Here is a 72089-nt window from a genome sequence, read left to right on the forward strand (position 1 = left end):
GGAGGAATGGATTTAGGAAGAGCTGAGGAGATAAACCAACGGACTGACAGAGGTGAAATATTACTGCAGTTACTAACTTGTTTCACTGCTACAAATTGTTGTCATGTCCATAACTCGGCTTCAGCATTGCCTGGAAGTAGCTGAAAATTTTATTGCCTGAGGAAGAGACCTTGATTTGAAACATTAGCTCAGTCTCTCTTAACATATAGCACCTGACAGTAAAATCCAGCATTTTATACATTTATTTCAGATTTCCAGCATCTGCAGATTTTTTTTTTTGCTTTTCATATGGGAATACAAATTTAGAGGAGGGCACAAGGAATGTAGATCAGTTGAGTTTGGCACACAGACTATAATTTCACTAATTCATACAGTGATGTAGTGTGGAAACAGGTCCTAACCCTGTGATGACAGAGGATGTTACAAAATCTTTGGTTCCTTTCCCAACTCATTGCAGTAAAATCCACCATTACTAGGCATAATGCCTAGAGTGACATTCCCCCTATATATATCTAATCGCTCAAGCAGCAGATCAAGTTAACTTTCAGACCAGCAGTCATTCGTTTGGTCCTATTTAAAGATTGCCCTTTTGAACTTGATAGTGCATGCTAAGTCTGAGCAATCCCATCCTAACCTGAAACAAATGCATAAGCGCCATGTTTAAGCCCTCAGTTAGGCCCATCTTACCCACAACTTCTGGAATTACAGTGGCCCGATGCAAATACTTAATTCAGTTGGCTCAAGAGAGGAAGCACATGAGCATTAATTGCTAAGGATAGAAATGGAGTAATGGAAATACTCACCTTGTTCAAGCATAGACTGCATAGGCACAGTTGCACCACTCAGAAGGTGCCTGAAGCAAGTAAAACAGGTAGTGTGGATAAAGGTGAATTGAAGAAATGGTTATTGAATAACTTATTAAGCCACCTTCAGTTGGTTTCTGGCATTCTTCCATTAATGCAAGCTTCCAGAAAGCCTGAGATTTTGCCCATCAGTGGAGCATGCAGTCATGCCATGGAAGGAAAGATATCCGTTCAACCTTGCAAGAGTGGGCCCTGCTTTAGTTGTGGGAAAATGGGCCATTTGAGTTAAGACCATTGATCAGGTTTTCTCAGATATGGGACAAAAGTGTCAATCAATTAATAGGAATCCATGAGACTACAGATGACTGTAAACTGCTGATTACTGTAATCTAGAGCAAAAGGAAACAAACTGGAGAATCTCAATGGTACAGGCAGCATCTGTGGAAGAAAAAGGGCTGTCAATGTTTTGGAACATTCAATTAACACTCTTTGCAGAATATTTTGGGGTATTCCTATTGGAATAATTATTAATAATAACAGCAGAATTATTCCAACAGACGCATTAGCAGCAGACCGTTCAATTCGAAGAGAAAGAGAGCTTAACACAAGTCGAGGAGAAAATTTTTTTTAAAAGAGCGTTTTACAGGGCTCGGCGCATTAGAATGGTGAGTATGACTCTGAGGCCAGTTTTCTGTTCTGGGTGTTAAATGTAGGATGTCTGGGAGACTTCCAGGCTCCCTGATGGCCACATCTGCACCAGGTGGATCAAGCTGCAGCTTCTTAGAGACCGAGTTAGGAACTGGAGCTGCAGCTCAATGACTTCCGGCTTGTTAGGGAGAGTGAGAAGGTGATAGACGGGAGCTACAGGCAGGTAGTTACCCCGGGGCCACAGGAGACAGGTAAGTGGGTGACCATCAGGAGAGGGAAGGGAGGGCGTCAGGTAGTGGAGAACACCTCTATGGCTGTCCTCATTAACAAGTACTCCATTTTGAGTGCTGTTGGGAGGGTGGGGCGACAGCCTACTTGGGGGAAGCACCATCAGCCGTGCCTCTTGCACTGAGTCTGGCCCTGTGGCTCAGAATGGTAGGAAAGGGAAGAGGAGGACAGCAGTGATAGGGGACTCTATAGTTAGGGTGACAGATAGACAATTCTGTGGACACAAAAAAGAAACACAGATGGTAGTTTGCCTCCCAGGTGCCAGTGTTTGTGATGTTTCTGAGTGCGTACAAAAAATCCTGTAATTGGAGATTGAGCAGCCAGAGGTTGTGGTACATATTGGTACCAACGACATAGGTAGCAAAAGGGTGGAAGTCCTGAAAGCAGAATACAGGGAGTTAGGAAAGAAGTTGAGAAACAGGAGCTCAAAGGTAGTAATCTCGGGATTGCTGCCTATGTCACGCAACAGTGAGTATAGAAATAGAATGAGATGGAGGATAAATGCACGGCTGAAGGGTTGGAGCAGAGGTCAGGGATTCAGAGTTTTGGATCACTGGGACCTCTTCTGGGGCAGGTGTGACCTTTACAAAAAGGAAGGGTTACACTTGAATCCAAGGGGGACCAATATCCTGTTGGGGTGGTTTGCTAATGCTACTGGGGAGGGTTTAAACTAAATTTGCAGGGGTTGGGAACCAAAGTGAAGAAGTAGAAGATGGGGATGTTGGCAAATAAGTAGTGACAGCTTGTAGGGAGTTTGTGAGGAAGGCTAGGCAGATGTTAGAGCAAAGATGCACTCAGCCTGATGGTTTGAGATGTGTCTATTTTAATGCAAGGAGTATCATAAACAAGGCAGATGAACTTAGAGCGTGGATCAATACATGGAACTGCGTTGTTGAGGCCATTACAGAGACTTGGATGTCTCAGGAGCAGTAATGGCTGCTAAGAGTGCTAGGCTTTAGATGTTTCAAAAAGAACAGAGAGGGAGGCAAAAGATGTGGGATAGGGTCATGGCTGCAGAAAAGGAGGAGGACATGGAGGGATGGTCTACTGACTCAGTGTGGGTGGAAGTCAGAAACAGGAAAGGGGCAATAACTCTACTGGGTGTTTTTATAGACCTTCCCCCCCCCCCCACATAGTAACAGGGATATCCAGGAGCAGATAGGGAGGCAGATTCTGGAACAGAGCAATAATAATAGGGTTGTTGTGAAGGGAGATTTTAGCTTTCCTAATATTGATTGGCATCTCCTTAGCGCAAGGAGTTTAGATGGGGTGGAGTTTGTTAGGTGTATCCAGGAAGGTTTCCTGGTGCAATATGTAAATAAGCCAACTAAAGGAGATGCTGTACTTGATCCAGTATTAGAAAATAAACCTGGTCAGGTGTCAGATCTCTAAGTTGGAGAGCATTTTGGAGGTAGTGACCACAACTCTATCTCCTTCACCATAGTGCTGGAGAGGGGTAGGAACAGACAGCTTGGGAAAACATTTAGATGGGGTAGGGGGAAATATGATGCTATTAGGCGGGAACTTGGGAGCAGATGTTCTCAGGGAAATGCACGGCAGAAATGTGGCAAATGTTCAGGGAACATTTGCATGAAATTCTGCATAGGTATGTTCCATTGAGGCAGGGAATGGATGGTAGAATAAATCAAGAAGAAAAGTTTATGAAAGGTTCAAGAAACTACGTAGTTATAGCTCTAGAAAATTGCAAGGTTGCTAGGAAGGAGTTTAAGAATGGAATTAGGAGAGTCGGAAAGGGCCGTGAGCCCACTGCTCTTCTCTCTATACACACATGACGCTGTGACTAGGCATAGCTCAAATACCATCTATAAATTTGCTGGCGATACAACTATTGTTGGTAGAATCTCAGATGGTGAAGAGAGGGCGTACAGGAGTGAGATATGCCAACTAGTGGAATGATGTCGCAGCAACAACCTGGCACTCAACGTCAGTAAGACAAAAGTGCTGATTGTGAACTTCAGGAAGAGTAAGATGAAGGAACACATACCAAATCTCAAAGAGGGATCAGAAGTGGAGAGAGTGAGCGGTTTCAAGTTCTTGGGTGTCAACATCTCCAAGGATCTAACCTGGTCCCAACTTATTGATGTAGTTATAAAGAAGGCAGGACCGCGGTTATACTTCATGAGGAGTTTGAAGAGATTTGGCAAGTTAATAAATACACTGAAACATTTCTACAGATGTACTGTGGAGAGCATTGTGACAGGCTGCATCACTGTCTGGTATGGAGGGGCTACAGCACAGGACCAAAAGAAGCTGCAGAAGGTTGTAAATCTAGACAGCTCCATCTTGGGTACTAACCTACAAAGTACCCAGGACATCTTCAGGCAGCGGTGTCTCAGAAATGCAGCATCCATTATTAAGGACCTCAGCAGCCAGGCCATGCCCTTTTCTCACTGTTACCATCAGGAAGGAGGTACGGAAGCCTGAAGACACACACTCAGCGATTCAGGAACAGCTTCTTCCCCTCTGCCATCCAATTCCTAAATGGACATTGAACCTTTGGACACTAACTCACTTTTTTAATATATAGTATCTCTATTTTTTGCATGATTATTAATCTATTCAATAGACATATACTGTAATTGAGTTACCGCTTATTTTTTTTCTTCTATTTTATGTATTGCATTGAACTGCTGCTGCTAAGTTAACAAATTTCATGTCACATGCTGGTCATAATAAACTTGATTCTGATTCTGGGATCCAAGGAGACCTTGCTTTGTGGATCCAGAATTGGCTTGCCCACAGAAGGCAAAGGGCGGTTGTGGATGGTTTGTACTCTGCATGGAGGTCAGTGACCAGTGGTTTTCCACAGGAATCTCTTCTGGGACCACACGTCTTTGTGATTTTTATAAATGACCTGGATGAGGAAGTGGGGTGGGGGGTGTTGTGAACAGTCTGGAGAGTTGTCAGAGGTTACAGCAGGACATCAATAGGATGCAGAACTGGGCTGAGAAGTGGTAGATGGACTTCAGGCCAGATAAGTCTGAAGTGGTTTATTTTGGTAGGCCCAACTTAAAGACAAAATATAATATAAATGGTAAGACTCTTGGTAGTGTGGAGGATCTGAGGAATCTTGGGGTCCGTGTTGATAGGACACTCAAAGCTGCTGTGCAGGTTGACAGTGTTGTTAAGAAGGTATATGGTGGGTTGGCCTTCATCAACCATGGGATTGAGTTCAGGAGCCGTGAGTTAACGTTACAGCTATATAAACCTTGGTCAGACTCCACTTAGAGTACTGTGCTCAGTTCTGGTCACCTTGCTACAGGAAGGATGTGGGTACTATTGGGAATGCAGAGGAAATTTACAAGGGTCTTGCCTGGATTCGAGGGCGTACCCTATGAGAAAAGGTTGAGTGTACTTGGCCTTTTCTCCTTGGAATGACAGAGGATGAGAGGTGACCTGATGGAGGTGCATAAGATGATGAAGGGCATTGATCATGTGGATAGCCAGAGGCTTTTTCTCCAGGGCTGAAATGGCTAACATGGGGGGGGGGGGGGGTATAGTTTTAAGGTGCTTGTAAATAGGTACTGAGGGGATGTCAGGAGTAAATTTTTCACATAGAGAGTGATGGGTGCAATGAATACACTCCCAGCAGTGGTGGTGGAAGCGGGTACAACAGGGTCTTTTAAGAACCTCTTAGATAGTACATGGAGCTTAGAAAAACAGAGGACTATTTGCTGGGGAAATTCTAGGCAGTCTGTAGAGTAGGTTACATGGTCGGCACAAGATTGTCAGCAAGACCAAGAAGACGAATATTAACTTCTTGAGGAGGAAACCGAAGGTCTATGAGCCAGTCTTCATTGGGGCATCAGAGGTGGGGAGAGTCAGCAACTTTAAATTCCTCAGTGTTATCATTTCAAAGGATCTCTTCTGGGTCCAGCATGTAAGTGCAATTATCAAGAAAGCACGGCAGAGTCTCTACTTCCTTAGAAGTTTGCAAATGTTTATCATGACATCCAAAACGTTGACAAACTTCTATAGATGTGTGGTGGAGAATATATTGACTGGTTTCATCACAGCTTTGTATAGAAACACCAATGCACTTGAATGGAAAGTCCTACAGAAAGTGATGGATGTGACCTAGTCTATCACGAGTAAAGCTCTCCTCACCTTTGAGCACATCTACACAGAGTGTTGTTGCAGGAAAGCAGCATTGATCGTCATGGATCCTCACCTCCCAGGCCGGGATCTCTTCTCACTGTTGGCATCAGGAAGGAGATACCGGAGCCTCAGGACTCACACCACCAAATTCAGGAACAGTTATTACGCCTCAGCCATTAGGCTCTTGAAGCAGAGGGGATCACTTGCCCCATCACTGAACTGTTCCCAACTTATGGATTAACCTTCAAGGACTCTCATCTCATGTTCTCAATATTTATTGCTTATTATTATTATTATTTTTTTAAATTTTTTTTTGTATTTGCAGTTTGTTGACTTTTGCACATAGGTTGTTTGACCATCCAGTTGGATGCAGTCTTTATTGATTCTGTTATGTTTCTTGGATGTTTTGAGTATGCCCACAGAAAATGAATCTCAGGGTTGTATATGGCGACATGTATGTACTTCGATAATAAATTTACTTTGAACTTTTGAACAAGGTTTAGTTAATAAAGCCTATTAAGGATATAGTCTTCTGACTTCAATTTGCAAGGACAGGCCTGAATCTTAATGGCAATAAGTTTTGACAATATGGCATCAGCTCTCTTTTCTGAGAGTGGTTGGATACCAGCAGAACTTTATTTTCCTATTTGATAAAATGGCCAAACCCCTGTAGGATATTTGTAAAGGATCAGTTAAGGAAGTTAGAGGTCAGTGAACATTGAAATTCGCTAACTAAATAAACAATATCTAGATGCAAGTCACAGTCTGATTGTACTTGACCTCTCTTGACCACTCCTCCCAGTTGTGAGCATCACCAAACAAAATCGAACTGTGGGATCCTGAGTCAGCATCGGGATTGCAGAGAGTAACTAATTGCTGATGCCTTTTATACTCTGTATAACCAGCCTGTGGCACAGCAGCATCTGCTCCAGACTTCAAGGCGAGTGGTCCTGGGTTTGAATCTAGCTGGCTCCTTGCATGCTTTCTATCTGTGCTGGGCTGAGCATCGAGGTAGCAACTTGGCCCCTAAAAAAACAGACCAAAATGCTAAAGAAATGGCAAGTTTGCCACCCAAAGCACCACATGGCACAGAAAGGAACAACAGGCTATCCTTAGAGCCTGTAAGGATCCAGGAAGAGCTACTCTTCCTGTGAATGAAATCCATGGTCAGTTATCTAACTACAAAGTATTTCACATGCATAAAGTCATCTTTCACAGAGTTCATACTTCCTGAAACTTTGTCGTGATGCCGGCAGATCCTTTGCCTCTGCCTTTCGAGATTCCACAATTGTTATGTTTCACAATGTCACTGAAAATCTCATTTACTAACAACCTTAACTAATTCATAAGGTGAAATTATCATTACTATGTTGTTACAATTCAAGGTCCATGATAATTGGAATATGGGCTCACATGAAGACCTATAAATAAATGGAATTGCTTATAAAATATAATTTCATTTAGAATGACAAATTGAATATTCTCAGCAGTTACTTCTGTAAGTTTTGTTATTTACTTGATAGGTTTTAAGACAAATATCAACAGCTAGAATAATCTATTCAGGCAACATTGATTATCTTACTTGGAAAATACTGTTGAGTTGGGACCGACCGCGAGATGCATTCTGCTTTCTACTTAATGTATTATCTAGTAGATCAGATTACTTGTTAAGGAGGAGGCATTATAAATTTAGATCCATTAAAGTGAGATGCACAAAAAACTGCAACTGCCGAAGTAGAACTGGCGAATTTGTTAACTGTTTGACGGTTTTCATTTTCACTGAAGATCATAAGGTACTAATGCAACAAGATCTGAAAATTAGCTTAGGAAAATGCAGCTACTAATTATTTAAATCTGTATAGATTCAAGGTATTTAACTATATCTGAAAGTATCATTGAGTTACTTAAGAGATGAAAAATGGATATTTGCCTAACAGCTCTGGGAACTAACTGGGACACTAAAATAAGCAATGGATGTAAGAAAATTACTTTGGTTGGTGCAAGGGAGGTCACGTCTGCAAGAACTAGTCACATTTTTGGGGAGTCATATACTGAATAGGTAATGTTTTGATCTGATGAAGGCTCTCTGTATGAAATATCAACTGTTTATTCCTCTCCATAAACACTGCCTGACCTGCTGAGTTCCTCCAGCACTTTGTGTGTGTTGCTTTGGATTTCCAGCATCTGCAGACCCCCCTCGTGTCTAGGATCATGGGGAGCAACTCTACAGTTCTCCAAAAGTGCCAATACAACTAGATCAGAGCGGCTAAGAAGGAGTATAGTATACTTGCCTTCATCAATTGGGATGTTGTGTATAATATTGGGGAAGTTATGTTGTATTTGTAGGCTGAGGGATAATCTGTTGGAAGTACATAAAATTAGGATAAACTTACCTAAGGTAGGAGGTTAGAGTTGTTTTCCCAGAGTGGAAATGTCCAGTATTTACGGAAACTTCCAGTGGCATAGATTTAAGGTGAGAGCGGAAAGGTTTAAAGAAAACTTCCACGGAAAGTTTTTGACACATAGAGTGGTAGTAGTGCCTGGAACCTACTGCCAGGGGAAGTGGTGGAAACAGAAGCACTTAAAGGGCATTAAATGCACATGACCAGGAGGGATATAGGCCTCCTGCTGGCAAACGTGGGAGTTTTGATTTGCATCATGGTTGACGCAGTCATCATGGGCTAAAGTGCCTGTTCCTCTACTGTTCGGTCCAGTGTCCTAATGCCTATTTTAAAGTAATTGCCTGGTCAGATTTACTATTCATATTCCTGGATAAAATGTCACTCTCCTTTGCTATTAGGGTATTCTGGTTGCCACAGAACTATAAATCAGAGGAGAAGAAGAAAATAAAAGTAGATCTTAATTGCAACTTTACATTGGTATTAAAATGGAACATTAAGCTTAAAATAGTAGATTATTGTTGTAGAACAATTTAACCCACCATAGGCAATGCCCTGGATGTTTTAAAGACTGAATGGCATAAATAATGGTGATGTCTGCTGAAACAGGCTGATAAAAGCTGACAAATAACAACTAGGAAGATCCAAGTCAAAAGAGATGAATTAAATCATAATTTACCAAATGGATGGAAAGGAGAAAAGCTGAATATTGAAAATATGTGATAAATGACTGAAATTACTTTATCTGAAATTGTTGAATTCAATGTAGATGGAATATTCAACATTGTTTTCACAGGGCTTCTGCATGTTCCCCACGAAGAGATTTAAGGTTCTCTGTGGGACCCCAGTCACTCTTCATCCGTTTTGACACTTCTTGGACAAGGATTCCCAAATCTAAATATCCAGATTGCAATTTGCAAGGAGGCTTTAAAACATCCTTAAATTGGTTCTTCTGCCCTCCTACTAATCTCTTCGGGTGATTACCTTTATCTCAATCATCCATTGTTTTTCATTGCATTCTCAGCATTAAACCTCCAATGACAGCTAGAATCAGTTATACAGATTATAATACCACAAGACTGTAACACGCTGTAAGGTTTCACTCCTAATGCGATGGTTTCTCTGTACCAGCAGTGTCTGGGTTATGACCAGAGATAACGTGGGCCTTGGAATGTGCACCATCCAATGAGAGGTGTGGTGTTTCTTTCTTGCATGTCTGAGAGAAGGGATTTGCAGGCTTTTATTTGGCAGGAGATTGAGAGAGAAGTTGCCAGAATGGAGAGGTCATAGACTGCAGGACTGAGTGGACGTGGAATGGGGTTGGGAGTTGACGATGCCTGGGGGAAGTTAGTGGAGAACAAACGGATAGGAAAGTCATGAGCTCCAATGTGTGCATTAGACTGTTTCATTAAAATGGGCCTTTTCCTTTTTGTTTTTCTTTACTAACCCTCTAGTCAAATTAAGAATTATAAAGCTAAATCATTTAATTCCATATGGTGTACTGTTTGTTATTTTGTGGTACTGATTTGTAACGGGGAGAACATCATGCAGCATCCACACAAACGAGGTTTCACAAGTTTGGCGGGCCAGAGGGTGTCTTTCCCTAGACTAACACAGCCCACCAAACCTTGGGGGGGGGGGGGTTACAAAACTATATGACATTGGAGCAGAACTAGACCATTCAGCCCATCAAGCCCACTCTGCCATTCCATCATGTCTGATTTATTATACCTCTCAACCCCATTCTCCTGCCTTCTCCCTGTAACCTTTGTTCTCCTTACTATCAAGCTCCTCTTTGAACATACCCAATGACTTGGCCTCCACAGCCACCTGTGACAACGAATTTCTTGGATTTACGATCCTTTGGTTAAAGATATTGCTTCTGATTTCTAAAAGAACATCCTTCTATTCTGAGGCTGTGTCCTCTGGTCTAACACTCCCCACTAAAGGAAACATCCTCTCCACATCTACTCTGTCTAGGCCTTTCAATATTTGATAGGTTTCAATGAGATCCTGCCTCTCATTCTTCTAAGTTCCAGCTAGTACAGGCCCAGAGCCATCAAATGCTCCTCATAAGTTAACACCTTCATTCCCGAAGTCATTCTTGTGAACCTCCGCTGTACATTCTCTAATGCCAGCACATTCTTTCTTAGATAAGGGGCCCAAAACTGCTTACAATACTCCAAGTGCGGTCTGACCAATACTTAATAAGGACTCAGCATTACTCCTTGCTTTCACAGTATATTCTTTCAAAATGTTTGCCTTCCTTACCACAGACTGGACCTGCAAATTAACCTTTAGGGAATCCTGCACCAGGACTCCCATGTCCCTTTGCACCTCAGATTTTGAATTTTCCCCCGTTTAGAAAATAGTCTACCCCTTTATTCCTTCTACCAAAATGCATGACTATATACTTCCCTAATCTGTATTCGGTCTGGCACTTCTTTGCCCATTCTCCTAATCTGTTATGGAAGTCCTACCTCCTTCCATAAAAATACCGGCTCCTCCACCTGTGTCTGCAAACTTGGCCACAAAGCCATCTGATTTCAGCTTCTCCTTCTCAAACTGCAGGGTTATGAACAGAGCAATATTTGACCTCTCCAATTGGTGAGTAAGTTTATCAATGAAGCTAGAAGCTGTCTCTAGATTATAACACTGATCTGTTCTCTGTAATCTGATTTTAGGCAAACTGACAATATGGATTTCATGAAAGACCTTGGTGACCTTTGGATTACGGGAAAACAGAGAATTTTCAGACAACCTACTATCTCTTTGTTTGTAGTATTAACAGTTTAAAATTAGATTCTGTATTATCTTATCAGGTCCACTTGAGGGCGCTCTGATACAACAGAGCCTTTCAAAACCAAACCAATCTTGGATTTTTTTTCATTGTTGCATCAGCACTATATTTGAACATTGATGTTTTTGTACATGTGCATATGTGTGTATGTAGTTGACTATAAGCCTTAGTGACTATTCATATGCAAAGCTGCTGGTTGGTGGAGTAGCATTATGAGATTGTTGATTATTTTTGAGATGTTGGAATATCAATAGAGGAATCAACTTGGACTTGCATGGAAATGCTGGTATTTCTCTCCGTAGCTGTCAGTAAATGCTGCATGCCCTGGAAATTGGAAAGCAAAATTATGAACTTCTTTATAGGTACTTGATGGAGATTTCCCACCTGAACTCTGACATTGGATTCTTCATGGAGTGCACCATCTTAACAGTTTATGTTGGTGATCCTGCCCAAGGTTAGCACACACATGAAATGCTGGAGGAACTCAGCAGGCCAGGCAACATCTGTGGAAAAAAGTACCATTGATGTTTCAGGCCCAAAATGTCAACTGTACTTTTTTCTATAGATGCTGCCTGGCCTGCTGAGTTCCTCCAGCATTTCGTGTGTGTTGTTTGGATTTCCAGCATCTGCAGATTTTCTCTTGTTTCTGCCCAAGGTTAGACCTACCACAGATTCAGTGACTCCAGTAATTTCAATGGAAAGAAAAGGCTGCAGATATTTCATTAGAATGTACTTAATCAATTTTAAATTAATTATTAAATTTGATATGTCTTTAAATGTTTGTAAATTCCAGGAAATTAAATTCCCTTCCCAGTAGTGTTTCACATTCTCAAACCCTTACTTTTGAATGAATGAAATTAATTTATTTCGGTTAGTACAAACACTAAAACATTTACAACGATGATTTCATAGGACAAAGTTACAACAAAAGTCAAGTCACTTTTATTGTCATTTTGACCATCACTGCTGGTACAGTGCATAGTAAAAATGAGACGATGTTTTTTCAGGACCATGGTGTTACATGACACAGTACAAAAACTAGACTGAACTACGTAAAAAACAACACAGAATAAAACTACACTAGACCACAGACCTACCCAGGACTGCATAAAGTGCACAAAACAGTGCAGGCATTAAAGTAAATAATATACAAGACAATAATGCAGTAAGGTGTCAGTCCAGGCTCTGGGTATTGAGGAGTCTGATAGCTTGGGGGAAGAAACTGTTACATAGTTTGGTGCCTTTTCCCAGACAGCAGGAGGGGGAAGAGTTTGTATGAGGGGTTGCATGGGGTCCTTCATATTGCTGTTTGCTTTGCAGATGCAGCGTGTAGTGTAAATGTCCGTAATGGCGGGAAGGGAGACCCCGATGATCTTCTCAGCTGATCTCACTATCCGCTGCAGCTTCCTGCAATACGAGATGGTGCAATTTCTGAACCAGGCAGTCATGCAGCTGCTCAAGATACTCTCAATACAACCCCTGTAGCATGTGATGAGGATGGGAGGTGGGAGATGTACTTTCCTCAGCCTTCACAGAGAGATGCTGCTGGTCTTTCTTTGCTGTGGAGCTGGTGTTGAGGGACCAGGTGAGATTCTCCGCCAGGTGAACACCAAGAAATTTGGTGCTCTTAACTATCTCTACCGAGAGCCGTCAATGTTCAGTGGGCAGTGGTCGCTCCGTGCCCTCTTAAAGTCAACAACCATCTCATTTGTTCACATTCGGAGACAGGTTATTGGCTCTTCTCCAGTCTGTTAGCCACTGCACCTCCTCTCTGTAAGCTGACTCGTTGTTCTTCCTGATGAGACCCACCACGGTCATGCCATCGATGAACTTGATGATGTGGTTCAAGCTGTGTGTTGCAGCATAGTCATGGGTCAGCACAGTGAACAGCAGTGGACTGAGCACACAGCCCGAGGGGACCCCCGTGCTCAGTGTGATGGTGTTGGAGATGCTGCTCCCAATCCAGACTGACTGAGGTCTCCCAGTCAGGAAGTCTAGGATCCAGTTGCAGAGGGAGGGGTTCAGGCCCAGTAGGCTCAGCTTTCCAATCAGTTTCTGAGGGATGATTGTGTTGAATGCTGAACTTAAGTCTATGAACAGCATTTGAAAGTACGACTTTTTTGTCTAGGTGGGTTAGGGCCAGGTGGAGGGTGATGGCAATGGTGTCATCTGTTGAGCGGTTGGGACGGTACGCAAACTGCCGGGGATCCAGTGAGGGGGACGGCAGGCTCTTGATATGCCTCATGACGAGCCTCTCAAAACAACTTCATGTTGATGGATCTGAGTGCAACAGGACAGTAGTTATTTAGGCAGGACACTGAAGACTTCTTCTGCACGGGGACGATGATGATGGCCTTGAAGTATGTTGCTGCTCAGGGAGATGTTGAAGATGTCAGTGAGAACATCTGCTAGCTGGTCTGCACATCCTCTGAGCACTCTACCAGGGATGTTGTCTGGTCCAGCAGCCTTCTGTGGGTTGACCTTGCACAGGGTTCTTCTCACATCGGCCACAAAACATAGATATTCTTTAAAACAGACTGAAAGGGTGTAGGCTGAGACTACAGCTTATTACGCCCTCCCTTTTTACTTATACAACAAAGAATATCTATGTTTTTGTTGTAATTTTGTCCTATAAAATCACTGTTGTAAATGATGCTTTTTGTTAAGCTTGTACTGAACAAAATTAATTTCATTCATTCATTCATTCTTACTTCTACCTCTTTATTCTCACTTTAATATTTCCTTATGCTCTACCTTTGTTTACATCATTGTACTGTTCTGTTGTTTTTGCGCTCATCACTGTATTTATTGTTGTATTTATTATTAGCGTGCATACAGTTTATTCTGTGACTTCTGTGTCAGAGCACAACTTCACTGGTTTATGTTACAATAAACTAATTGACAAGAATAGGTCACTTTCTTAGCGTTGTCTTACCTTTTGTCTGTGTGGAAATATATATCTGGTATTCCATTTGCTGCTTTCCCCCACAGCAAAGTCGAAGCCAGTAACTAAAGATGCAAAGAGTTCTAAATATTATGTACCACAGTGTCATCATGACTTTCATTTGTTTTTTAAAAGTAATTTTTCTTTATTTGTACACAGGATAGAGATGGCATTGAAAAGGCCAGTTGCCCTCTAAAATCTTTGGAATCTATTTGGTGATACTACTGTTGTGTTTTTAGATAGGAGATTTCAAATTTGTACCATGAAAACTTAAAGGAGTGATCATCTATTTCCAGGTTAGAATCAGATGTGATGTGTAAAGGAACTTGTGGTGTTGTATTCCTATATCCCTTCTCTCCTTTTCCTTTTAGGTAGTAGATTATTCAGGAGTGAGAGGTTTTGTAGAAGTTGTTAGTTATTAGGGCAGTAAGGTAGTGTAACGCTTTACAGCGCTCGCAATCCAGGATCAATTCCACTACTGCCAGGAAGGAGTTTGTATGTTCTCCCCATGACTATATGAGTTTCCATCAGGTGTTCCACTTCCCTCCTTCATTCCAAAGTCATACAGTTAGGGCTAGGATGAATGAGTTAAAGACAAGCTATGCTGGTGCCAGAAATGGGTCTCCAGCATAATCTTCAGAATATGTTGGCAGTTGATACAAATTACACATTTTATGTTTCGATGCACATGTGACAAATAAAGCTAATCTTGTCATCCGATCTATCTTCTGTAAATCCTGACTGCTGGTCTTCCATGAGGCCCTTTCTTTTCTATTGCATGTACTGCCTCAAGTGATTTCTAAGAAATCATAAGAATATAGAACTTGCTGTTTCAAGGAGTAGGTGTGGCAAAGATCAGAAATGTTTGTGAAGAAAAGCTGATAAAGCACAATATGGAAAAAGGAGAAGGGCAATTGAAGGTGAAATGATAGCATTGTCAAGCTTAAACACTTGATTTAGCAAGCAGGGCTGAATGATCCATTTCTACGACAGAGTAATTTTAACTCCTGAGAGTGGGTGGGTTTTGTAGTAGGTAGAGTATTAAATCTGCTTAATCAGGTCACCAGCTTTTGTACTTTACCCAAATGAATTGGAAAGCCCCATGAGGAGAGTAACTTAACTGAGGGGGAGAAGAGGGAGAGATATGCTACGGAAAGAAGTTCAAAACTAAGGTAATGGGAGAACAGGCAGATACAGCAAGTTATTAGGAAGATCAATGGTGGTGCATTGACTATTATTGCAAGAGAATTTGAATACATGAGTAAGGTATTGCAACTATATTAGACCTGGTGAAACTGTATCTAGAATACTATGTGCACATCTAGTTGCCCCACCTCATGAGGATGTACAGTATGTAACAGGGAATGCAGCAAAGGCTCACACATTGATTTTAGTGATAGGGGGATTTACCATGAGGCATGTTTATGAAGACTACACCTTTGTTCTCTGGAGTTCAGAAGAAAGAAACATACAATATACTCACAGGGCTGATGAAGTAGAAAAGGAATAATGTTTCTCCTGGCTGAACTGTCTAGAATCAGGAATTAACATAAGGGGTTGACAATTCAGGACAGAAGCTGGTATAATCTTCTTCACTTAGCAGGTAGTAATTTCTCTAGCAAAAGAGAGCTGTGGTGGCTCAGTCATGGAGTATATCAAGATGGAAACAGGAGTGGGTGAGGGTACAGTACAGTGGAATTAGCAATAAGGAAATGTCACTAATCCACACTGACTGTGGTCTTCTGATGAGGAGGTCAAGGATCTAGTTGTAGAGGGAGGTACAGAGGCCCAGGTACTTTGACAGGTACATGGGTAGGAAAGGTTTAAGAGACCAAATGGATCCAGATTAGATGGGAATCTTAATCTGCATGGATCAGTTGGGCCAAATAACCAATTTCCATTTTGTATGACTCTAATGATCATGGGCAATGCAACAAGTGTCCTTCACATTTTTTCTTTCCACCATTCTGGAACACAAATTGGCCTTTCAAATAAAGCAGCTTCTACTTGCACTTCCTCCAATTTACAATATGCAGGTAACACACAAACGCTGGAGGAGCTCAGCAAGTCAGGTAGCATCCACGGGGGATTGTTTCAGGCCAAGCATCATCAGGACAGGCGCATGGATAAAAAAGATTAACAGAGGAAATGGACTGAACAGCAATCTTTATTAGCATGGACCTGTTGGACCACATGGGTTTCCATATATGACACTACCACAGCAGGAGATGAAGGGTCAGACTTGCTGACTTCCTCCAGCATTTCTGTATGAATCTCTTATGTTTATGCTAGATTTGTATTTTGTGTTAACAACATGGTCTCCTATACAATGAAAAAAAACAAAATGTGGATTGGGTAACTAATTTGCAGACACCTACATCAGATCTATATAAATGTGAAGATCTTCCACATTCAGTGTCAAATTCCATAATCTCAGATAATCCTTTTCCTCTGTGTGTATCAGATCTGTCCACTTGCACTGTAACACTGCAGCCAGCAGGGTATCAGTGCGTAGGGATGCAGAATCTAAAAGGGTAGCAAGTACAATACTCAAAGTGTTACATCTCAATACACAGAGTACAAGAAATAAGGTGCAAGATCTTGTTGCATTATTATAGATGATAAGGTCACATGGCTGAAGGATAGTTGTAGTTGGGAGCTGAATGTCCAACGTTACACATTGTGTCAGAGGGACAGAAAAGTAGGCAGAGGGAGTGTTGTGGCTCTGCTGGCAAAGAATGGCATCAAATCAGTTGAAAGATGTAACATAGGATCTCAACCCATGAGATGTTGAATCCTCTTGGGTTGGGTTCAGAAACTGCAAGAGTAAAAGGACCTTGATAGCAGTTATGTACAGGCCTCCCAACAATGGCTGGGATGAGGACCACAGATTACAAATGGAAATAGACAAGGGGTGTCAAAAGAGCAATGTTATGATAGCCATGGAAGATTACAATATGCAGGCAGATTGAGAATTGATAATTGATAAAGCTTGGTAATTGATCTCAAGAGAGTGATTTTGCTGAATGCCTATGAGATGGCTTTTTAGAGCAGTTTGTCATTGAGCCTACTAGGGGATCAGCTATACTGGATTGGGTGTTGTGTAATGAACCAGAGGCGATTAGGGAGCTTAAGGTAAAAGAACCCTTAGGAGGCAATGATCACAATACGATTGAGTTCAACTTAAAATTTGATAGGGAGAAAGTAAAGTTTAATGTAGCAGCATTTCAGTGGAGTAAAATAAATTACAGTGGTATGCGAGAGGAGTTGGCCAAAGTAAATTGGAAAGAGATGCTGGCAGGGATGACAGCAGAGCACCAATGATGTGAGTTTCCCAGAAAAATGAGGAAAGTGCAGAATAGATGTATTCAAAAAAACAAAGAAATACTCAAATGGAAAATAGTACAACTATGGCTGACAAGGGAAGTCAAAGCTAATGTAAAAGCAAAAGAGAGGGCATACAAGCAAAAATTAGCGAGAAGACAGATGAAATATGAAAGTAAGCTAGCAAACAGTATCAATGAGGATGGTAAAAGCTTTTTCAAGTATGTAAAAATAAAAGAGATGAGTGTGGCTATAGGACAGCTAGAAAATAAGGCTGGAGTAATAATAACAGGGGACAGAGAGCTAGCAGATGAACTAAATGAGTATCTTACACCAGTCTTCATTGTGGAAGATACTAGTAGTGTGCCAGATGTTGAAGGGTGTGAGGAAAGAGAAGTGAGTGCAGTTACTATTACAAGGGAGAAGGTGCTCAAAAAGCAGAAGAACCTAATGGTGCATAAGTCACCCGGACCAGATAAACTCCACACTACAATTCTGAAAGGGATAGCAGTAGAGATTGTGGAGACATCAGTAATGATTTTTCAAAAATCATTAGGCTCTGGCATGGTGCCAGAGGACTGGAAAATTGCAAATGTCACTTCACTCTTTAATAAAGGAGTAAGGCAGCAGAAAGGAAAATTATACACCAGTTAGCCTGACCTCAGCAGTTGGGAAGATGTTGGAGTCAATGTTAAGGATGAGGTTATGGAGTACTTGGTGACACAGGACAAGATAGGACAAAGTCAGCATGGTTTCCTTAAGGAAAAATCTTGCCTGTCAAACCTGTTGGAATATTTTGAGGAGATTACAAGCAGGTTAAAGGAGATGTAGTGGAAGTTGTATATTTGGACTTTCAGAAGGTCTTAACAAGTTGAGAGCCATGGTATTACAGGAAAACTACTGGCATAGTTAGACCATTAGCTGATTGTTAGGAGGCAGTGAATGGGAATAAAATAATCCTTTTCTGGTTGGTTCCCAGTGACTAGTGGTATTCCGCAGGGGTCGGTGTTGGGACCACTTCTTTTTATTCTGTATATCAATGATTTAGATGATGGAATAGATGGCTTTGTTGCCAAGTTAGATGATACAAAGATTGGTGGAGGGGCAGATAGTGTTGAGGAAACATTACAGGTGTAATACAGGTGTGTAATTTGATGAGAAGCATTGACTGTATGGATAACCAAAGGCTTTTTCCCCCAGGGCTGAAAATTGCTAACATGAAGGGGTATAGTTTTAAGATGCTTGGAAGTAGGTACAGAGGGTATATCAGAGGTGAGATTTTCCAGAGAGTGGTGGGTGCATGGAATGCACTGCTGGCGACAGTGGTGGAGGCAGATGTAATCGGGTGTTTTAAGAGACACTTAGATAGATACATGGAGCTTAGAAAATTACAGGGGCTATATAGTAGGGTAAGTCTAGGCAGCTTCTAGAGTAGATTAGATGGTCAGCACAACGTTGTGGTCTAAAGGGCCTGTAATGTGCTGTAGATTTCTATGTTCTATTCTTACTCCCCAAATACCCTCATTTCATACTTTTGGGTTTTCTCACCCATAAAGCAGAAGACCTCAGCAAATTCATTAGTCATTCCATTCATCCTGACCATTCCTTCCCCAGAAGCCCTGAAACCCTTAAGCTAATTTGTTTTCTTCCTCTCCAGTCTTAGGGAAGATTTTCGAGCTGAAAGTTGACTTTTTCCCAAGTTTCCGGCATTTAAAGCCTATTTCTGAAGGTTAGGCCCAGCACGCACTTTGACCCTGGCCTGCGTGACGTGACCGTGTCGGCCAGAGGGAGATGGCGGCGGACGGCCTGAACTGGTTCACCGTCCTCTTGGTGGCCGCTGTTTTCCTGCTGACTCACTGCGTGGTGAAGCGCCGGGCTCGGGCTCGGGACCGCGCCAGGCTCCCCGCCGGCCCGCGGCGCTGGCCCCTGATCGGCTCGCTGCCGGGCCTCGGCTCGGAAGCTCGGCTCCCTCCGCATCTGCTGCTCAGCGCCATGGCAGAGACGTACGGCAGCGTCTCCAGCTTGTACCTGGGCGGCCGGCTGCTGGTGGTGCTGAACGGCTTCGAGGCGGTCAGAGACGCGCTGCAACGCAATGCCGACGTGTTCTCCGACAGACCAACCATCCCCCTGATAACCATCATAACCCAGCGCAAAGGTTAGAGGGGGGGTGGAGAGGATTCTAGTAACTGTCAGACTACTAACCGATTAATAGTTTACCACCTGATAAAGTCAACGTGCTCTAAAACAAGCCAATATCTGCCAGGGCACCGTATGATTAAATTAGATGCTATTGTTTGATCATCAGCCAGTTAAAAAGTGCATCAATAAGTTGTTGAAAAAAAATCAGCCATAAATGACAATATCCCTACTGCTTAAAAATTGCACCAATTGAAGATACCAACTGATTTTTTTAAAAGTATATGTGAATAAATTTATAGCCTCTTATTAAAGAGGACTATCAGTAATTTTGAGTACTGCCACTAAAAACAAGTGACACATTATCACTCAGTTATGAGTATGTCAGCAGGTGGCAATTATCTTAAATACCATGTAAGCAGGCAACTATTTGTGGTAGAGCTAATAACTGGCTAAAGAGGGTGCTAATGGATAATGTGCAAACAGTTAAAACTGAGAGAGCATTAGGCAGCTGGAAATTCTAAAAAAAAATTAAATGATTTTTAAACAATTCCCCAGTTGATGTGCACTTGTCTTTTTTCCAGATTATTGCTCTTCAAAGAGTATTTTTGAGGTAATAAGGAAATAATTGAAACAGAAGAGGCAAAAGAATCTGAGGAGACGTTATAAATGCTCTACGACTTCATTGGAATCTTTGGTTCTAATTACAATTAGACATCACAGTAGGGAGAAACCAGGGGAAAGGCCAAAGTTATGTTGATTAAAAGACTGGAACTTGAAAGGGACTCACGAATAAGAACATTTTAACACCTCTGCTCCTACGTAGGAGCTCTGAAATCAATGGAAAAATACCAACAACAGTGAACATGACAATTCAGTTAAGACTATCAATCATTATAGCAGAAGATATAAAATACTTTAATAAGTTCCCTTAAGTATGACAACAGTGAGCACTGTTAACTTGAAAAGCAAAGAAGCAGTGAGACAAATCAAGGAAGGGTTTCAAAATATTTAAAAAGGAATAAAAAACATTCTCCAATCAAAAAATCCAAAGTGTAAAAAAGAAAAAACTCCACTGGCCTCACACAAATACCTAAAGGGGAAAAATGTTACCCTCAAATACTTCTTGCTTCAGAGACTCATTCCATAAAAGAAATCAAAATTGATAAAGGCTAGAGTGGTATAAAAATTCAGGGTAATTTACTGAGCAGATTAGAATCAATTTCTCATGAAATTATTTCTGTAATGACGGTGTAATAATGGTTTAAAGGCATTTCACGGTACTGCGGGGGCAGATTCTAGTCATAGCTAGAGCTACTGCTCCATGCAAAAGACATACAAGTCATGAGCAATATCACTGTTTAGATAGTGTGCTTTCCAATAGGGCCCAGCTCTCTTTCAAGATTAGAAAAATATTGTGAAAATTATGCATGTAACTTAGATCAAAAAGGAAGATTGATAGTACAGTATTCTTTCAAAGATTTTGGAAACATGGATGTTGCTCTAGAATTGTCTTGTGTTACTGGGGCAGCATTTAGTGCACTAACACTGTTATCAAAGTTCTATAACTTTCCTGAGGTTTCTTCTACTTTGTATTTCAAATGAAAATATGCATTTTGTAAGTATGATGTTTCCTTTAAATCAGAGTCCATGCTGCTATGTGTGGAGAGTGTGGCAGGTGCTTGATTTATACTTTTGGCTAATACTTTTCTAATACTTAGTGCATTTCTAAAGGAATACAACATTGTCAGGGGTGAAATTTTTCATCCGAAATGTTAAGCTGATCTTTCATTGGTTTGAAGACTATATTTCTCAATCTAAATTGCTGTGGAAATACAGAAAAAAAAATGTGGTGCAGTTGAACAAGTCAGGTAGTATCGAGAGGATTGACATTTCAGATCTGTTGCCTATCATGAGATACATCTTAAAAGCTTGCAGTTATGGAATGCAGAAAATTGCTTTTTTTTTCACAGAAACAAGAATACAAAAAAATTACATCTCTTTAAGAGTACTGTAGCAATGACTTAATTGACTGCTAGAGACCTCAGATAATAATTTATTTTGAACAGTTACCTAAAATATTATAATAAACCTACATATTCAAGTGGGGCTAACTACCTGACTCATGCAGACACTAAGAGGGTTTGGAAGCCCATATAGTTTAAGGTGCTGGTTTGGACTAGGAGAAACTCTTGCTTGAAATGGTGCAACAAGACTAATTTCATTACTATTTCTTTGAATTATTCGCAAGATGCAAGTTACTAATAATATTTACTCTCATATAAGAGGAAATGATAAAAGTTGAGATGTCTTTTTGAATTTGTACCAAATATTAACATAGAACATAGAAATCTACAGCACATTACAGGCCCTTCAGCCCACAATATTGTGCCGATCATGTAACCTACTGTAGAAACGGAATAGAAGTTTGACTGCACAAAGTATTGTGTACAGCTTTCATTGCCACCCTACAGGAAGGATGTGGTAGCAACAGAAACAGTGTGGGAGAGATTCACCAGGGCATTGCCAGGACTGGAGGACTGTAGTTACAAGGAGAGATTGGATTGGCTGGTTTATTCTTACTGGAATGTTGAATGGAGGCTGACAGTTCACCTTACAGAGATTTACAAAATTATGAGGGCAGAATCTTCTTTCCCAGGGTAGGGAGTCTAGAATAAAAGGGGAAAAAACTAAAAGGAGATCTGAGGCATGAATTTTTCAATCAAAGGGTGGTGAATATTTGGAATGAGTTCCTAGCAAAGGCTGTAGAGACAGATATTGTTAGAAAGATTAAAAGGAAAAGTAGATAGGGAAGGAGTAGAGTGATATGGGCTCAGTGCAGTAACATGATGACCCACACTTGGAATTTACTTGTTTGCTGAGAACTATTCCACTGAACTGAACTGGATGTAATGTAATTTAAAATTATTTTATTTCACAAATCCTATTAACATAATAGTCTTAAAATAGGGTATGAAATGCAATTGGGTCATGCTTCAGAGACTGGGTACTGGAGCAAAGAACTAACTACTGGAGGAGGTCAGTGAGTCAGGGAGCATCTGCTGGAGAAAAAGAATTGTCAATGCTTTGCATTGAGACCCTGCATCAGGACTAGAAGCTGCCCCTTTTCATCCCAAACTCCTCCAACCACCAGTGCTTATTTTTGTCTGCCTCCTAGTTCTATACACCCAGATTCCATACATTTCACCCACTGGCACCACTCCCCCATCTGGCTCCATCTTGCCTTCATTTCTCCCCTGATGTATTCATCATCACCTTCCTCACTCATCTGATTCTAACATTCCTAGATGAACAGCAGTAGTATCCACCTTTACACTCCCTCCCCTCCACCTTACTCAAAGGTATTTTTCATATTCTGTTTCCACCTATCACCCCTCCACCCCATCCCTTCATCATTTAATGCCACGTCCATCATCCATCACCCTTCCTTGATCCAACAATCGCCTACTCAAATTCAGATTTATTTATCACATGTATATCAACACATACAATGTGTGATTTACGTTAACAACTAACACACCTAAGGATGTACTGGGGGCAGCCTACAAGTGTCGCCATACCTACTGACCTGTCTGACCCCTCACACTTTCCTCTTTATACTGGCAATCTTTCCTCTCTGCTCTCCAATGAAGGGTCTCAACCATGTGCATTGACAATTTCTTTTCCTCCACAAATGCTGACTAATGCACTGAGTTCCCCCAGCAGATTGTTTCCTTTTTGCGCTTGGTCATACTCTCTCTAGCTTTAGAAAATATATGATTATAGAATAATTAAGGATCATGAACTATTTAGGAATATTCAGGAATGTATGAAAGTAATAAATAAATGCACATCTGTGTTTATTTTCAGGAATAGTCTTTGCACCATATGGTTTGGTCTGGAAGGAGCAAAGAAGATTTTCCCTCTCAATTTTGAGGCATTTCGGTTTTGGGAAACTTGATCTAGAGCCTAAAATCTTAGAGGAACTGAAAATAGTGAAGTCACAGCTTTCGAAAGCAGTGGGAACAGCCTTTTCTCCTTGTCATGTTATTAATAATGCTGTATCTAACATCATTTGTTCAATGTGCCTTGGAAAACGGTTTGACTATGATGATGAAGAATTTAAAACCATTTTGCATCTGATTGCTCGAGGAATGAAATTAGCATCAAACAGCCCTGCAATGCTCATCAATGTATTTCCTGTCCTTAGGTATTTACCTTTTGGGCCTTTCAAAGAGGTTGCCCAAACTGTAAAGGATGTAACTTCATTTCTGAAAAAAATCATTGCTGAGCACCGAAAAACTATGGATCCTGAAAACCCTCATGATTTTATTGATTTTTATCTAAAGGAGGTAGACTGTGAAATACAACAGAACCAAAATACAAGCTTTAGTGAAGATTATTTATTTTACATCATTGGTGATCTCTTTGTGGCAGGGACAGATACAACATCCAATACTTTGCTGTGGGCTATTCTTATAATGGCTTCACATCCAGAAGTCCAAGGTAATGACTAACCATATTTTATAATAGGACTCATTAAGTAATCCTTAGTAGAAGGATGATAGTATGTGCATGTGTCATAAACAGTATGCCAACCATGATAAGAATAATGGAAAGCTGTAGTTAAGCATGGAGGTTTCATTAAGAAGGGTGGTAGCATAATTACCCTGAGCCAATCTACATTTCAATACATAAAATCTCATCTATGTACTTTTGTCAAAGGTTGAAAAGGTTACTTTTTCTCCAACTAATTACATTTTCAGTTTTGTTTGATTTTTAAAAATGGTTGAACAGATGCAATTACTATTACTTTTTAAATTGTTCAATTAATTCTTAATTGCTTTTGAATATCAGAAATATTTAGAAACACTGAAAATGATAGCCATCTAATGCAAAACTGTGCATTTTACTCTGCTGCTGAAGTTTTATGGCGTGTTTCTCAAGTGGCTGTTGTTCTGGAGTGGTTGCATGACTGCACTTCATTATACAAGGCAAGAGTCTCATGTTTTTGGACCTAGACCTGCTTAGGAGTAAACTTATATTGATGGATCCACAGATGTAAAGTTTGAAGAACTTTGGTGCAAATATGGACAGCGAGCTTCCCTGAGCACGTTAAATCAATGCTGCTTCTTAGCCATTAGTGCCATCCCTTGTTGTAGTAATTATCAGACCTTGGTTGGTGTTACATCTTTCAGCAAAATGTCATTATACCACTTATCCAAGCAATTACCAAAACAACCCATTTCTGCAATCAAAATGTTGATTCACTCCTCCCTTCCCCACCATTTCATGCAGTTGAAGTCCTCAAACTTGTATTTGTTGATCTCACTTCCAGTCTCCCCTCTTCTGTCTTCTCTACTTGATGATCTCCATAGTCTGCTACCTTTATCCTAGACCTTGTATTTGATATTAAACAGTTAAACCATTTTTACAGTTCTCATCCTGGTTTTGAAAATTTCAGTTAAAAATGTTCTATTATTGTATTTTCCAGCTCTACATCTCAGCAATATCTGTAATACTTTTCAGCTGGTCACTGCAACATCTCCAATTTCATTTTCCCATTCATTGCTAACTGAATTAAATTGCCAAGATCTTGAGCAGTGAAATTCCGATTTTCAAGTGCTCAGCCTCAGCTTTCTATCTATTTTCTCTTAAAATGCACCTTATCTCTGAACAATAGACCTAGTATAAATAAGGGTCACATTTTGTTTGCTAATACTTATATAAGGCACTTTGCATTGATTTACAATATTTAAGATATATGTTTTATATTACAAAGGTGAGAGTGCATTGATATTCAAAGTTCAAAGTACATATATGTCACCATATATAACACAGATTTATTTTCTTGTGGTCATTCTTATGTAGTAAATCCAATAACCATAACAGAATTAATGAAAAACTGCACCAATAGGCAGACGAACAGTGTGCACAAGATAATAAACTGTGCAAACACAAAAAGAAAGAAAATAATAATAGTAACAATTATAATGAATAAATAAGCAATAAATGTTGAGAACATGATGTGAAGAGTCCTTGAAAGTGAGTCCATAGGTTATGAGAACAGTTTAGTTTTGGGGCTAGTGAAGTTGAGTGAACTTATCCCCTCTGGTTTGGGAGTCTGATGGTTGAGGGGTAGTAACTGTTCCTGAACCTGGTGGTGAGGATCCTGACACTCCTGTACCTTCTTCCTGATGGCAGCAGTGAGAAGAAAGCATGACCTGGTTGTGGGGGTCCCTGATGATGGATTAATGGATACTTCTCTCCTACAACAACGCTCCATGCAGATGTGCTCAATGGTGGGGAGACTTTTACCTCTGATGGACTGGGTCATCTCCATTACTTTTTTTGTAAGATTTTCTGTTCAAGGGCATTGGTGTTTCCCTACTAAGGTGTGATGCAGCCAGTCAATAAGCTCATTACAAGTTTTGGCAATTTTCTAGATGTCATGCCGAATTTTTGCGAAGTCCTAAGGAAGTGGAGTCACTGTTATTCTCTCATTGTAATTGTACTTACGTGCTGAGCCCAGGACAGATTCTCTGAAATGATTACACTGAGGAATTTAAAGTTGCTGACCCTTTTTATCTTTTAATCCTCTGATGATGACTGGGTCATAGACTTCTGGTTTCCACCTAGTTAATAATCACCTCCTTGGTCTTGCTGACATTACTCAGAGCTTTTCTCATTGTTAGGTCATGTATTTTGTGTAAAACTATTTTAAGTAAAAATTTAACATTTAATTTAAAATAATATTTATGAATTTCCAGGCTTTACTCAATTTTATTCTATTCATAATGAACTGAGACAGACCTATGACTATGACCATATAAGACATAAAAAAAACACAAAATGCTGGCAGAACTCAGCAGGCCAGACAGCATCTATGGGAGGAGGTAGTGACGACGTTTCGGGCCGAAACCCTTCATCATGACTCCTGATGAAGGGTTTCAGCCCGAAACATCATCACTACCTCCTCCCATAGATGCTGTCTGGCCTGCTGAGTTCTGCCAGCATTTTGTGTTTTTTTTTGTATTTATTTCCAACATCTGCAGATTCACTCGTGTTGCCCCCATATAAGGCATGATGGATTGGTCTGTAAACAAAATTCTTTTTTTTGCAGAACGGGTTCATAGAGAAATCATGGCCGTTATTGGTGAGTCTAGACTTCCTTCTTACAAAGACAGACATCACATGCCATTCACAGAAGCAACAATAATGGAAATTCAGAGGATGACAACAGTTGTTCCACTAGCCATCCCACATATGGCATCAGAAACTGTTGGTAAGTGTGCTACGAAACTTGCAGTTATTACAGAAGAAATAGCTTCTAAAGATTCAGCAGGTTTTCTGCTGGAATATACATACTCATATAATAAATTGGACATTATGTATTTATATTATTAATTGACACAAAGTTGTATAATATGCAAATAAAAACATCTAAGGCTAAAAACACTCAGTAGATCAAGCAATATCTATGGAAAATGAAATAGAGTCAATGTTTCAAGTTGAAATTTTTCTATTAGAATTGGGAAACCAAGAAAAAGGTGTAGAGATGGTGATGGAGGCATGGATAGTTCAAAGGGAGTATCTCAAATAGGTTGAGGTTAGGGTTGCCATGGGGATAAATTATTGATTAAGTTACAGTGGATTCCAATTAATTGGGCCATTGGTTAATCAGGGCAGCCACTTAATTAGGACAACTCTTAAAGAACAAAAACTAATTGATAAAATAGCTGGGATTATCTTCATTTATCTGGGACATCATACTGCTAAATTGGGGCAGGAGACTGTTGCCGAACAGGTTCTGACTAGCTTCAGTCACATACACTAGTGTGGCCAGTAGACTGTACAACATGCATAGAGTGAACAGTTTCTAAATAGCATCAGTTGTGTGTGTTTATGTTCAAAATCAGTGATTTTTGTCACTGATAGTTGGTGAAAAATAATTAGTAAGACAATTCTGAACTATTTTGCTCACTATGGTTTCAAGCATTAAGGATTGGTGATGCCAGAAATGGCCGGGAGTGAAGATGAAATTATTTCACTACTTCAAGTTAAGAACTAAGAAGAATTTGAAGGTATTGACAATCATCTTGAATGTTACAATGAAAATAAAGATTTGGAGGATGAAATGATTGAAAGCATTGGATGAAGCCAGTTCATTATCTGCACTAGGTGTTTGTGCTGACTTTGTTCATTGGGTACACTGGATTAATTCCTCAGTTGATAACTATTAGGAACTAATACACAGTTTTATAGTACTGTAGTGTTCTAATTTGTAAATACACAAGTTGTTACTTTTTTTAATACCAATTTGTCTTTTTTATACCTTTTCGATGAACTATGACATCAGCAATCTGTTGTGAATCATATTGGTGGCGTTCAGATCTGGCAACCAATAAGTTACAAGAGGTCTAGGTACAATCTCCAGAAAGCCATATCACAGGTGAAGTGGCAATTCCGGACTAAGCTTGAATCAGTGAAGGATGCTTGACAGTTGTGGCAGGGCTTGAATGTTATTGCTTCTTACAAAGTGAGACCAGATGACAGGTGACAACAAGGCTTCACTCCCAGATGAGCTCAATTCCTTCTGTGCTCGCTTTGACTGTCAAAACATGAAGGATTCCTCAGCCCCCGACATGAAAGCGTTCTTCAAGAGGGTGAACCCATGGAAAGCATCTGGCCAGAGGAGGTACCAGGCCGAGTACTGAAGACCTGTGCTGATCAACTAGCTGGAATGTTCACGGATATCTATAACTTCTCGCTTCAATAATCTGAAGTACACACCTGCTTCAAGCACTCTTGAATTATACCAGTGCCTAAGAAGAACACAATAACCTGCCTCATTGACTATTGTCCAGTAGTACTTGCTGTGTGTAGGCCTCTGTTAGACTACATCCACACTAGAACGGATAATTTTGAAAACGCCGGTTTCACGTAAAAACGATAGGCATCCACACTATGTTTTTTTGAAAATATCTCTATCCACAATGAAATGGAGATTGCGGCGAATCTCCTCCTCCTGCGCATGCATAGGACACATCTACCGAAAACAAGCGACATGTTTGGTGTCGAATCTCGCCATAAAAATGCGCGTTTGTGTAGTTACAGACTAGAAAAACTTAAAACAACGGACAGCTGTTGCCTCTCGTGCAGGAGAACTTAAAACTAAAATAAAACAAATACTGGAGCGTACGGCAACAACCGACAGGGAGTTCATGGACAGATTTATCCGGCTGACAACGAACATTGAAAAACTGACTAAGTCTGTTGCATTAATAAAGCACCTTGTTAAATGTATAAAACATGTCTGTATCAGTGTTATCTTGTATTTCCATACAATGTTACATTAGGCTGTTACACATCTATTGTCAGAGAAGTACTTGCATAAATAGGTAAACCACCTTCATATGAGCAAGGACAGAAAACAGGGCAAAGTGAGTACAGTATACTTATTTATTCAGTAAGTTATGGGTCAAAGTATTTGGTGAGTACATTTCTAACTCTCCTGGCTTCAGTCTCTTTGCCATCTGTTCTGAAATTGTTAGGTTGCGTTCAAGAAAACAATGAAATAGCGTGCTGCTGTCTGACAGCGTTTTCAGATTTCTCCGGTTACCCCGTCCACACTGATCTCCCTGAGCAGCGTTTTCAAAAATACCCACCCTGAAAAGCTCCAGTTGTGGGGGACGAAAACGCCGTTTTAGTGTGGAGGGAGGGTAAAAACGAAGAGAAAAAGTTTTGGTTATGGATTTATCTGGTGTAGTGTGGATGTAGCCTTAGTCTCAATAGACCATTTGTGCCTTGGAAAGTTCCCAGGGCGCAAGCCTGGGCAAGGTTTTTTTTATGGAAGACTGGTAGTTGCTGAAGCTGCAAGTCTCCCCTCTCCACACCACCGATGTTGTCCAAGGGAAAGGCATTATGACCCATAAGCTTGGCACCGGTGTTGTCACAGAGTAGTGTGTGGTTAAGTGCCTTGCTCAAGGACACACATGCAGCCTCAGCCAAGGCTCAAACGAGCAACCTAAAGATCACTAGATGAATGCCTAAACCACTTGGCCACACGCAACACATTACTTACTGTACGTCCACAGTGATGAAGTACTTTGAGAGGTTAGTGATGAAATGTATCAACTCCTGCCTGAGAGGTGACTTACATCCATCCTACAGTTACTTAGTTCCACGACTGGCACAATAGGTCCACAGCGGATGCCATTTCTTTGACTCTTCACTCAACCCTGGAACATCTGGACAGCAAAGATGCATACATCAGGATGCTCTTTATTGACTACAGATATTCAATACTACCATCCCCTCTAAACTACTGAATAAGCTTCAAGATCTTGGCCTCAATACCTCCTTATGCATTTGGATCCTCAATGTTCTCAATTGCCGACTCCATTCTGTTTGGATTGACAACAGCACCTCCTCCACAATCTCCATCAGTACAGGTGCACCACAATTCTGAGTGTTTAGGCCCCTGTTCTGCTCGGTTTATTCAGGTATGCGTCGCCTAACGTCCCCGATACGTTACGTGGAACCCAACGTTATGCAATTTGGACATTGTGTGAACACCATATTATATACATTGTGAACCTATATCGAGTATCGCTTTACTGTACTGTAATGTACCCATATTGACTAAATAGCCAAGAATTTACACTAAAACTGCATACTGTATGCTATAATACATACACAATAGTTTTATTTTACTTTTAAAGTTTTATTTTCATTAAATGTTTTAGTTTTTTTTGCTTTTTAAATGTTAATGTAAACACTTTTATGCAAACACTTTTGGGTTGGTTACGTCGGCCACGTTGGTTACGTCACTACATCACATTCTCCGATCAGGACCACAGACGTATATGTGATTGGACATTGTCCGCATGGACGTTAAGCGGCGCACACCTGTACTTATGACTGTGAGGCTAAGCTCAGCTGCAATGCTACATTTAAATTTGCTGATGACAACACTGTTGTTGGCTGAATCAAAGGTGCTGTGGAATCAGGAGATAAGAGGGAGATTGAACAACAACAACAACCTTTCAGCCAGACCAAGGAGCTGATTATTGACTTCACCAAAGATCCATGAACCAGTCTTCATTAGGGGCTCAGAGGTGGAGAGGCTCAGCAACTTTAAATTCCTCAGTGTTATCATTTTAGAGGATCTGTTCTGAGCCCAGCATGTAAATGTCGTTATGAAGAAAGCACAGCATGCTTCTGCCTCTTTAAAAGTTTGCAAAAGATTCAGCATGACATCTAAAACCTTGAAAAACCTCTATGTATGTGTCTATAAGACCATAAGATATAGGAGCAGAATTAGGCAATTTGGCCCATCACTCCTGCTATGCCATTTTATCATGGCTGATCCGATTTTCCTCTCCTTCCTTCTCTCTGTATCCTTTGATGTCCTGACCAATCAAAAATCTATCAACCTCTGCATTAAATATACATAAAGACTTGGCCTCCACAGCACCCTGTGGTAAAGAATTCCACGGATTCACCACTCTCTTGCTAAAGATATTCCTCCTCTGGTCTCCCACCATAGGAAACATCTTCTCCACATCCAATCTATCAAGGCTTTTCACTATACGATACATTTCAATGAGCTCACCCCTCATTCTTCTGGCTTCTCGTGAATACAGGCCCAGAACCACCAAACGCTCTTCATATGACAAGCCATTCAATCCTGGAATCATTTTCGTGAACCTCCTTTGGACCCTCTCCATTTTCAGCACATACTTTCTAAGGGGCCCAAACATGCTCACAATACTCCAAGTGAAGCCTCACCAGTGCTTTATAAATTCTGAACATTACGTCCTTGCTTTTATATTCTAGTCCTCTTGAAACGAATCTTACATCACATTTGCCTTCCTTGCCATAGACTCAACCTGCAAAGTAACCTTTAGGGAATTCCGCACAAGGACTCCCCAGTCCCTTTGCGTCTCAATTTTTTGTATTTTCTCTCCATTTAGAAAATAGTCAACCCTTTCATTTCTTCCACCAAAGTGCATGACCATACACTTCCCAATTCTATATTCCATCAGCCATTTCTTTGCCCATTCTCCGCATCTATCTGAGTCCTTCTGTAGCCTCTCTACTTCCCCAAAACTACCTGCCCATCCACATATTTTCATATCATCTGCAATCTTCGCAACAAAGTCATTAATTCCATCATCCAAATCATTGACCTGCAGCATAATAAGAATCGGTCCCAATACAGACCCCTGTGGAACACCACTAGACACCAGCAGCCAGTCTGAAAAGGCTCCCTTTATTCCCACTCTTTGCCTCCTGCCAGTCAGCCATCACTGTATCTATAAAGAATCTTTACTGTAATACTATGGGCTCATAGTTTTCAAGCAGCTTGCAAAGGCCTTCTGAAAATCCAAATACATAACATCAACCAATTCTCCTCTACCAATCATTCTTGTTATTTCTGCAGTGAATTCCAACAGATTTATCTGGCAAGATTTTCCCTTGCAGAAACCATGCTGACAATGGGCTATTTTTTCATGTGCCTCCAAGTACCCTGAGACCTCATACTTAATAATCGGCTTAAGCATCTTCCCAGCCACTGAGATCAGATTAACAGGCCTATAGTTTCCTTCCTTCTTCTTTTCTCCCTTCCTGAAAAGTGTCAATTTGCAATTTTCCAATCTTCCAGAACCATTCCAAAATCTAGTGATTCTTGAAAGATCATCACTAATGCCTCAACAATCTCTTCAGCCACCTCGTTCAGATGGTGTACACCATCTGGTCCAGGTGTCTTATCTACCTACAGACCTTTCAGTTTCCCAAGAACCTTCTCTCTAGTTATGGTAACTTCACACACTTCATGGCCCTTACCTGGAACTTACCCTTACCTGGAACTTCCAGCACACTGCTGGTGACTTTCACAGTGAAGACTGATGCAAAATACTTATTCAGTTCGTCCTCCATTCCATTGTCCCCCATTACGACCTCTTCAGCATTGTTTTCCAGTGGTCTGATATTCACTCTCACCTCTCTTTTACACTTTATGTACTGTATCTAAAGAAACTTTTGGTATCCTCTTTAATAGTATTGACTAGCTTATTTTTGTATTCCATCTTTACCTTTTTAATAACTTTGCCTTTTGTTGGTTTTTAAATGCTTCCCAATCCTCTAACTTCCCACTATTTTTTGCTCTATTATGTGCCCTCTCTTTGGCTTTTATGTTGACTTTGACTTCTCTTGTTAACCATGATTTTGTCATCTTTTGTTTAGAATACTTATTCCTCTTAGAGATGTATGTATCCTGTGCCTTCTGAATTGCTTCCAGAAATTCCAGTCATCACTGCCAGTGTTCTTTTCCGATCAATTCTGGCCAACTCCTCTCTCATGCCTTTGTAATTCCTTTACCTCCACTGCAATACTAATATCTCTAACTCTGGCTTCTCCTCAAATTTCAGGGTGAATTCGATCATGTTATGATCACTTTCCCCTAAGGGTTCTTTTACCTTAAGCTGTCTAATCGATTCTGGTTCATTGCACAACACCCAATCCAGAACAGCTGATCCTCTCAGGATTCAACCACGAGCTGCTCTAAAAAGCTATCTTATAGCCCCTCTAGAAATTCCTCCTCCTGTAATTCAGCACCAACCTGATTTTGCTAATCTACCTGCATATTGAAGTCCCCCGTAACATTGCCCTTTTGGCATGCATCTTCTATCTCCCATTGTAATTTGTAGGCCATATCCTCACACTGTTTGGGGTCTGGATACAACTCCCATCAGGGTCTTCTTACCCTTGCAGTTCCTTAGTTCTATCCACAATGGTTCAACTACTTCTGACCCTATGTCACCTCATTCTATGGATTTGATTTCATTGTTTACTAACAGAGCAATTCTGCCCCTCTACTTTCCCGCCTATCCTTTTGATACAATATATATCCTTGGACCTTAATCTCCCAACTGTAATCTTTCAGCCATGATTGAGGAATACCTACAACATCGTACCTGCTAACCTGCAACTGTGCTGCAGTCTACCTTATTCCGTAAACTGCGTGCATTCAGATACAACAGGCCATATAATCAAATGACAGGGAAGTTATTTTCAGGGTCCTGCTTACAATTTATCTGTCAAACAACATTATAAAGGATTACCTGGATCACTACATAGTGCACCTTAGCTGTATGCATCAAAATTAACAGTCATGATTCCTACAGTAAACAATATTTACACTTTGTGTGCTATTTCATTATCTGGAAAGTGTATCCCTCAAGAGATGTTGAATGTGCTGTATAAATGTAAGTTTCCTTTCCCCTTTTTGCAGACACTGACTTCAGTTCTCTGCCCTAGAAAATATTTATAAGCCAGCGTCGTCATCTCAGACTTTGCACTAGCAGTCACAATACTACTGACCAGTTTTCCTGATGAGGAGTCTTAGCCAGAAATATTGACTACTTATTCTTCTCCATAGATGCTGCTTGAACTGAAGAGCTCCCCCAGCACTTAGTATGTGCTCCTCAAGTTTTCCAGCATCTGCAGAATCTCTCGTGCTATTGATCAGTTTTCTCTTCTGATTGTGTCTTCCTATCTTTTTCCCACCCTCTTCTTCCAAAATCTCAATTCATCATCAGCATGCCAGATTCATTTTGGGTCATGTTCATTTCCCGAAATCAACTCCTCTTTCACCAAATGATTCATTGCTCCAACTTCTGAAGTACAAAGACTATTGAGATCAGTTAGAAATATTAAAATGTATGTTAGCACCCAAGCTTCTATCAAATGCTGTATCTTTCTCAGATGTAAAAGAATGCTGGCAAAAGGTTCTAGTGTCTGTGGTTTCCTTACTATTATAACAATAATGAAAACATGTTTGTGCTGTTATTTATTAGTTTATATTTATGAGATCTGAGTCAGCTATGACTTTATTGTTTATTTTCATCCTATTATGAACCTTATAATGAGTCATAATTTAAATGTCTGGAAAATCAATTTGCCTCACACCATTATTCCCCAAAAACATCAGCAATAAATAAATTGTTTGGAACAAATCCAATTGCATAGGGCTATCTGATAGTCAATGGACCAGAGGAAATAGTCTAAGAGCCTTTAAATAGGTAAGAAAAACAAAATATTTACATGAAACAAAGTACAATATTTTGATTTCTATGTTTATGAATGTTTTAGCAGATTGAGCAAAGAAATTTTGGAATAAAGTACTCGGATTCATCCCTCTCTCAAATAATGATTTTTTTCCAGAGTTCAAAGGTTATACCATTCCTCAGGGGAGCATTGTGATTGCAAATCTGTGGTCAGTCCACAGAGATCCAAGCAGATGGGAGCAACCTGATGAATTTAATCCTTCTCGTTTCTTGGACACAGATGGAAACATAGTAAAAAATGAAGCTTTTATGCCTTTTGGAATAGGTAAGAGTTTATTTTTGAGTGGAGTACAGTATTCTTAATGGTAAAATTGTTTATTATTGTTGCTTGAACTGAGGTACAGGGAAAACCTTTGTTTTCATGTCAACCATACAAATCATTTTATTACAATAATACATTGAGGTAATACCAAGGGAAAATAGTAACAGAATGTAGTATTAAGTGTTACAGTTAAAGAAAAAGTGCAGTGCAGGCAGACAATAAGTTGCAGGGCAATAACTAGGTAGATTTATGAGGTTAAGAGCCCATCTTATTGCACTAGGGCATGGGCACTGTAATTTTGTAACAGTGGGGTAGAATCTGTCCTTGAGCCTGGTAATATGTGGTTTCCGGCTTTTATATCTTCTGGCCAAATGGGAGTGGGAAGAGGAGGGAATGTTCAGGGTGGGTGGGTCTTTGATTGCATTAGCTGCTGTACTGAGGTAGTAAGAAGATTAAACTGAATCCAGTATTCAATTTTGCCAGCATTCTCTTACATCAGGTTTCCATGATGTGCGGAGCTGTGTCCACAACCCACAGCAGTTTCTTACAGTTAAAGGCAGAATTGTATTAAAACAATTTCCTCTACATCCTTTCATGTGAATGGTATTATTTGTCAACTAAGGAAATAAGTTGGAGAGTCAGAGAAACATGGTTGTCCTTGTGCAAAAATCGCTGAACATTAATGTGCAGATATAGCAAGCAAAGCTAGAAGGCAAATAATGTTCTGGTCTTCATGCAAGAAGATGAGTACAAGTGTAGAGGTGTTTTGCTGAAATGATATGGGGTACTAATGACATTATTGGTCTACCTAAGGAACATACAATAGAGAGAGTTGAAGAAAGACTTACCAATTTGATTTCTGGACTAAGCAGTCAGAACCTATTTTGTCTCTCAAGATGATCTTATTGAAACATAAAATTCTTAAGATTTTGCCAGGGTAGATGTAGAAATGACAGTTGGATGGCACTCTGGCACAATTAGTTGAGTTGCTACCTCAGCACCAGAGACTGGGTTCAATCCTGACCTTGGATGCTGTCTGTGTGGAGATCAGATTTTCTTCTGGGTGTACCAGTTCCCTCCCATGTTGCAAAAATATGCAGGTTAGCAGATTAATCAGCAAGGTCATAGGTGAGGGGTAGAATCTGAGATGGAGAGTTTATGGGAATGTTTCAATAGATACATCTAATATCAGAGAAATGTGTGCAACAGTACAATATACATCCTGAATTTATTTTTCTTTGCAAACATCCACGAAAACAGAGGAGTGCCCCAATGAATGACAGTTAAAACGTTACAACCCCAAAGACCCCCCCCCCAATCCCCCTCCCAGGCACAAGCAGCAGCAAGGCAAAGACCCTCCCCCCACCAGCAAAAAAACATCAACATCAGCTGCACTCAAACGGGCAGCAAAGCAACAGTAAATACATAGATTTGCAGTACCCCAAAAACTACTCGTTCACCCAGTAATTCGACATACCACTGGCTCTCTCTCTCCCTAATAAGGGGAAAAGAGTTGTCCCCATTTCACAGTGAGAGGGGAGACATATCAAACAATTCGCTGATTTACGATATTAAAAGACTTGTGTCACTTTTTCCGAGCTCTACGCCCAGAGACTCAATACCAAAATGGCGCAGCTCTCCGGGCACACAGCCCACGACAGCTAATCCGCTGTTCCTGATGTTCTGTGTTCTCCTGCGATGCTTCAGTCAGGGGCATCAGCCTAGAATCAGCATCTCCCCAGAGGTTCTGGAAGATTGGAGGATTACAGATGTTGTCCCCTTATTCAAGAAAGGGAGTAGAGATAGTCTTACTTTAGTGGTTGGTAAGTTGATGGAGAAGATCCTGAGAGGCAGGATTTATGAACATTTGGAGAGGCATAATATGATTAGGAATAGTTAGCATGGCTTTGTCAAAGGCAAGTCGTGCTTTACAAGCCTGATTGAGTTTTTTGAGGATATAACTAAACATGTTGATGAAGGTAGAGCAGTAGATGTAGTGTTTATAGATTTCAGCAAGGCATTTGATAAGGTATCCATGCAAGGCTTATTGAGAAATTAAAGAGGCATGGGATCCAAGGGGACCTTGCTTTGTGGATCCAGAATTGGCTTGCCCACAAAAGGCAAAGAGTGGTTGTAGATGGGTCATATTCTGCATGGAGGTTGGTGACCAGTGGTATGCCTCAGGGTTCTGCTCTGGGACCCCTTCTCTTTGTGATTTTTATAAATGACCTGGATGAGGAAGTGGAGGGATGGGTTAGTAAGTTTGCTGATGACACAAATGTTGGAGGTGTTGTGGATAGTGTGGAGGGCTGTCAGAGTTTGCAACGGGACATTGATATGATGCAAAACTGGGCTGAGAAGTGGCAGATGGAGTTCAACCCAGATAAGTGTGAGTTGGTTCGCTTTGGTAGGTCAAATATGATGGCAGAATATAATATTAATAGTAAGACTCTTGGCTTTGTGGAGGATCAGAGGAATCTTGGGGTCCGAGTACATAGGACACTCAAAGCTGCTGCGCAGGTTGACTCTGTGGTTAAGAAGGCATAAGATGCATTGGTCTTCATCAACCGTAGGATTGAGTTTAAGAGCCGAGAGGTAATGTTACAACTATATAAGACCCTGGTCAGACCCCACTTGGAGTACAGTGCTCATTTCTGGTCACCTCACTACAGGAAGGACGTGGAAACTATAGAAAGGGTGCAGAGGAGATTTACAAGGATGTTGCCTGGATTGTGGACCATGCCTTACGAGAATAGGTTGAGTGAACTAGTCTTTTTCTCCTTGGAGTGACGGAGGATGAGACGTGACCTAATAGAGGTGTATAAGATTATGAGAGGCATCGATCATATGGATAGCCAGATGCTTTTTCCCAGGGCTGAAAAAGCTATCATGCAAGGGCACAGTCTTAAGGTGCTTAGAAGTAGGTACAGAGGAGATGTCAGGGTTAAGTTTTTTACGCAGAGAGTGGTGAGTGTGTGGAATGGGCTGCCAGCGATGGTGGTGGAGGAGGATACGATAGGATTTTTTAAGAGACTCCTGGATATGTACATGGAGCTTAGAAAAATAGAGGACTATGGGTAACCAGAGGTAATTTTTAAAGTAAGTACATGTTCGGCTAAGCATTGTGGGCCGAAGGGCCTGTATCGTGCTGTTGTTTTACTATGTTTCTATGAATAGGGTTTTGCGATGTTGGAAATCTAATGCCTGTCTGTAATGAAGAGAATAGAGCCATATTACACCATAATGATTTGTTTTACATTGATCAATCCTTTTTTTTTTGACTAGGAAAAAGAATCTGTATGGGAGAGCAAATGGCAAAGATGGAACTCTTCCTTATCTTCAGCAGCCTCCTGCAGTCATTTTACTTCAAACTTCCTGAAACCAATGATACACCAAACATGACTGGTCGATTTGGTCTCACTCTATCTCCACATCCTTTTAAAATCATTCCAGTTAAGAGATAAACTACATATTGGAACAGGCTACAGTCTTCCGAGGTTTAGCATTTGCTGCAATGAAGAAAAGACAAAAAAATAAAGATTAGATTCATTTGTCACATGTACATTGAAACATCAAGGCATACATTGAAATGTATCATTTGCATCAAATCACGCCAGCAAGGATTGTGCTTAGGGCAGCCCGCAAGTTTTGCCATCCTTCTGGCACCAACGTAGCATGCCCACAACTCAGTAACCCAAACCATACATCTTTGGAATGTGGGAGGAAGCTGGAGCACCCAGAAGAAATCCACATTGTCACAAGGAGAACATACAAATTCCTTATAGAGACTGGCAGGAGTCAAACCCTGATTGGTGATTACTGGCACTGTAAAGCAATTGCTCAAACTGCTATAGTACCATGCTGTCCAAGCTGATATCTCTTCAGTACTTTGTATATATTACATCCATATTAACTTGCATGAGAAGGCAATTTGTCTAATTTGTCTCCTTTAATGGTGCAGCAATATGCACTCTAGATGTGTCGCAGTTGGCAATTTATGAAACAGGATCAGCTTTAAATATCATTCAGCCTCATTCTACGAACATATTATTTTTCTTCTGCAGAAATAGTTAAACAAGACAAGAAAATTTCCTATTTCTCCTGATATCTTGAATCTGACATCTCTATAGAATGGACAATGCATTCTTAAGCATTTTATTTTAAATATTTTACTCTTGAAGACTGCCTACAACTTACAGTGAACAATGCAAAGGAAAAACACATGAACCACTTTGTGTTTTATCATCCTCTGGTAATTTATGAAAATCACAGGGTTGAAGTGATGTATATTTCCTTCAGTATTTGCTGTTTGGTATTTTAATGAAAGAAAGGAAGAAATACTGTAGTAACGAACAAACAAATACTATAGATCTTTATAATTGGGAACCGTGATAGACTGGCGTCCTATCAGGGGGGGTGGGGGGGAGAGTCTCGTACTCTCAGTCACTTCACGCCACGGAAACCGGCATAAGCACCGGCCTGATGAGCCTATAAGGCTCGGGACAGACTTTGACTAACTTAACTTTATAATTGAGACAATTGCACTTTCGCTCCTAATTTAGTAGGTCTGTAGGATCTTGAAAACATTATAGATGTAGCTATGATTTTGGATTCCATGTTCCCAGTAAAGTTTCTGAATTGGTATATGGGATATAGTACTGTGCAGAAGTTTTAGGCACATATACAGTATATAGCTAGGATCCCTAAGACTTTTACATAGCACTGTATTTGTCAACATGGAGCGGTGAGTGAGTTTGTAAATATGGTGGGAGCAAGAGATATTTGGAGTGCCGCAGGAGCAGTGTGGGACAGGTGTCAGAGGAGTACCAGGGCAGTGGTGTGGTTGATGCATCCAGCCCTGAGACACCAGGCAAGGTCACTTGATTTCAAACAATCGCTTTATTGATCATTACAGAATATCTCTGTGGTGCTTACACTCGCCGCTTCTCCCTTCCCCTTTTCCCAACCATGATTCCCCTCTCCCTGCTCCCCTCCCACTGTCAGTCCACAGTAGAGACCCATATTAGAATCAGGGTTTACCATGATTCACATATGACAAGAAATTTGTTTTTTGCAGCAGCAGCAGCAGCAGTACAGTGCAATATATAAAATTACTACAGTACTGTGCAAAGTTCTAAGGCACCCTATCTATATATACTGCATGTGCCTGAGACTTTTGCGGGGTACTGTATATGTAAATATTTGTGGTTAATCATATATGTTGGCTGTCATAATGGTGAATAAACTAGAATGTATGTACCTTGCTCTCTCCCTTGGATCGTTCACTGTTCTTGGATATCTGAAAGGAAAAAGAGACATGAATAGGTTTGGGCTGACGTAAAAAGAAACTCCTATACCAGCAAGACCTTCTTCACACGTGCATCATAAGTGGGATGACAGTTGTCTCAGCAATGGCCATTTTGCTGAGAGCCTGTTTTTGCTTGGTTTGAGAACCTATAGCTCTGACATTCTCTCTTGTTAGCTCCAATTCCTCAGGTTTCACTGCACTTTCTGCAAGAAAGAGTATCAGTCTTTTTAAGTTTTGCTGCCACTGTGGAACGGTTGTCAATGTGTGCATGTTTTGAGGTGTGAGATTTAGGCTTGTATTAGTGTTAACTCGGTTTAAGGTGAACTCTGGTGGAAGTTGTTATTAGGTGGGTGTTAGAGATACAGTAAATTGTGTAATAACTGAGGATGCCAACTCATACCGATTTACACTACACAGAAAATATTAGAGTTTTTCAGATACTCTATCCTGATCTTCAGGACTAAAATCATGCTTCGACTGTCTTTTCACAATGAGTTCCCATTTTTTATTGGGAGGGTCTTCTGTTTCCATGTACCCCAACGCCATTAAGATGTCAATCATTCCTCCATTCTACCTGTATCAAGCCATCCAGTGTAATATCTTAAAATAATAGTTTGCTATTTAACCTCAGCCCAATGCATTTCCTTTTTCACAAGGTCAAAATTTAAAACAGTGGGTTGGCCTCAACACTGATGTATGCAACCACCGAACAATTAGGAAGTAAAGGTTGCATTCAGAAGTCATAATTAACAGCTCTGATTATTTACACATTATAACCATTTCAACCACACTAAATGTGGTATGGAAACCGTGACACCTTATGCCCTCTTGATCTTTTCAAGGATTTCATGTTTCCTGGCCTCTATGATCTCAGTTTTACTATGGATGTCCAGTCCCTATATGCCTCCATCCCCTGCCAGGATGGCCTCAAATCTCGCCATATTTCTCTGGACAACAAACCTAACCAGTTCCCCTCCTCCACCACTCTTCTCTGCCTAGCGGAATTTGTTCTCACTCTCAATAATTTCTCTTTTGGCTCCTCCCACTTCCTTCAAACAAAAGGGGTAGCCATGGGCACTCCCATGGGTCCCAGCTATGCCTGCCTGTTTGTCGTGTGGAACAGTTTTATGTTCCAAGCCTACATTGGTAACTGTCCCACACTTTTTCTACACTACATCAACAAATGCTTTGGTGCTACTTCCTGCACTTGTGCTGAACTTGTCGATTTTATTCATTTTGTCTCCAACTTCCATTCTTCCCTCAAGTTCACTTGGTCCATTTCCGACACCTCCCTTCCCTTTTTCGATCTCACTGTCTCTATTTCCGGAGACAGCTTATCCACCGATGTCTATTACAAACCCACAGACTCCTACAACTACTTAGACTACACCTCGTTCCACCCTACTACTTGTAAAAACGCTGTCTCATTTTCTCAATTCCTTCGCCTTTGCTGCATTTAATCTCAGGATGAGGTTCTTCATTCTGGAACGAAGGAGATGTACTTTTTCAAAGTAAGGGGCTTCCCTTCCGCCACTATCAATGCTACCGTCAACCACATGTCTTCCATTTCATGCATGTCTATTCTTAACCCATCCTCCCGCCACCCTACCAAGGATAGGGTTCCTTTTGTCCTCACTTACCACCCCACCAGCCTCTGCATCCAGCAGATAATTCTCCAAAACTTCCGCCACCTCCAACAGGATCCCACCACCAAGCCCCTCCCCCCCCCCCCACCACACTCTTTGCTTTCTGCAGGGATCACTCCCAAATGACTCCCTTGTCTATTCGTCCCTCCCCAATGATCTCCTTTGTGGTACTTATCCTTGCAAGTGTAACAAGTGCTACACCTGCCCTTACACCTCCTCCCTCACTACCATCCAGGGCCCTAAGCAGTCCTTCCAGGTGAGGTGACACTTCACTTGTGAGTCTGTTTGGGTCATTTACTGTATTTGGTTGGTCCCAGTGTGGCATCGATGAGATCTGATCTAGATCGGGAGACTGCTTTGCAGAGTATCTACGCTCAGTACACCAGAACAAGTGGGATCTCCCAGTGGCCAACCATTTTAATTCCACTTCCCATTCCCATTTCAATATATCCCATCCATGGCCTCCTCCACTGTTGTGATGAGGCCACACTTAGGATGGAGGAACAAAACTTTGTATTCCATTTGGGTAGCCTCCAATCTGATGGCATAAACATCGATTTCTCAAACTTCTGGTAATGCCCACAACCCCCTCTCCATTTCCCATCCCTTTTACCCTCTCTCACATCATCTCTCCAATCAACTTCCCAGCTCTTTACTACATCCCTCTGCCTCTGGATTTCACCTATCACCTGCCAGTTCTCTCTCCCCACCCCCTACCTTTTAAATCTACTACTCAGCTTTTATTTCAGTCCTGCTGAAGGGTTTTAGCCTGAAACATCGACTGTACAGTTTAACATAGATGCTGCCTGGTCTGCTGAGTTCCTCCAGCATTTTGTGTGTGTTGCTTGGATTTCCAGCATCTATAGATTTTCTCTTGTTTATGAAAACATTAAGTCCATCTTCCCTGAAAATGTCTGTCAAAATGTGTGAAATGATCCAACATTTAGAAGATATTTGGATAGATACATGGTCTGGAAGAAATTTTGTTACTAGCTAGATACTAAGGGGTTAAAGAGTTTTAACAGCAGCTTTAAACTGCTCCTGCAGGACTGCTGTAAATGACTGACTAGCTTGAGGAGGAGCAATCAAAGCATAATCACTTGATGTCCCGTTGCTCCTTTAGTTGAACAGTGTAATTGTTCTTGCTTCAAGGCTGCAGGCAGAAGTAGCTTCGAATAGATAAGGAAAATAGTAACCTGATTATATTTTTTTTGTACTGTGCTAAGACATGATTATTGAGCAGAGGAATTATCTGCTTGCACGCTGTATCTCACAAACATGCTTGGAAGCTTTTGATAACATACACTATGTCTATATAATGGGAAAAGTCTGTGTACTCGGGGAGAGTCTCAAGAACTCTGCTTTAAGAGGTTCTCTGCATGATACGATTCATGTTATAATAAAGACTTTCAAAAGTGATCTCCCTTCGTGTCCGAGTAATACCTTTTCCACAACACATGGTTAGGAGATAACATCAATTCGTGGAATAGTGTGTAAGATTACAGCAGGGTATCTGTCAAATGGGAAAGTGAGTGGAGGAATGAAACTCAAGACAAGTGCAAAGTTTCTAGCATCTTGCCTCTAATAGCTGTAAACTGCTCTGTAGTTCTCTGCTATCCGCCTTTTACATTTTTTAAACAAGGAACTCCCATTGACTATTTTCTAAACTTCTGGTAGAATTGGGTGTTTAGCAAACTTTGAACATTTTCAACCATCAAATCCACTAACTCTGCAGCCACTTCCTTTAGAACCCTAGCATGCAATTCATTAGGTCCAGGTCTCTTGCTGCCCTAGCTCCCATGAATTTGTCCATTTGGGATGTTTGTAAGTTATATGATGTTATTTGAAATTTGTCCATCTGGTGCAAAAAATAGATTCAATATTGCTGCCATTTCTTCGCTGTTATTAGTTCACTAGTCTCATTCTCTAGAGGCCATGCATTTATCTAAGCCATCATTTTCCTGTTTATGTCTCCATAGAAACTTTTACTGTTACAGAGTTGTTGAACACTACAGAATTGAAACAGGCCCATCAGCCCATCTAGTCCATCCCAAACTATTGATCTGCCTAGTCCCATTGACCTGCATCCAGATCACAGCTTGCCATACCCCTACTATATATGTACCTATCCAAATTTCTCTTAAATGTTGAAATCAAACCTGGATTTAAGCTTGACAATGACACCACTGGATCAAGGGTGGTGATGAATCAGTATATACATATGAGAGAGATTGAAACTCTGGCTGAGTGATGCCATATCAACAAGGCTCACTCAATATCAGCAAGACCAAGATTATTGAATACAGGATTAGGAAACCAGAGGTCCATGAGAAACTCCTCATAGGGGATCAGAGGTGGGAGAGGGTCAGCAACATTAACTTCCATGGTAATATCTTTACAGAGGATCTGTCCTTGGTCCAGCACATACCATTATGAAGAAGCACACCAGTGCTTCTACTTTCTTCTAAGTTTGTGTATGTTCAGAAAACTTTGACGTACTTCTATAGTTCTGTGGTGGAGAATATATTGACTGGCTGCATCATGGCCTGGTATGGGAACACTAGTGCCCTTGAATGGAAAAGCCTACAGAAAGAAGTTGATACAGCCCAGCCTATCACAGGTAAAGCCCTCCCTACCATTGAGCACATCTACATGGAGCACTGTCGCATCCATCATTAGGGACCCCACCTCCTGGGGCATGTTCTCATTTTGTTGCTGACATTAGGAAGAAGGTACAGGAGCCTCAGGATAACACCACCAGATTTAGGAACAGTTATTACCCCTCAACCATCAGGCTCTTGAACCAGAGGGGATAACTTCACTCAACTTCATTCACCCATCACAGAACTCTTCATCTCATGTTCTTGATATTTATTGCTTATTTATTATTATCATTATTATTATTATTATTATAGAAATTTATTTTTCCTCAGCTCAAGCTAGTAAAACCTGAGGTACAGGCATAGCCAAGCACACTTATTTCTCAATTGCTAGAATCTTCAAACTATTCTAGTAGTGTTTATAATGTGGCTTTCTGAAGATTTACAAAGAAATTCCTGTGTGACCCTAATTGTTTAATGGTGTGAAGTATTTTTTGGACGATACCAGCTCTAGATACTGGGACAATGTATACCCTTGTTCATGTTCCATAGTCTTTTAATTTTGTCTTTTAATTGAACATATTTCTGGTGTTTTTCACATTGATTTCTGTGGGTTATGTGTGGTTGGAATGGCTATATCTATTAAATTAGTTGTTCTTGCTTGTTCATCCCGTATTGTTATAACTAGACAGTTATTAAGGATCTGTAATAACTGATCGGTCAAAATGTAATTTGTTGGTATTCTGACTCTAAAGCTGGATCAAGCTTCTATTTATAGTAAGGTGTGATTTCCTTTATGAGTTTGTATTTTAAAGCAAGATTTTGATGAATAATGTTTGCCACTTGATTGTGCCTGTGTACGTAATCAGATTGAGTTAAACGGCTACCAGATCCTGTTATGTGTTGGATTGTTTTTGGTTTTTCTTGACATTTTCTATATTTATTGCCTTGAATGTGTTGGTCTTTCATTATGTATTTTTGATTTTTTTTTTTGTGTTTAACTATCTGGTCCTGTATTGCCACAAGAAACCCTTCTGTTTCTGGGAAGAGGTCTCCAACTCTGAGCCAGGCATTTTATGCTTCCTTGTTGACATCTAATTTGCTCAGTTCGTGAGGATGTCTTCCATGGAGGCTCATGCCCTTCCATCGGTTAACTTTTTCTTCAATAGTGATAATGCCTTTATTTTTCTGAGTTGTGCTCTCATTTATGTTTAGTGGTCTATACTTATCGGAATTGCTTGCGTGGAGTGCTGATTTCTGTTTTCATTGATGAAAGTATATCCTTAGAAGTTTTACCTGAATGTTGTGTAGATTTTTAATGTCTGTTATTCCTCTTCCCTCTTCTGTCCTAGGTAATGTTAGTCTAAGTGCATTTGAATGCACATAATGTTTTCTGAAATTTGTCATTTCAGTTCTTATTTTTCTTTGTAAATTTTCCAGATTGGTTTCAGACCAAGATATTATGCCAAAAGAATACTTTAATATAGGTATAGCAAAAGTGTTTATTGCCTTTGTTATATCGTTACTGCTGAGCTCTGGGAGATTTTCTCAAGTAAATTCTGTCAAATGCTTTTCCTTTATCACACTACGATCTGTTTTCTTTCCTTGTTGATTTCCCAGATGCTTGTATGTTTCATAGTCATCCATCGGTTGTTCTGTATCTTGCTGTTCTGTTTTGTATTTTATTAGATCTATTACACCTTTCTTTACATTTAATATTCTGCATTTATCCAGTCCAAAGTTCATGTTCGTATCTTTCAAAAATCGTTCTACTATTTGCTTAACTGATGAAGGATCATATAATTTAAAATCATGTATGTATAGATAGTGTGCTAAGGTATAACTCATTTTGTTGTTTCTGATTTGATACCCAATTTTAATCTGGTTCAGTAAATTAGAGAGCAGGTTTAAAGCTAGACAGAACCATATTGGACTTAGAGAGTTGCCCTGGAAAAAGCATCGGTTTATTTTGGTAACAGTGGTTGTTCTTTTTTGGTTGCTAATAGATAATTGGTATAATCACCAATTGCTAATTGGTGATTACAGTACACCAATGATTCATCAGATGTTGCAGGAAGTTCACAAGTATTGGGTGTAGTTTATATATACATAAGAACTTCTATTAACTATTAGTGAGGGACAGAGTCAAATATCTTTTGGTAGTCAATACAACAACATGAAAGATTTCTGCTTTTCTGTTTTGCTTGATTTAGAATTACGGAATCTATTATCAGTTGTTCTTTACATCCTTTCGTACCCATATGGCATCCTTTCTGTTCTTCTGTAAGTATATTGTGGTTATCTAACTGAGTGGCGATTAGTTGTGAGATACATGATGTTACAGTTTTATATATGGTTTGTAAATCGGGTGATATCTTAATGGATCTTTTGTGATTTCCCCTTTACGTAAAAGATAATTTTTACCTTCTGTCCAACCCGCCTTATTATTTCTTTATTCCTTTCTTTTGTATTTGCACAGCTTGTTCTCTCGTACACACTGTTTATCCACATTGGTGTGGTCTTTCATTAATTCTATTATGGTTATTGAATTTATTGAGTGTGCCTGCAAGAAAATGAATCTTAGGGTTGTATATGGTGACATATATGTACTTTGCTAATATATTTACTTTGAACTCTGAACTGTTCCCACTGAACAGGACTCATCTTCAAGGACTGTCCATCTCATGTCCTTGATAATTATTGCTTACTTATTTATTATCATTATTAATCATCATCATTATCTTTTTTTAAATATCTGCCCTGTTGGGTGTGGTCCTTCATTGATTCTACAAGTGTTACTTGTAATTACTCCGATAGCTTACAAGAAAAAGAATCTCAGTGTTCTATATAGTGATGTCTGTGTACTGTGATAACAAATTTACTTTGAACGTTGAATCTAACACTTCCACTGGTATTTCATTCCACATTCTCACCACCCTCTAAATGAAGAAGTTTCCCCCCCATGTTTCCCTTAAACAGTTCACCTTTCATGTTTAACCTATGACTTCTAGTTCTAGTCTCACCCAACCTCAATTAAAAAAAAGCCTGTTTGCATTTACCCCTCATAATTTTGCATACCTCTGTAATGCCCTGATTAATATTTCTACTGCTATGCTATAGGTATTTCATTTTAGCAGTTTTGTACAAAAGCATTGTGATTCCTGCTGGTGGAATGTTTTTGGTTTCAGCTAAAGGTAAGAAGCCTATTGTTCAACATGAATGTAGTGTCAGCCAAGCAGAGAGAGTTTTTCTAAAAGACTCTCTCAAACAATACCCAAAACAATTCTCAGAACTCTGTCAAAAAGTCTGGTTTGGAGTCTTTTTGGCCAGAGTTGAGGAACGGGACAGAAAGGAAGATGCCACAGAATGCTGTTGGAAGGAGAGTCTCTATTGCAAGAAGTGCTTTGTGCAGATGAATGGCTCCAAAGCGGAAGGGTAATACTCCTGAGAGAGATGGCCATTTTGCTTGAGGTGGTCTTTGAGGGAGTTCAAAAATGTGGCAGGTGTTTTCACGTACTGTAGACTGTGGGTCCAGTGCACCAGCGCATGAGTAAGAGATACACTCCCGAATACTCCATTATGAACTCCAACAGTTATGTGCACATTAGCCTGGTTTAACAGTAATGGACCCTTTTATTTTTTTCCCTGTTAACTGTTTGATAAAGCTGAAATTTTATGCAGTGTACAATCTGGTTATTTCTTGCCGACCGATAGTTGTGTATGTGCAGTATTTACACAACATTCGCTCAAATCAAGGTTCCGTTAAGCAGTCCATCACAACTTTACTGTTTGGTTGAACCCTCAAATCATACCGCATTAGGGTTATAAAGGTGGCCTTCTTATCACAGAGCCCCCTGGCTGTTAGCTGAGTTAGCTATCAAGCCAAGTTTCCATACGAGCCCAGTGAAAAGGTTACATTTTGTGGGGGCTTCATCCAGAGATTTTGGGTACTGTTTGAATGTTGTTTTAGGATTGATTAAGCAGTTTGTGTGTTTCAAATAGTTTTGGGGAAAGTGATTAAAGTACTTTATTATGTGTGCTGCGGGGGTTAAGGTTCTGTGCGTTTCAAAGAGATTATCAAATAATTCTTGTCTTCTGAGCAGGGTGGATGTTAGGAATCCCAATAAACTGTTATTCAGAGCTGAGTTCTGTGAAAGTGCTGGGGATAGTTATGCATTTTGAATGGCATTTTGACCAGTCAGCTGGTAAAGATGTTGTGTTAGTCCAGACCAGCAGTACGTAACTGAAGTCGCGCTGCCCGATATATAAGAGGCTCCTGTAGAGGTGGATCCATGGGCAGTCCATATTTTTAGAAAAGGGGGAAGGTAGCTGAGGGCAAAGACTTTTAAGACAAGCTGGTCTTGTTTCTGCGAAGTGAGGGAAAGTTGTTTGATGTGAAAGGTCTAATGAGTCTTTCAGCAGTTGAAGGAAATTCTGAATTGGTGTCAGCTATTACGTCACTGGTTGATAAATGCCAAAATTATCGTAGTCAGGGAGTATTCTCTGGAGTCAAACCCACACCCAATGGGGAAGAAGAATATGAGGTTTGGGCAGAGCAGACTTCTCAGTTAATGGATGAATAACAGTACTCAGATAATATGTTAAAAAACAGAGACTGGTAGAGAGTTTAAAGGGTCCAGTGGTTGATATAGTGAGCTTTCTCAGGGCAGAAAACCCTTTAGACACATCAGCTAATTACTTGCAAGCAGTGGAGTTCCTTTTGGCCTTGCTGAAAGTGCAGCAGATCTTCGGATGAAGTTTAGGCACTCATTCCTGGAGGAAGGAGAGAAACTTGCCTTTTCAGGTTGGAGAAACGGCTGCATTGTTTGTGCCACAAAGGGGGCATTCAACTGTCTGAGAGAAATTGCTTGAGGATGGAGCAAGTTGTGAAGGGAATGTTATCACATGAGATGATTGCTCTCTATATATTCGAATGACCTGCAAGACACGCCCAGCTCCTCCTTTTACCGAGTTACTCAGAGAAGTTAGGAGGAAAACATGACTGAGAAGCAGAACATTTCCAAAACCTAATAGATGACTACTCTGATCTCCAATTTCATCCTTTCCAATCCTTTTACTCCTAATGTAACTGTAGAAGCCCTCAGTATTCACCTTCACCTTGACTGCTAGAGCAACCTCATGTCTTCCTTTTGCCCTCCTGATCTCCCGTCTCAAGTGTTCCCTTGCTTTTCTTTTACCCCTCAAGTACATCATTTGTTCCTTCGTGGCTATATCTGCTATTGACCTCATTTTTCTTAACCAAGGACTTGAAAACCAAGGTTCCCTAAACCTGTTATCCTTGCCCTTTATTCTGATAGCAGTATACAAACTTTGTACTCTCAAAATTTCACTTTTGAAGGCCTTCCAATTATTGAGCATACCTTTGCCTGAAAACAACCTATCTTAGATCCTTGTTGATACCATTAAAATTGGCCTTTCTCCAACTTAGAATCTCAATTTGAGGACCAGACCTACCCTTGAAACTAATGACATTATAACCATATAACCATATAACAATCACAGCACGGAAACAGGCCATCTCGGCCCTCCTAGTCCGTGCCGAACCCTTAATCTCACCTAGTCCCACCTACCCGCACTCAGCCCATAACCCTCCACTCCTTTCCTGTCCATATACCTATCCAATTTTACCTTAAATGACACAACTGAACCGGCCTCTACTACTTCTACAAGAAGCTCATTCCACACAGCTATCACTCTTTGAGTAAAGAAATACCCCCTCGTGTTTCCCTTAAACTTCTGCCCCCTAACTCTCAAATCATGTCCTCTAGTTTGAATCTCCCCTACACTCAATGGAGACAGCCTGTTCACGTCAACTCTATCTATCCCTCTCAAAATTTTAAATACCTCGATCAAATCCCCCCTCAACCTTCTACGCTCCAATGAATAGAGACCTAACTTGTTCAACCTTTCTCTGTAACTTAATTGCTGAAACCCAGGTAATATCCTAGTAAATCGTCTCTGCACTCTCTCTAATTTATTGATATCTTTCCTATAATTCGGTGACCAGAACTGCACACAATATTCCAAATTTGGCCTTCCCAATGCCTTGTACAACTTTAGCATTAAATCCCAACTTCTGTACTCAATGCTTTGATTTATAAAGGCCAGCATTCCAAAAGCCCTCTTCACCACCCTATCTACATGAGACTCCACTTTCAGGGAACTATGCACAGTTATTCCTAGATCCCTCTGTTCCTCTGCATTCCTCAATGCCCTACCATTTACTCTGTATGTTCTATTTGGATTATTCCTGCCAAAATGTAGAACCTCACACTTCTCAGCATTAAACTCCATCTGCCAACGTTCAGCCCATTCTTCTAACCGGCATAAATCTCCCTGCAAGCTTTGAAAATCCACCTCATTATCCACAACACCTCCTACCTTAGTATCATCGGCATACTTACTAATCCAATTTACCACCCCATCATCCAGATCATTTATGTATATTACAAACAACATTGGGCCCAAAACAGATCCCTGAGGCACCCCGCTAGTCACCGGCCTCCATCCCGATAAACAATTATCCACCACTACTCTCTGGCATCTCCCATCTAGCCACTGTTGAATCCATTTTATTACTCCAGCATTAATACCTAACGACTGAACCTTCTTAACTAACCTTCCATGTGGAACTTTGTCAAAGGCTTTGCTGAAGTCCATATAGACTACATCCACTGCCTTACCCTCGTCAACATTCCTCGTAACTTCTTCAAAAAATTCAATAAGGTTTGTCAAACATGACCTTCCACGCACAAATCCATGCTGGCTACTTCTAATCAGATCCCGTCTATCCAGATAATTATAAATACTATCTCTAAGAATACTTTCCATTAATTTACCCACCACTGATGTCAAACTGACAGGTCTGTAATTGCTAGGCTTCCTTCTAGAACCCTTTTTAAACAATGGAACCACATGAGCAATACGCCAATCCTCCGGCACAATCCCCGTTTCTAATGACATATTAAAGATCTCCGTCAGAGCTCCTGCTATTTCTACACAAACTTCCCTCAAGGTCCTGGGGAATATCCTGTCAGGACCCGGAGATTTATCCACTTTTAAATTTCTTAAAAGCGCCAGTACCTCCACCTCTTTAATTGTCATAGGTTCCATCACTTCCTTACTTGTTTCCCACACCTTAGACAATTCAATATCCTTCTCCTTAGTGAATACCGAAGAGAAGAAATCATTCAAAATCTCTCCCATCTCCTTCGGTTCCACACATAGCTGACCACTCTGATTCTCTAAGGGGCCAATTTTATCCCTCACTATCCTCTTGCTTTTAATATAACTGTAGAAACCTTTCGGATTTACTTTCACCTTATTTGGCAAACCAACCTCGTATCTTCTTTTAGCTTTTCTAATCTCTTTCTTTAGATTCCTTTTACATTCTTTATATTCCTCGAGCAATTCCTTTACTCCATGCTGCCTATATCTATTGTAGACATCCCTCTTTTTCCGAACCAAATTTCTAATATCCCTTGAAAACCATGGTGCTCTCAAACCTTTAACCTTTCCTTTCACCCTAACAGGAACATAAAGATTCTGTACCCTCATAGTTTCACCCTTAAATGACCTCCATTTCTCTATTACATCCTTCCCATAAAACAACTTGACCCAATCCACTCTCTCTAAATCCCTTCGCATCCCCTCAAAGTTAGCCTTTCTCCAATCAAAAATCTCAACTCTAGGTCCAGTCCTGTCCTTCTCCATAATTATATTGAAGCTAATGCTATTGTGATCACTGGACCCGAAGTGCTCCCCAACACATACATCTGTCAACTGACCTATCGCATTCCCTAACAGGAGATCCAACACTGCCCCATCTCTAGTCGGTACTTCTATGTATTGTTGCAAAAAACTATCCTGCACACATTTCACAAACTCTAAACTATCCAGCCCTTTTACAGAATGAGCTTCCCAGTCTCCCACAATCACCACCTTGTGTTTACTACAAATATCTGCTATCTCCTTACACATTTGCTCTTCCAACTCACGTGCCCCATTAGGTGGCCTATAATACACTCCTATCAGTGTTACTGCACCTTTCCCATTCTTCAATTCCACCCAAATGGCCTCCCTAGAGGAGCTCTCTAATCTATCCTTCCAAAGCACCGCCATAAGATTTTCTCGGACAAGCAATGCAACACCTCCTCCTCTGGCCCCTCCTACTCTATCACACCTGAAGCAACTAAATCCAGGAATATTTAGTTGCCAAACACACCCTTCCTGCAACCATGTTTCACTAATAGCTACAACATCATAATTCCAGGTATCAATCCACGCTTCAAGCTTATCCACCTTTCTTACAATGCTCCTAGCATTAAAATAGATACATTTAAGATACTCTCCATCTCCTCCTCTCTTTCCATCCCTAACAATGCATTCAAATTTATTATCCTTTTCTTTCTTCTCCCCTACATCTTCGGGCTGAGCGCATCTCTTTTCCATCACCTGCCTTTCCTCCCTCACACACTGTCTATTTACTTGCTCCACTGGTGAACTAACCTCCTCTCCCATAGTCTCCTCAAATAGTCTCCCACCCCCCCCCCATCTTACTAGTTTAAAGTCCGCCCTGTAGCCCTAGCAAACCTCCCCGCTAGGATATTGGTCCCCGCACGATTCAAGTGTATTATGATGGCTAAATGCAAAGTGTTCCCCTACACTATCTTCTGTCACCTCCCTGTCTCGTTCTCTAATAGGAGACCTGGTATCACACTCCATCTCATTGGAACCTCTTTGTATTGATTAAGGAAACTTTTTCTGTACACATTTGACAAACTCTATTCCATCCAGCCCTTTTATAGTATGAGAGTCCCAATCAATACACAGAAAGTTAAAATCACTTACTATCACATCTTTATGTTTCTTGCAACCATCTGCAATCTCTCTACAAATTTGCTCCTTTAAATCCCACAGACTGCTGAGTGGACTATATTCCCTTTCTTATTCTTCAGTTTCACCCATATAGTCTCAGTAGACGAGCTTCCAGTCTCTCCTGACTGAGCAATACAGTGACATTTTCCCTGAGTAGTAATGCCACCCTTCCCCTTCAAATCCCCCATGCTCTATCACATCTAAAACAATGGAACCTTGGAACATTGAGATGGCAGTCCTGACCTTCCTGCAATCAAGTCTCACTAATGGCTACAATGCTGTAATTTCATGTGCTGATTCATGCCCAAAGCTCATCTGCCTTTCCCACAATAAGGAACACACACAACTTAGTATATTAGTTCCACCATGTTCAAACTATCGATTCCTGACTTTATATGTAGGCTTAACAACATCTTTCCCAAAACCCACTCCATTATCTGCTCTGGCACACTGGTACTCATCCCCCTACAACTCTAGTTTAAGCTGCCTCATGCAACACTAGCAAGCCTTCCCACAAAGATAATAGTTACTCTCCAGTTCAGGTACAAACCACCCCATCTGTACAGGTCCCATCTTCCCTGCAAGACAGACCAATAACCCAAAAATCTGAAGCCCTCTCTCTTACACCATCCCCTTAGCCACATGTTAAACTATATTATCTTCCTTTTTCTGGCCTCACAATCCTGAGGTGACAATCCTGGAAGTCCTGTTCTTAAACTTAGCACCTAATTCCCTGAGCTCACATTACAGGACCTCACCACCCTTCTTACCCATGTCATTGGTACTGCCATGGACTATGACCTTTGGCTGCTCACCCTCCCACTTAAGGATGATTCAAGATGTCCCTGACCCTGGCATCTGAGAGGCAACGTACTATCCAGGAATCTTGTTCTCATCCACAGAACCTACTGTTTGTTTCTTTAACCATTGAATCCCCATCATTACAGCTTGCCTCTTATTTCTTCCCCCTCCCTTTCTGAACCTCAGAGCCAGAGACTTGACCACTATGGCTTTTCTGTGCTAGGTTATCCCACCACCCCACCCAAGTATCCAAAGTGGTATAGCTGTTATTGAGGGTAATAACCAGATGGGTATTCTGCACTGGCTGCCTATCCCTTTCCTCCTCTTGCAGACACCCAGTTACCTGTGTTCTGCTCCTTGGGTGTATCTACCTCCCTGTATGTCCTGTTGATCAACCCCTCAGCCTCACGAATGATCTAGAGTTCATCCAGCTCAAGTTCTGATTCCTTAACACAGTCAATAAGAAGCTATAGCTGGATGTACTTCTTACAGGTGTAGTCACCATGGACATTGAAGGTCTCCTTCCCTCCCACATCCCACAAGGGAACCATTTCACATCCTACTTGACATCCCCACTGCTCTCAATTCAATAAGAGAGAGAGAGAAAGAAAGAAAAATTAAACAAAAAAAATCTACCTTCAGCCTCCTCCTCCTCTCCTCTCTGAAGCCTCGATGATCCAAAAACTCAACTCTACAGTCTAAACAACTTAAACCTAACTTCTTTTTATTGGACCTTGCCAAGTGCCTAGTTACGTACACTTAAAAATTTTGTGTGTGGCAAGTAAAATTATATTATCTGCGTGGTATCTCACAAAATGTACTTCTGTTCTTTTAAGTCTTTCGCTGCTAGACTCTACAAGCTCCCTAATGCTCAGTTCAGCCACAAATTCTTGCCACTTTGTATACCCTAGTTTTCAATGTAACATTATATTTTACTTCCCTTGACCACAAATTATGCCTCTTTCTTTTTATGCTCTTTTGCTGAGCATTATAGCCCAGCTCTTGAATAATTGCCACTTTTCTTCAACAGACCTATCACTTGGCTTTTTCACCCAGTCCACTTTTGATAACCCCCTCTCCTCCATACCATTATAATTGCCTTCATTTAAATTGAGGATACTGGTTTTCAATCTATGATGTTCATCCTCAAACTACATTTGAAATTCCGTTATTTGGTGGTCATTATTTCCTCAGGGATCTTTATCCACAAGATCCCTTATTTATTCGTCCTGATTATATTAGACTGGGCTATTTTAAATTTGTCTTGCAATTGAAGTAGAACAATGTGTAATTGGTTGCTGTGGCCTTAAACAAAATCAGGTGTAAAGATTTTCATCAAGAAGGGAATGGGCTTTCTCAGAAGAAAGGATCTTACAGTTAGGAATAGTTTAAGAAAAAACAGCACAGAAATTTATTTTGTAATCAGAAGCCTTTTCAGAAAAGATTTTAAATACCAAAAGATCTGGATTCTCCTTTACATTGAGACTGCAACACCTGGGGCACCAAGATGTGGTCCTTTGTGGTACAACTCACATGCTGAGGTTACTTCCATCTGTTTTCCTTATTCTCTTTTCTTTATTATATTGTTTGTCTTTAATGTAATTCCTTCACGACATAGAGCATAGATCACAGCAGGGTGCTCTTACTGATAACCTCCTAGAATGTGAGGCCAGCATGACAAATATCCTAATCTGACTTGTACTGCTTAAAATATGCCATTTTGGGGGAGAGTTATCCATTCCAATATGTCTACCTCCAACCTGATGGCATAACCATCTATATCTCTTAATTTCTGGTCATTTCTCTGCCTTCCCCCTTCTCTCTTTTTACATTCCCCATTTTGGCTCCCCTCTTACCCTTTCACTTCTCGTCACCTACCCATCACCTCCCTTTGGTGCCTCTCCTTCATCCCTTTTTCCCTTGGTCACTTTCCTCTCCATTTGGATTCCTTCTTCTTTAGCCCTTTACCTTTTCCAGCTATCACCTCCCAGCTTCTCGCTTCATCCCAGCCTCCCCCACCCACCTACCTTCCCCCTCACCTGACTACACCTATCACCTCTGGATTGTACTCCTTCCCCTCTAGCACTTCTTATTTTGGCCTCTTCCCCCTTCCTTTCCAGTCCTGATGAAAGGTCTCTGGCAAAACATCAGCTCTTTATTCCTTTCCATAGATGCTGCCTCACCTGCCGAGTTCCTCCAGCATTTTGTGTGTATTGCTCTGGATTTCCAGTATCTGCCAAGCCTCTTGTGTTTAGGATTGAAACAATAATCTTGGTTTAGTGTAGACAAATACACGTGTACATAATGTACATTCATGTCAATTAGAATTTTTAGGTACTTGTTATTTGAAATATGCTGCTGCATTTATGTTCTAAAAGATTGCATAGTTTGTAAAGTGCCAAGAGGTTGTAAAAGATGCTCAGAAATTCAGATTCTTCTATATTCTCAAAAATATTGCTTCCTATGATTAAAATAAAAATACTGGAAACACTCAGTTGGTAAGCAGCATATGAAAAGAGAAACAGTTAGTGTTTCATGTTAATTACCTTTCATCAGCTCTAGTTCATCAATTCTGATGAAAGTTCATTAACCTGAAATGTTAATGTTGTTTCATGTTCCACAGATGCTCACTTCCCTGTTGAGCATTTGTAGTGTTTTCTATTTTTACTTCAGAGTTGTCTCTGCAATATATTATTTCTTTGATTTTCAGTGATTGAATGATTCAGTGATTTTCAGTGATTTCAATGTCAATTGACATCTTGAGAGTAGCACCAAAGATGACAGCCGTAGTGTTTTGCTGTCTTGCCCTGTGTTTGTTTGTTTTTTTTTCATGAACAATGCAACTTTTAAGCAGCAATGAGAGTACTTTAACCTGAAATTCCAGGAGAGGTCCCACCACGTTCCTCCATTTATTTGAAATAACCTCTCATTTTATGTTTATTTCTCTTAAATGATCTTATGTAGTTGATCAGATCCTTCTGAGGTTCTAATTAGGGAGAGTGTGAAATCCATTAACAGCTTATAAGCATAAGTAAGAATCCCTAATAATAATTTAACAAGTTAACACAGGACTTCTGGTTAGAATGGCACCTCAGGCAGTGTAACCTCCAAGTGCATGTCAACAATTGAAGGATTTCTGAGCAGTGAAATAATCAAAGGTATTCAGACTGTTATAAAGGTTGATGGAAACTATTTCTTCCCATGGACAGGTCAAAAATAAAGGACATAACATTAAAATTAGAATTAGCCCATTCTGAAGTAAACTTAGAAAGTATATATTCCACAAGAGTGGCAGAATTTTAAGACACCACTTTGTAAGACTGCAAGAATTGGAACTGAGACCAGTTGATTTTTGTGAATAAATTGAAATTTAAATGAATTATATATGTTGTTCAGTTTTGATTTAATTCTGTGATAGAGCAAGCTTGAGAACCAGATGGTTTGCTCCTAGACCTTTTGTTACTGGGGATCCATTTTATTGCAGCTAACAGTAGGGCCAAGTGGAAGTGTAACAGGCACAAATATTGTATGTTTGTTTCTTCTTCCTATTGTAGTAAATGGGATGGGTTCTAAACCAAAAGACCCTTCATCAAATGTTATCTCTAATGAGTATCACAGCAGAATATATCACAGCTCATTTAGTGTTACTAATTTGTAACCAAGTTTCTTTTATGCCATTTTATCAACAGACCTCACAAATAATAAATTAGGATTTCCATTTCCAACTCTGTTTTCACAATGTCCTTGTATTAAATGTGCCCTTTCACATCTGGTCTGGTCCTAATGCTCCAATTGAATGTCTGAGTCAGCTGAAGAATCAAACCCATCAGTAGAAAGATGTCTGTAACAGTGGAGGAGTGATCATAGGTAGTTTTCATTTATTTCTGCCACTGCTCCTGTGGTTCTTTCTCCTCCTAATATCTCACTCTGTTCAACTTAATTCACTTTTCTATGTAACTACAGGCTGCATACTTAAACAGTCCCTACTCTCAACTGATGGACACCACTCTGCTTCAAAGCAGAAGTACCTGCATTTTCTTCAGCGGTGCTCTTGCAACTGGATCAATGATGAGATGATGAAATCTCTGTCAGTGTCCTCTCCAATGGTGGCAGAGACAGTTGAAGATGAGTAACAAACCTCTTGCCTCCTGTTGCAGTGATTTCAATCAAAAGGCTCACTCTGCCACTTTCATGGCAACCACTGATAATGCCCATACCTCTATCATCTAAACTCTTATAAGTTTTTAACTCACAGTGTCTAAATGCTACTCTTTTTGATGAACAATAGCAGTTTCTACCCATAGTGTAATTTAGAGGATGGCAGTTCAAAGGCATGCAGTTAAATTGGGAAAGTGATGTTATTGGAATAATGTAGTTTGATGACTTGTTCAAGATCTTGCATGATTTAAATAGACTAGAGGGAAGTTTTCCCCGTTAACAGGTGGTTCAAGCACCAAAGGATATGAATGGAAAATTCTTGAAAGAAGATACAAGAGGCATGTGATAAAGACTTTAAATTTTCAAATTGAAGTTGGTAGGTGATATGTACTGCCCATAGGATTGTGGAAACAGAACTACGAGGGGTGATTGATAAGTTTGTGGCCTAGGGTAGAAGGAGTCAATTTTAGACAACCTAGCACACTTATTTTTCAATATAGTCCCCTCCTACATTTACACACTTGGTCTAGTGGTCGTGAAGCATACGGATCCTTTCTTTGTAGAAGTGATCCACAGCACGTGCGTGTAACGAGAGCGTCTTGGACCTCCAGGCGGCCCACAGCAGGGATGATTGATAAGTTCATGGCCTAAGGTGGAAGGAAATGAGTTGTACAGCTCTCGTTTCATGCGCCTGCAGTTCAACTCTTTGAGTGAAAATGCAGGAAGTTTGAAGTTAATAACTCATCTCTTTCTACCTTAGGCCACAAACTTATCAATCACCCCATGCTGTGAACCACTTCTGGAGGTCCAAGACGTTAACTTCCACAAAGAAAGAATCTGTATGTTCCACGACCGCTGGACTAAGTGTGTAAATGTAGGAAAAATAAACGTGCTAGGTTTTCTAAAATTGACTCCTTCTACCTTAGGCCACAAACTTATCAATCACCCCTCAGAATTGGTGCCTTTAAAATGAAATTATGCAGGCATTTGTGAGATAATTTGCAGAGTTAGGGGGATGTGTCTGGGAATGGAACTAATATGATTGTTCTGTCAGTAATTGGCATACACTCAAGGGGTAAATAACCTCTTTCAGTGCTATGACTATTTTGTGATTTTTGGACTCCAAGACTTTAACATGATGAATGTTTAATGGGCCTAAGGTTCCAGTTCACAGATGGCTTTTCCATGATAAATCTGAACATGGGGATTTATAATTCAAAAAGCTGCTACAAGTTATGGCAACACCAAATAATGATCTTCTTTACATTTTTATTGATGATTTTATTATTTGCTGTATTACTACTAACTAGCCTCTCCAAAATTTTTATTTTCAAAATGTTGCCTTTAAAGACTTTCATGGAATCTGATAAGCTGTTTGCAGCACACTAAGCTGTACAGTGAGATCATTCAAATAATGATGGGCTCAGTTCCATGTATTATTGTTGATTGCAGTACATGCTGCCAAAACTGGCAATGAATTTCAATATCTTGAGATTCCGAATTAATTTTCTTCAATGTGGTTTTGTATAAAAATGTAATTTAATTGTAAACACCATTAAGTATATAAAATAAATCAGTGAACTCAGAGAAAAAAGAATGAAAAACAAACTTAATAGCTGCAAGTGCGCTGTTTATATTCATTATATAAAATCATTGTTTTAATATCAACTGATGCTGAAACTAAAATTAACTTGAAACTTGTGCATTACAATAAAAGAAAATTTACTTTGTTATTCCATTTTATACTGGGATTCAATTTTAAATAATATTCGTGAACCATCTGTGTTTCAATTTTGATTCATGTACAACTGAGATTTGAAATAATTATAAAAGCTAATTCTTCAAAATAAATTGATATGCATAGAAGAAAATGTATTTTGTAACACTATTTCACAGAACGTAGTCAGCCTTGAAACAACATGCAACACTACCTATCAATCATGTATAAGCATGGTTTCTGAATTATGTGCCAGTCAATTATGGAATAGGTCACAGTTCTTCTCGATCCTCTCATAACTAGTTATCAAACATGTTTTCCCCCTCTATGAACAAGTGAGCCAATAGGGGCTCAGTGTAATGCACTGTGATTTCCCCAGTAAAGACTCTGTGGCTTGCAATTGTGAGATATACCAATGATAAGGGCTATAACTGATTGTACATCTACCATGGGTGACATGGACTCTACAGATTGGATTTTCCATAGTTTCTTAATGAATTTTGTGCAAAAAAATTGCAAAAACAAGACATTTTTCTTTATAAGTTTCTGTTTTATTGGTTTTGTATCTTTGTAATTCTCCCTCCTGGCACTTATCCCAGCAAGTGAAAGAAGTGCTCCACCTGCCCATTCACTTCTTCCTTCACCTCTTTTCAGGGACCTAAACGGTCTTTCCAGGTGAGACAACGCTTCACCTACAAATCTGTTAGGGTTTTCTACTGTATGCTGTGCTCCCAGTGCAGCCTCCTCTACATTGGTGAGACCCAACGTACAAACGTTTGTAGATTGGGAGACCACTTTGTCAAGTACCTTTGCTCCATGCGCAACAAATAGGATTTTCCAGCAGCCAACTATTTTAAATCTAATCCCTCTTCCATTCCAAGGTGTTGGTTCAGGCCTCTTCTATTGTCATGATGAGGCTATTCTCAGGTTGCAGGCGCAATATCTCATATTCTGTCTGGGCAGCCTCCAACGTGATGGTATGAACATCAATTTTTCTAACTCCTGATAACTTTTCCCCCTTCTTCCATTGCTCACTCTGTCTCCACTCTTACCTCTTCTCTTTTCCTCACCTGCTTATCACCTCCCCCCCGGTGCCCCTCCACTTTCACTTTTTCCAACAGTCCTCTCTCCTCTCCAATCAGATTCCATCTTCTTAAGTTCTTCACCTTTTCCACCTTTTCACTTACCCTCCCCCACCCAAATTGCTTCATCCATCATCTTCTAGCTTATACTCCTTCCCCTTACTCCCCCCCACCCCCACCTTCTTACTCTGCTTACTCTGGCTTTCTCCCCCTTCCTTTCTGGTCCTGATGAAGGTTCTCAGCCCAAAATGTCAACTCTTTATTCCTCTCCATAGATGCTGCCTGCCCTGCTGAGTTCCACCAGCATTTTGTATATGTTTATCTGGATTTCCAGCATCTGCAGAATCAGATGCAAGAAGCATAAAAGGCGCTGTATTTGATAGCTAATTTTAACATATAATCTTTCTCTTAAGAATATGTTTTCCACATGACCTTTCAAAGAACAGATAGAACCATTTAAATTAATGTATAGTAATTATAGCCCCTATTTCAAGTTTATATATGCTTTGTAGGTTAAAACATCTATTATGTACAAGACACTATGATCAGTGTAGAGCAGCAAATAGATACTAAAGATGAAAGTTACTTTACTTCATTTAATTACTTAATGAAGCACCAACTTCTTCTAAAACCTTAATTCCCTTCAAAAGACAGTCTAAAACTGTCAACAGGTTTTTTGATAATGGTATTAAATAAAGCATAGCATTTAAATGAGTTTGCATGTAACTTAAGGGATATGGCAAAGCATCTGAAATCTTGCCAAAATTATCCGACTTCCTTTCATGTGCATGAAGTAAATTTGCAGTATAGAACAAGAAGATTGCTTGAGTGTGCCATGATTTTATGGTACATGTTTCCAGGAGGTGGTGCTCTTGACAGTTCTATTGGATCCTCAATTATTCCTCTCAACCAGTTTGAAAAATATGTTTTCTTCATTCAGTACGCCTTTCCTTAGTTTCTGCCTTTGCACTCCTATGCAGTAGAATGGCAATTCCACAGACCTTTATCTGTATTTAAACTATTTAAGAACTTTTTTTTAAAAGCTATTTATTAATGCTGTTTGGGAGGGTGATTTTAGATGCATGTCATATTTATACTGAGTATTTACTGTATGTAATTAGTTCTGCTACAATAAGTGTATGGGACACTGGAAAAATTTTGAATTTCCCCTTGGGGATGAATAAAGTATCTATCTATCTATCTTGCCAAATTGAACAAACTAGAAATAAGATGTGCTGTAAAATTCTGGTCCTGAAAAACATAAAGCTCTGTTGAATTATTTAATTAAAATAATCAAAGCATCAGACAGAAGATAACATGATTCCACAAGGTCAAGTCTGAGGTATAAAACCCTGCTGGAAGTATTGATGACTGAAGAGATTATAAGGGCAAGTTTCAGCTTTACTTATCTGGTTGTTAATGTGGTGGAATGGACCATCTTCCAGTCTGAATACATCTGCTTTCTCTCTCATGTATCTTGGGTAATTATTGCAACAGGCAGATAATCATTTCACAGATTGTAATCACTGCTGAAATTATTTTATTTCCAAAATACGTTTCTGTTGTGAAGAAGAAAATGGTAGATTAAAGAGCAAACATACCTAACAGTTCCTGTTATGAGTTTTTAATATATGAAGACTTGTTCTCACAAACAAAAATTCTGACCAGCAGGGCTCATGCTTCAGAAATAGGAATGAAAAGGTTAAGATCAGCTGTTAGTATGTACGTACCTTTTTCAATACTCATGGAGGGTCTTGGCCCAACGTATCAGCTGTTTATTCATTTCCATAGATGCCTGACCTGCTGAGTTCCTCCAGCATTTTGTGCATGTTAGAAACATAGAAACTTAGGAAACCTACAGCACAATACAGGCCCTTCGGCCCAGAAAGCTGTTCCAAACATGTCCTTACCTTAGAAATTACCTAGGGTTACCCATAAACCTCTATTTTTCTTTTTTTTGGTAACCTTTTTTATTGAAGTTCATCAAACAAACATTTCCATAAGATGTATTTCAGACATTGTATATCATATAATCATATATATCACAAAATTTCCACAAAATATTTATCTGGGGTATACACCTATAGAAAAGAGTGGAAAGAAAAACAAGCAAAAGGAAAGAACTATGTACAAGTAGGGAGTGATTTTTTTTTTACAACAGATTCATTGATTTGTGAGAATAAAGGCCTATGAGGCATTATGTAGTTAAACCATTTTTCCCAGTATGAATCAAATTGTTCCAGCTTATGATTAATAGATGTTGTTATCTTCTCCATTTTGTAAATGTCCATTGTAATTTCCATCCATGTATTTAAAGTTGGGCTCTCCTGTGATAACCATTTCCTAGTAAGAGTCTTTTTATCAGCCACCAACAGTATATTCATTAAATATTTATCTCTTTTCTGCCATTCTTGAGGTATATTTCCAAAATATATGGTCTTACTCTCTAAGGGTATTTCACATTTAAAGATGTCTTGTAGGGCATTGTGCATCCCCCTCCAATAGTTTTTGATAACAGGGCAGTCCCAAAAAATATGATAATGATTTGCATTTTGATTTCCACAATTTCTCCAGCAAACAGGGAGGTTACTATCATAATGGAATTTCTGAGAGGGTGTAATAAAATATCTTATCAAGTTTTTCCATCCAAACTCCCTCCATTTCTGTGAATTGGTACATTTCCATTGATATCTCCATGTTGTTGTCCATTCTTCCTCAGATATAATTATCCCTCCTTCTTTCTCCCAATTTGTTTTAATGTATGAAGTCAAATGTGTTTTAAGATTTGACAACCCCTTATATATGCTTGAAATGATTCTACTACCATTATCTGAATTATATGCTTTTCTAAAGAGCTCTATCAAGCATGTACTTGGTTACATTTTTAAGTGTTTTATTAACATACTGTCACATCTGTAAATACCGATAAAAATCTTGTTTTTCTAATAAGTGTTTCTCTTTAAGCATTTCAGAACTGAACAGTGTTCCTTCTTTCATTATGTTGCAAAGAACTGTTATTCCTTTAGCTGCCCAGTCCTTAAATATAGCATCCAATTTATTTGGTGTAAAATCAGAGTCATATGCACACCATTTAAGAATTGCAATATCTTCCTCTAGATTATATTCTTTTATAGTAGTTTTCCATATTTTGAATCAGTTTCACCCATGGGTTATCAATAGTATTTATGTACCTTTGTAGGTTGTTATCAGCCAAAATTGCTTGTATGGGGATGGGAAGTACCCACTAGTCAATGTTTTTCCATTGAGCATCATATGATGGGTTGCACCAACATATCACAGCTCTCAACTGTGCTGCAAAATAATAATCTCTAAGAGAAGGCAAGCCCCATCCCCCCTTTTCCTTTGCTAATTGCAAAGTTTTTGAGACGAACTCTAGGCCTTTTACCCTGCCAAATATACCTTGATAGCATCTTGTTCCATTCATTGAATTGATTTTGATTAATCTCTATTGGTAGGGTCTGAAAGAGATATAACAGTCTGGGCAGTATAGTCATTTTAATAGACTCAATCCTTGAACTGAGACTGAAAAAAGGAATCAGGCTCCATCTTGTCACATCTTCCTTAATTTTTTATATAGAGACTGATAATTACATTCTGATAATTTTGCCAAATCTTTTGGCATAATGATGCCCAAATATTTGAAAGACTCTCTGTGCCATGTCTAGGGGTATCAACTTTCAATTTCTCTTGGTGGGCTATAGTAATATGAAAGTAATTGGGTTTTATCTATGTTGATCTTTTATCCTGATAATTGACTATATTGTTCAAAGGATTGCATCAACTTAGTTAAAGAGTATGTTGGTTGCCCTAGATAGATCAAAATGTCATCCGCATAACAAGCCGATTTATGCTCTGTCCCTTTAATAGTAATTCCCCTGATATCTTCATTTTGTCTGATGTATTGAGCTAATGGTTCCAGATATAGTGCAAAGAGTAGTGGTGACTATGCACAACCCTGTCTCGTGCCCCTTTCTAGGGTAAGACTATTTGATAAATATCCATTGATTTTAATCCTAGCAGTAGGATTGTCATATAGTGTCTGTATAGTTTTAATAATTGTGTCTTGGAAACCAAATCTATTTAAAACTCTGTAAAGAAAATTCCAATTAACCGAATCAAATGCTTTTTCAGCATCCATGCTTATCACTATTGCTTCAATTTTATTTTTTTGTATATGATCCATAATGTGAAGTGTCCTTTGTATATTGTCTTGAGTCTGGTGTTGTCGTATAAAACCTGTCTGATCATTACATATCAGTATGGGTAGAAACTCCTCTAATCGTTTGGGCATGATGGGGGGAAATAACCTATAATCTACATTAAGAACAGATATTGGTCTAAATGACCCGCATTCCATTTAATTTGTTCCTTAAAGTACGGATCATTGAGTAGACTTGAATTTAGTTTCCAAATAGTATTCTTTGGTTGTGGTCAAAATCACAAATAATTATTTAGGTGCATGGTCACTTACATCTATTGTCCCAATTCCACAGGTGTTTATTTTGTCTTTGTCTTTTCCAAATGTTATGAAATAGTCTATTCTTGTATATACAGAATGTGGAGCAGAATAATGAGTGTAATCCCTTCTGTCAGGGAAAAGGTCCCTCCATATATCAATTAAACCAACATCCTCAAAAAGTGTATTAACCTTCTTATGTAAAGATTTTGTTTCATAGGTTTTTCTATTGGAAGAGTCTAAGTAGGGTTGTAATTGTAAATTTAAGTCTCCCCCACATATCAGGAGACCTTCTGTTTCTATTACCATAATATCAGTAATTTTCTGAAAGAAACCAATATCACTTCCCGGGGGTGCATATATATTCAATAGAGTAACTGAATTGCCGTCTATATTCCCCCTTACCAGAATATATCTGCCTTCTTTATCTCCAATTTCGAATATTTTTTCAAAACTTAGCTTACTTGAGATAAGAATAGCAACTCCTCTCCTATGTCCTGATTTATATGAGGAGAAAAACAGATTAGTGAAGCCCATTCTCTTTAATATTTTATGCTCATTATCATTTAAATGAGTTTCCTGTAAATATACTACATGGGCTTGTTCTTTTTTCATTTTGGATAAAATTCTTTTATGTTTGATTGAATTTAATAGCCCATTTACATTAAAAGAAATTAATTTTACCTTGTCCTTAGCCATCTGTATTTATCTGTCAATGTATCATTGAAATTAGAATAAAACTTAATCAATCTACTCCCTGAACAAATAAGGACCAAGAAACTCAGATAATAACAAAAATGGCAATGAATGTGTGATTCCAAGGCTGAGGTCTCTAGTAAATGACCCTGCGTTGAGCTAGAGGAAACATCTAGCTGTGGGGGATAACCACTCCTATTTGTGAGTTGAGGGCCCCCATTGCAGTATTCATAAAAGTCAGTGAACAAATCCATTACACAGAAAAGATTTCCCTGTGTACTCCATCTATATATATATATATACACACACACAAATATATATATATGCATACACATACACACACACACATATATATATGTATATTCTCATTTTGGTGGGGAAAAAGGAGTTAGTGAGCAAATAAAGAATAACAACTAAGTAATATAAAATCCATATTATAAGTATTTCTTGAGTTAGGTATATCAACGTGTACTTTTGCTTCTGTTTAGCTTCTCACCATTTTTAAAGTTAGCCAAACCTTATGGCCCTTCTGAAGGGGTTGAGGACTGTCTTTGGGAAACTCCCAGTCTCTTCCTAATATGTTTCTCTTGGCCTCCTCCCATCTCCTGCCTTCTCATTTCTCGCAGTATTTCCCAAGCCAAACAGGACAATTCCTCAGCCAGGCTTTCTTTCGTTTTGGTCATGCTGACGGGCAACCCTCTGACCTTCATGTCTGTAGTCGCCTCTTCCACTGTCTGGTACAACTGTGTCCCGTTGCTATAAAACACTCGAAGTTTAGCAGAGTACGGAGTTTGAAATCTAATCTTATTTTGCTTTAATACTCGCTTTACTTCAGAGTATTCTTCGCATTTCTGGAGGACCACGGGGGGGGGGGGGTAATCTTGGTCACAATATATTAATTTATCCTCTAAAAACACTCTCTTCTTACCCCAGGCCCTTCGTAGAATCTCCACCTTGGTGCTGTACCAAAGAAATTTAATTATAATTGAGCGTGGCTTTCTATCCCCGGTAGGTTTTGGGACTAAAGCGCGGTGCGCTCTTTCAATAGCCGGGGGAAGATCCAGCACGTCCCACAGTAACTTTCCGACAAACTCCATCATAGATGGGCCCTCCGGTCCGTCGGGAACGTTGTAGATTCTGATATTTTTCCGCTGTGATCTTCCCTCCAGATCAAGCAGATTACCTTCTTGGTGATGTATGATTTTTATTGTCTTGCTCAGTATCCGTTCCATGTTTTGAAAGCGATCTTCCACCTTCTCAATTCGAGTCTCTGCCACCGCTATTTTTTGATTAACGCTGGCGAGCTCTTCCTTAATATTACAAGCTGCTGCTTTATATATTTCTGGACCTGCATTATTTCTTTCAGGATTTCGAAGACATTTGTCGCTTCGTCTGAACGAGGCCCAGCAGCCGCCTTGCTAGCACGCGGTCGGGTTGGAGAGCCGCTCACTGCACTCCTCTCGGACACAGGTTTCGCAGTGTCGCTTTTTTTATTTCCATTTCTTCTCCCCATTCTTCCCCTTCTTTTCAGTTCAAATATTTTTCGAAAAATATTATATTTGACAGTTTAATGGGGCTTAATACGCGTTTTTCTGGAGGAGCTAGTAACTTAAGCTGCCGTTCTCAACGATGACATCACCGGAAAACCAAAAACCTCTATTTTTCTTAGCTCCATATATCTATCCAGGAGTCTCTTAAAAGACTATTGTATCCGCCTCCACCACCATCGCTGGCAGCCCATTCCACGCACTCACCACTCTCTGAGTAAAAAAGGTTAACCTTGACATCTCCTCTGTACCTACTTCCAAGCACCTTAAAACTGTGCCCTTTCATGCTAGCCATTTCAGCCCTGGGAAAAAGCCTCTGACTATCCACACAATCAATGCCTCTCAGCATCTTGTAGACCTCTATCAGGTCACCTCTCATCCTCTGTCACTCCAAGGAGAAAAGGCTGAGTTCACTCAACCTATTCTCATAAGGCATGCTCCCCAATCCAGGCAACATCTTTGTAAATTTCCTCTGCACCCACATCCTTACTGTAGTGAGGAGCACAGTACTGGGGTCTGACCAGGGTCTTATTTAGCTGCAACATTACATCTTGGCTCCTAAACTAAATCTCAGAATTGATGAAGGCAAAAGTACTGTATGCCTTCTTAACCATTGAGTCAAACTGCGTAGTAGCTTTGAGTGTCCTATGGACTCGAACCCCAAGATCCCTCTGATCCTCCACACTACCAAGAATCTTACCATTAATACTATATTCTGCCAATGTATTTGAGCTACCAAAATGAACCACTTCACACTTAACTGGGTTGAACTCCATCTGCCACTTCTCAGCCCAGTTTTGCATCCTATCGAGGTTCCACTGTAACCTCTGACCGCCCTCCACACTATCCACAACACCTCCAACCTTTGTGTCATCAGCAAATTTACTAACCCATCCCTCCATTTCCTCATCCGGATCATTTATAAAATTCATAAAGAGTAGGGGTCCCAGAACAGATCCCTGAGACACACCACTGATCATCGACCTCCATGCAAAACATGGCCCATATACAGCCACTCTTTGCCTTCTGTGGGCAAGCCAGTTCTGGATCCATAAAGCAATGTCCCTTTGGATCCCATCCCTCCTTACTTTCTCAATAAGCCTTGCATGGGGTATCTTATCAAATGTTGTTCTGGATTCCCAGTATCTGCAGAATCTCTTGTTTTTTTCAATACTTCCTCTGATTTCTTCCTCTCGACCCTGGAGGCAAAATGTCATCTAGACTTGCAGATTAAGTCATTTGAAGTCCAACTCCTCCAGAAGACATAATCTTCAGGCCTAGGCTGTACATGTTGTAAACTACTTGACTGTCATTGGATAATCAGAACTCTGAATTCTTCTTTCTTCATTTCCAGTCTTGATGAAGGGTCTCAGGCCAAAGTATTAACAGTTTATTTGCTTCTACTGAATCTAAGTTGTGCATTCCCTGATACCTTGATTGAAGTCAGTTAAATTGGTCCTTTACAGGAAATAAATCAGAGGTTTCTGTTACTCAATGAATCGCTTACCCTGCAACATCTTAAAAATACACATCACCTCCTTGCACTGAATTTCTAAATTATGTAGAGCTAGAAGATACCACAACTGAAAAACAGAATTAGAAGATTCAACAAATATCATTTATTTTGTTACCTGAACATCAGGAACTATTAATACTCAAAATAGGGAATAGCCTCCACCACGTGAATGCATGTAAATTATTGTGGTTTAAAAATATTTACAATATAGCCATCATGTATAGAAAAATTACAGGAATTTCCTTTTGGAGTTGCCTCTGTCAAAGAATGTGCAAATTTTTAAAATAATTTTTAATGTAATGCTTGGTTTTGTTCTGTACCATTGTAATCCTTCTCATGGTCAACCCTGAGACATTAGACATTTCTTCCTGCTTCTCTCTTTGCCCGACTTTCTTTATATTTCCAGCCTTTACTTCATTGTAATTGTTTGGTTTAAAATGGCTTATAATATAAACGATAAAGCCTTTGCTAATTTCTGGTATTACCCAGAAATGTAAACTTAAATGTATATTTTTAGTGTTTGATAGCAACAATTTACATTAATGAAGCTGATTTGAGACGGAAAAAATGTTCCAGAGCTCTCGACAAATTAGTAACACTAACATAAGGAATGAACTAGGTTGAACAGTTTTAATGGTCGTCACGAAGGACTATTTGAAGAAGAGGATGTACATAATGCATTTTTGATAAAAGAGAAGAAGTGTTGAGATAATTTCTATGGGAAGAGTTAAAAACAAAGCCACAAGTGGAGCATGTAGGAAGATAGAAATCATGGGACAAATTTGTTTCAGATATTTGAAAAGCTTGAGCAACATATAAATTCAAAGGTGGTTGTTGAAGTGTATTGCATAATGAAAATTGCAAATGAGGATAAAGGAGCTGCAGTACATACTGAACTAAGGTGCTTGTAGGGATAAGAGTATCCTCAGTAGCATTTAGCACCTTGTAGATCTCAAAACAGAAGTGGAGTGGTGGAACATCATAGGAGCAAGGACCAACATACAGACTGCTGGAGGACTTCAGTGGGTCAAACAGCATCTGTGGGGGGAACAAATTGTTGATGTTCTGGGTTAAAACCCTGCGTCCGTTCTTTCAGCAGATTATTTGTTGCTCCAGGTTCCACCTTTAATAGTCTTTAGCCTCACTAATGCTTTTGTAGATTCTTCTTCTGAATCAGTCTCATATCAGGCCTGCACAGACAAGTACCTCCCAGACTCCACCCAGCTAACAGGAGTCACCTGCCACTTGTTTCCAGCTCACCCACCTACAGCCTATTTAAACCAAATTCTCATCCATAGTACTTTGTTCACCCATGAAACCAGCCAGCCTCAATCAGCTGCTCCTAGTCTTCTGTTACCTATGCTATCTAGTATCTGTTCTCTCTTGTTCTGAGACCCCTTACGGTTCATTATTTTGCAGTTTATTATTAATGTTATCACTCACTGCTAAATTGTCCCTGCTGCTCTGCTTTTGGGGGCAGGCGTCCTCTACATCTCCTGACAGGATGGGTGAACCAACAATTGACCCAGCAGATTATGCTCACCTAAATCAAGTCATCCAGGACACAGTTCCAAAGCAGCAGGAAACTAGTGATCATCTAGTCACCACTCTCAACCACTAGACACAGTCACAAGTGAGGCTGAGGAGACTTGATAGGATGGGAGGGTGGATGGTTTTTGAGGTGGGACGGTGTCACATGCAGGTTTCTATGAGCTCACAATGAAGAGGCTTCTCAGGGCTGTTTTGAATACTACTCCTTCATTCATAGAGCAGCGATACCTCAGAGTCAGTGGAGAGTTACACTTTTGCAAGGGGCATTTGAGGACATTCTTGAATCTTTTCATTCGTGCACCTGGAAATATCTTGCAATAACAAAGCTTAGAATAGAGAACCAGTTTCAGAAGTCAGGTGTCAGACATGCAGGTGGCATAGTCTGCCCAGTGCAGCTGGTTGAGTGTAATTAAAGTTGCAGTGTTGGGGATGTTAGCCTGGGAGGGAATACTGGGAAATGCTTGGGGGAGGCTTATGAGGCACTCCAGGATTGGTTTGAGGTGACAGACTGGCAGGCCCTCTGTTAGCCACGTGGAGAAGACATTGATGGGCTCACAGAGTGCATCACTGGTTACATCAACTTCTGTGTGGACTGCAATGTTCCGGTAAGAACTGTCCTTTGTTATTCAAGTAAAAAGCCATTAAGGACATCGTGAACGCTAAAAAGAGGGCGTTTAGAGATGGAAATAGGTAGGAGCTGAGGACAATACAGAGGGACCTGAAAGCCAAGATCAGGGAGGCTAAAGACAGGTATAGGAGGAAGCTTGAGTGGAAACTCCAGCAGAACAACATGAGAGAGGTCTGGAGTGGGATGAGGACCATCACTGGATTCCGGCAAACCAGCAACAGAGGAGCTGAAGGCAGTGTGGACAGGGCCAACGATCTTAACCTGTTCTTCAATAGATTTGACACTGTGGCCCCTGCCCATCCCCCACGTGATTCATCTGTTATCGGCCCCCAACCAACACATGCTCCACTCTCCCCTCGTACCCCTCCTCACAGACCCCACCCTGCTCTCATGACTACACCCCTCCTCCACCTGAAACCACCACGGTGGGCTTCACAGCTGAACAGGTAAGAAGACAGCTGAAACGTCTCCACCCAAGCAAGGCTGTAGGTCCGGATGGTGTCAGCCCCAGGGTGCTCAAAGCCTGTGCCCCCTAGCTATGTGGAGTACTTCACCATGTCTTCAACCCGAGCCTGAGTCTCCAGAGGGTTCCTGTGCTGTGGAAGAG

The 72089-nt window shown here is 40.2% G+C and overlaps 1 protein-coding gene across 2 annotated transcripts; it reads left to right on the forward strand.

Annotated features, from left to right (window-relative positions):
* The first annotated feature begins 14155 nt into the window (after positions 1–14155).
* LOC132405643 (cytochrome P450 2U1) lies at positions 14156–43230 on the forward strand. 2 transcript variants are annotated; one of them, XM_059990622.1, is made up of 5 exons: positions 14170–19480; positions 23332–23967; positions 26585–26746; positions 34693–34860; positions 38143–43230. In XM_059990622.1, exons 1-5 carry the CDS (start codon positions 19117–19119, stop codon positions 38319–38321), a joined length of 1509 nt encoding a protein of 502 aa, XP_059846605.1. In that variant the 5' UTR covers positions 14170–19116; the 3' UTR covers positions 38322–43230. The 2 variants fall into 2 exon arrangements, with proteins under 2 accessions (XP_059846606.1, XP_059846605.1); XM_059990623.1 differs by lacking the exons at positions 34693–34860; positions 38143–43230 and adding an exon at positions 27821–34682 and having other exon boundaries at positions 14156–19480.
* The last annotated feature ends 28859 nt before the right edge of the window (positions 43231–72089 follow it).

The sequence above is a fragment of the Hypanus sabinus genome, chromosome 15 (genome assembly GCF_030144855.1).
Source record: "Hypanus sabinus isolate sHypSab1 chromosome 15, sHypSab1.hap1, whole genome shotgun sequence".
NCBI lineage: Eukaryota > Metazoa > Chordata > Chondrichthyes > Myliobatiformes > Dasyatidae > Hypanus > Hypanus sabinus.

Coding starts and splice junctions, on each gene's coding strand:
- LOC132405643 (XM_059990622.1), top strand. CDS start 19,117: ATGGCGGCGGACGGCCTGAACTGGTTCACCGTCCTCTTGGTGGCCGCT. Junction 19,481..23,331: donor CATCATAACCCAGCGCAAAG/GTTAGAGGGGGG, acceptor GTTTATTTTCAG/GAATAGTCTTTGCACCATAT. Junction 23,968..26,584: donor TTCACATCCAGAAGTCCAAG/GTAATGACTAAC, acceptor TTTTTTTTGCAG/AACGGGTTCATAGAGAAATC.